This window comes from Phoenix dactylifera, chromosome 11, assembly GCF_051530095.1.
Source record: "Phoenix dactylifera cultivar Ajwa chromosome 11, Ajwa_hap1_PhDact_Kaust_v1.1, whole genome shotgun sequence".
In the NCBI taxonomy this organism is placed as follows: Eukaryota; Viridiplantae; Streptophyta; class Magnoliopsida; order Arecales; family Arecaceae; genus Phoenix; species Phoenix dactylifera.
Genome location: NC_143200.1, coordinates 16,939,675 through 17,011,763, shown reverse-complemented (window position 1 = coordinate 17,011,763; position 72,089 = coordinate 16,939,675). Strand labels below are relative to the sequence as shown.

At 40.2% G+C, this 72,089-nt stretch overlaps 1 protein-coding gene across 9 annotated transcripts; it reads right to left on the bottom strand.

Moving 5' to 3' along the window:
* Nucleotides 1-25,407: 25,407 nt before the first annotated feature.
* TAF5 (TBP-associated factor 5) lies at nt 25,408-71,678 on the bottom strand. Of its 9 annotated transcripts, none has more exons than XM_039128271.2 (19): nt 71,336-71,678; nt 67,477-67,558; nt 66,028-66,106; nt 65,802-65,899; nt 65,639-65,695; nt 54,621-54,708; nt 54,353-54,462; nt 52,037-52,135; nt 49,137-49,291; nt 47,298-47,408; nt 47,120-47,189; nt 46,940-47,008; nt 43,561-43,714; nt 43,372-43,448; nt 36,332-36,448; nt 31,911-32,176; nt 26,037-26,132; nt 25,871-25,946; nt 25,408-25,735 (listed from the first exon to the last, which is right to left on the bottom strand). In XM_039128271.2, exons 1-19 carry the CDS (start codon nt 71,467-71,469, stop codon nt 25,682-25,684), a joined length of 1,992 nt encoding a protein of 663 aa, XP_038984199.1. In that variant the 5' UTR covers nt 71,470-71,678; the 3' UTR covers nt 25,408-25,681. The 9 variants fall into 9 exon arrangements, with proteins under 9 accessions (XP_038984199.1, XP_008790668.2, XP_008790670.2 ...); XM_008792446.3 differs by having other exon boundaries at nt 43,561-43,746; nt 46,969-47,008; XM_008792448.3 differs by having other exon boundaries at nt 43,561-43,725; nt 46,969-47,008.
* Nucleotides 71,679-72,089: the final 411 nt, after the last annotated feature.

The window sequence follows — 72,089 nt, the reverse complement described above, 5'->3', positions numbered from 1 at the left end:
GTCTGGAGTCGACTCGAGCTCGTGCCAGTGAACTTGATACGCTTGGAGTCGACTCGTGATACTCGGGAGTCGACTCGAGTCTCAGACTTTGGTTCAGCAGACTTCTTAACTTATCCAAAATACTATGAACCAAAATCTAGAGACACTTGGACAGGATTTTCACTGAAACACTCAATTGAATTCATTAGTAATCACAAGATATACTCAAATGCTTTGAGCTCATCAAAATCAAATGGGGTTTTAATCAATCACTCCACAGTGCGCGACCGAGGTGAAGCGGTGGTCAATGCCAAGCTCGGAGCAGAATTCTCTGAAGTGAATGTTGTCAAATTGACGACCGTTGTCAGAGATGAGGATGCGAGAAAGCCCGAATCTGCAGATTATGGACTTCCAAACAAAATCCCGCATCTTCTGCTCGGTGATCCAGGCGAGGGGCTCGGCTTCCACCCACTTTGTGAAATAGTCGATGGAGACGACCAGGAACTTCCTTTGCCCGGTGGCCAGCGGGAATGGCCCTAGGATGTCAATTCCCCACTGGGCAAAAGGCCAAGGGGAACTGATCGAAGTCAAGGGAGCCGAGGGCCGGCGTTGAACATTGGCGTTCCTCTGGCACCGGTCACATCTTTGGACGAAGTCCACAGCATCCTTCTGGAGTGTCGACCAATAATATCCTTGGCGCAAAATTTTGTGGGCCAATGCTCGCCCTCCCAGATAATTTCCACAAATTTTTTCATGGACTTCGCGCATGGCGTAATCAGCCTCCATTGGACGGAGGCATCTGAGGAGGGGAGATGTGAAAGATCTCCGATAGAGCCTTCCCTCATATAATATGTACCGGGTGGCGGAGCGCTTGATTCGGCGAGCCTCTCTTTCATCAGTGGGGAGGACTTCATCTTGCAGATAGCAGATGAGTTCGTCCATCCAGCTCGGCTCGAGCTCAGTGCAGAAGGTCTGCTCGGGCTCGTCTGTACTGGGCTTTTGGAGATACTCCAGTACTGCCTCCTTGGGAAGCTCGCTTATGCGAAAGGACGCCAGCTTTGACAGCTGGTCGGTCCTGAGATTCTCCGACCTGGCAACATGTTGGATGTGAAAAGAGTCCAGGGTCAAGGCGAGATCCCGTACCTTCTGAAGATACTTTTGCATGGTCGGGTCTCTGGCTTCGAAGTCGCCCACGATTTGGTTGACGACGAGCTGAGAGTCACTGAAGGCCTTCAAGTCCTTCACTCCTAGCTCTTTGGCTAGCTTGAGCCCGGCGACGAGCGCTTCGTACTCCGCCATGTTATTGGAAGCAGGAAACTCGAGGCGCAAGGCTTGCTCGGCGACCACCCCCTCCGGGCTGGTGAGGATGAGCCCTGCTCCGCTACCCCCCGAGTTTGAAGAGCCATCGACATGCAGAGTCCATGTCAAACTCGGGGTCGGCTCCGTTGGTGGCTCAGGCTCGGGCTCGGCCTCGTCCGATATGGTGCACTCGACTATGAAGTCTGCGAGCGCTTGTGCTTTGATCGCCGGTCTGGGTCGGTACTCGAGGTCGAATTCTCCGAGCTCGATGGCCCATTTAGTGATCCGGCCCGCACGGTCTGATTTCTGCAAGATTTGCTTGACCGGCTGGTCGGTCAGTATGGCCACTGTGTGGGCTTGGAAGTAGGGTCGGAGCCTTCGAGCTGAGATGACCAAAGCATAGACAGTCTTCTCCAGCTTGGAGTATCGGGTCTCGGCGTCCCTCAAGACCCGGCTGGTGTAATATACTGGCTTTTGGAGTTTACCCTCCTCTCGGACCAGGACCGAACTTACTGCTACAGGAGAGACAGCTAGATATAGATAAAGGAGCTCTCCCTGTTGAGGCTTTGTGAGCTGGGGAGGGGAAGCCAGTAGATGCTTGAGCTCCTCAAAAGATTGCTGGCACTCGTCCGACCACAAAAAGTTCTTCGGCTTCTTGAGGGCTGTAAAGAATGGAAGGCAGCGCTCGGCCGAGCGGGAGATGAATCTCCCGAGGGCTGCCACTCGGCCCGTGAGCCGTTGTACTTCCTTGACCGTCCTGGGAGGCGTCATCTCTTGGAGGGCTCGAATTTTTTCGGGGTTGGCCTCGATTCCCCGTTGTGTAATAATGAAGCCGAGGAATTTGCCGGAGGTGACTCCGAATGCACATTTGGCTGGATTGAGCTTCATCTGGTACTTTCGGAGTGTGGAGAAGGCTTCATTGAGGTCGGCTATATGGTCTTGTGCCATCTTGCTTTTTACCAGCATATCATCAACATAGACCTCCATGTTTCGGCCTATCTGGTCTTTGAAGATCCGGCTGACCAGCCTTTGATAGGTTGCCCCGGTATTTTTTAAGCCGAATGGCATCACTTTGTAGCAGTAGGTTCCCCCGTCGGTGATGAAGGCTGTCTTTTTCTCGTCTTCTGCGCCATGCGGATCTGGTTGTATCCGGAAAAGGCGTCCATGAATGCCAGCAGCTCGTGACCCGAGGTGGAGTCCACAAGCTGGTCGATGCTGGGGAGTGGAAAGCTGTCCTTTGGGCAGGCTTTATTCAGGTCGGTGTAGTCCACGCACATACGCCACTTTCCGCTGGCTTTCTTGACGAGGACCACATTGGCGAGCCACTCCGGGTAGGATATCTCCCGGATGAAGCCAGCTTCAAGGAGCTTGCTGACCTCCTCGGCTGCTGCTCGCTGTCGTTCAGGGGCGGTGCCTCACTTCTTTTGTCGCACGGGCTTGCTGGTTGGCTTTACTTGGAGCCGGTGGACCAAGATCTCTGGATCTACCCCCGGCATGTCTGCAGGCGACCATGCGAAGACATCCAGGTTGTCCCGTAGAAAATTGACGAGGCGACCCCTCTCATGCTTGTTGAGGCCAGAGCCGACCTGCATAGTTAGCTCGGGAGAGTTCTTTCGTAAAGGAACTTGAATTAGTAACTCACCGGGCTCTACCCGCTCTTTCTGAGGGTTGACCCGTGCCTCCAGAGTCTTAGTCGAGGGTTGGTTGGTCGCTGGGACAGGCACCTCGGCTGGTCGCTTTGCCTCGTGGGTCGCTAGGTAGCATCGCCTTGCCACCATCTGGTCTCCTCGAACTTTGCCGACTCCCTGGCCGGTGGGGAATCGCATGAGCAAGTGGTGAGTTGAGACCACTGCTCGGAGGGCGTTGAGGCCTGGCCTTCCAAGGATGGCATTGTAGACTGAGGGAAGGCGTATCACGAGGAAGCTCATCCCCACGGTACTTTCACGGGGGACGAGCCCAGCTGTGACCAGAAGGTCAATCTCACCCTCTACTGGGACTGAATCCCCAGTAAATCCAACTAACGGAGCATTCATCCTCCGTAGCTGCTCTTTTGTCATCCCCATTTTACAATAGGCACCAAAATACAAAACATTCGCCGAGCTTCCATTGTCAACCAGGATGCGTTTTACATCAAATTTATTTATGATCATGGAGATGACCACGGCATCATCATGGGGAGTTTCGACTCCCTCTAAATCATCATCTGAAAAGGAGAGGGCTTCAGAGGCGCGCAGGCGCTTCGAGGAGGTTTCTTCCCCTGAAGCTTCTCCGACCGAGGCCCCGCCCCGGATGGTGTTGATGATGCCGGCGATGGGCCTGTTGGCATTTGAACCTTCAGGCTGGGCGGCTCCTTCGGCTGGCTTCTTTTCTTCACGCCGGCCTTGCACGAACCGATCGAGCACCCCTCGGCGGATGAGTGCTTCGATCTCGTTTCAGAGCTGATAACAATCCTCAGTATCATGGCCGTGATCCCGGTGGAAACGACAATACTTCCGGGAGTCACGTCGGATTCTGGTATCTTGTTTTGGAGGTGGGAGCCTGTGGAGTGATCGATTAAAACCCCGTTTGATTTTGATGAGCTCAAAGCATTTGAGTATATCTTGTGATTACTAATGAATTCAATTGAGTGTTTCAGTGAAAATCCTGTCCAAGTGTCCTAGACTTGGTTCATAGCATTTTGGATAAGTTAAGAAGTCTGCATGAACCAATGTCTGAGATACGAGTCGACTCCCGAGTTTCACGAGTCGACTCCAAGCGTATCAAGGTCACTGGCACGAGCTCGAGTCGACTCCTGATCAGTACGAGTCGACTCCGACTGAAAACAGACAGAAGGACAGAAGAGCAGTTTTTCAGGTCTGAGATTCGAGTCGACTCCAGTGGAATGCGAGTCGACTCCCAGCGGTACACACAGAAAAAGTCAGAGAGCGTTTTATGGACTCTGAGATTCGAGTCGACTCCCGCAGTACGCGAGTCGACTCCGAGACTGTGCGACCATCGACAGACAGAAGACCATGTTACTGCCTCTGAGATTCGAGTCGACTCCCAGACAGCTCGAGTCGACTCCAAGACAAGCTTCACGTCAAAAGGCAGAAGACCAACTTTCGGAAACTGAGAGCCGAGTCGACTCCAAGGAAGTTCGAGTCGACTCCAAGACTGGATGAGCCAAAAGACAGAGAATCGGGAGTTCGGGCTCTGAGATTCGAGTCGACTCCCAGGACAGTCGAGTCGACTCGAGTGGACAAAATTCAAATTTGGATCCACGGACTACAGAGGATGAGCCGACTCCAAAATTGCCAGGTCAGCGCCAGAAGTTGGCGAGTCGACTCCGGGTCAAGACGAGTCGACTCCCAGTCAAGACAGCAACTTTAATTCAAACTGGGAACAGTTGCCGAGTCGACTCCGGAAAAGCTCGAGTCGACTCCTGCTACAGCCGAGTCGACTCCTGATCGCGCGAGTCGACTCCAACCCACCAACGGTCACATTGTCAGGCTGCGCAGAGTGTGCAGAACGGCCAGAAAAAGCAGAGTAACGGCTAGTTTCCGTGGGGGTTGACTTAAATAGCCACAGAAGACTGTAGCAAGGGAGAGAACAGATATTCCACTCCTAGCTTTCAAGTCTTCAAGCTCTCTAAGTGCTCTTCAACGAGAAGAAGGGAAGATCTGCATTTACTGCTCCACCAACATCTTCCCAGCATTCAAAGCTTCCTCCTCCTGCTTTCAAGTCGATCACTCTTTCAAGAGGAGACCGGAGTTCCAGAAGCCACACCTCTTCACCATCTTAAAAGCGTTTGAGGGCTTCTAACTCCTTTACGATTATATTGTTTTAAATCTGCTTTTTGAGAAGCTATTTTCTGTTTTCTTCTATCTCGTGTATTTACTTGATTCAATCGGGGGAATGAATCAAGGGGATTAAGGTTGGTTGGTGAGCCGGTTTAAAACCAACGAGTGTAAGGGTTTGATTGTGAGCCCGGGAAAACAATCGGGGTTGGTTCTAGTCGGTGAGCCTGGAAAAACCGACCGAGTTCGTTGTGAGCTCGTAAAACAACAAGTTCGGTTGTGAGCTTGCAAAACAACCGGCTGTAATCCAAGGGGGTTATAGTGAAATTCCCAAGTGAGACTTGGGGAGTGGACGTAGGAGCAAGGGTTAGCTCCGAACCACTATAAAACTTTGTGTTTGTAGTGCATTGTCTCTCATCTTCTTCCCCACACATTACTCACAGCACTTAGCTTTAATTAAATAACTGGCTATAGTATTTCGTTAATCATCCACAAAGTTTTAATTAGCTAAGTTAATTTAAAAACCCAATTCACCCCCCCCTCTTGGGTTGTCTATCTGGGCAACAAGTGGTATCAGAGCCAAAAACTCTTCCACTCAAGAGTTAAAAGATCAAAATGACAACCCCATTTGGATCTTCTCACATTGAGGGTCAGTCCACCCAAAGACCTCCTTTCTTCAATGGATCCGACTACTCATACTGGAAGGCTAGGATGAGAATATTCATCCAAGCCCAAGACTATGAGATGTGGACCATTGTAGTGAATGGCCCATACATCCCATCCACATATGTAGAGGGTGTTAAGGTACCCAAACTAGAAACGGATTGGGATGAACATGACATGAGGAAGGCACAACTAAACTCTAAAGCAATGAATGTGTTTTATTGTGCCTTAGACCGTAATGAATTCAATAGAGTTTCAACTTGTAATTCTGCAAAAGAAATTTGGGACAGACTTGAAGTGACCCATGAGGGCACGAATCAAGTCAAGGAATCCAAAATAAACATCTTGGTTCATAAATATGAACTATTTAAAATGGATTCAAATGAAACAATCACAAGCATGTTCACTAGGTTTACTGATATTGTCAATGGCCTAAAAAGCCTTGGCAAGAACTATACTAACAGTGAACTTGTCAGGAAAATCCTTCGGTGTCTACCAAGGTTGTGGGAAGCCAAGGTGATGGCGATCCAAGAAGCTAAAGACTTGAACAAGCTTCAACTTGAAGAGCTCCTTGGATCCCTGATGACGCATGAGCTTACCATGAAACAACACAACGAGGAAGAGTCCTCCCATAAGAAAAAGGTAATAGCTTTAAAATCTACTTCTTCTAACAAGGACCTGTCTTGCAGCAGCAGCAGTGAAGAAGAAGAAGATGAGGAAGATGGTGGTGAGGCACTTCTTGTGCGCAAGTTCAAGAAGTTTATCAACCACAAGAAGACGTATCATCAAAGGAGAGGTCCCTCAAATTCCTACCGCAGAGACAAAGGTAAGGAAAGGGAAAATGAGGGGATTGGGTGTTACGAGTGTAAGAAGCCGGGACACATAAGAGCAGAGTGCCCCTTATTGAAGAAGGGGAGTAAGTACAAGAAGAAGAAGGCACTTGTCACCACCCTATCGGACTCCGACGCATCATCTTCATCATCGGATGAAGAACAAGAAGAGAAGGCCAATTTCTGTTTCATGGCCAACGAAAATGAGGTAATTTCCGATACGCATTTTGATTTTACATTTGATGAACTTTATGATACGTTCAATGAATTAATGATTGAGTATAAGAATATAAATGTTAAAAACAGAGAACTAAAAGTAACTAACCAAAGTTATATTCATAAGCATGATTCATTAATTAAGGATAAAGATAATCTCACCAAAGAAAATCTAGAACTTAAGACAAGCAACCAACTCCTAATTAAGAAGACTAACACTTTAACGAAAGATATTGAGAAACTAACAAAGGAATTTTCAGATCTCAAAAACCATAAACAAGTCTTAAACAAGGATCTAACTAAAGAGCTAAATGATCTAAAAACCGAAAATCAGACATTAACTAAAGAACTAAACAAATACAAACCCTTAGTTGAAAAATTCACATATAGTTCTGAAAAGTTAAACATGATACTTAATAATCAACGGGCCGTATTTAATAAAGCGGGTTTAGGGTATAAACCAAGGAATAAGCAAAAACCTCTTAGTAACTTCCTTGTTAAAGCTGGGAAAACTAAAATTAAGAAAATAACTTGCTTTTGTTGTGGAATAGTAGGACATAAAGCAAATGCATGTAATTTTAGGAAAAGTAAAACTAAAAGAAAAAATAAAAGGGTATGGGTTCCAAAAGGAACCAACTTGACTAACCATGAAGGACCCAAGAAAACTTGGGTACCTAAGATGACATGATTTGCTTGTGTAGGAGTGTCTTGCAGCCAAGGTCAACAAAAACTGCTGGTATTTGGATAGTGGCTGTTCAAGGCACATGACGGGTGATAAAGATCAATTTTTCACCCTTGAAGCTAAGAAGGGAGGTGCTGTGACTTTTGGAGACAACAACCAAGGTCACATCATTGGTATTGGTAAAGTTCAAATCACCCCTTCTACCTTTATAGATAATGTTAGATATGTTGATGGTCTTAAGCATAACTTGTTAAGCATTAGTCAATTATGTGATAAAGGATATGATGTTATGTTTAAACCATCACTATGTATTATAACAAATCCTAATGATAATAGTTTAGTTTTTAAAGGGATGAGACGTAGAAATGTATATGTGGTAGATCTAGAAGACCTTACAAAACATAACCAATGTTTAGTTGTTAATGAAACTAAAGAAAATGATGCTAGTTGGTTATGGCACCGTAAGTTAGGTCATGCAAGCATGGACACAATAACTAAACTAGTTAAAAGAGACTCCGTGATAGGTTTGCCAAAATTAAAATTTGAAAAGAACAAAATATGTGAAGCATGTCAATTTGGCAAACAATCTAGAAACTCTTTTAAATCCATAAAATGTGTCTCTACTTCTAGGCCTCTAGAATTACTACACATGGACCTATTTGGTCCAACTAGAACAACAAGCCTAGGTGGAAATAAATATGGTCTAGTTATAATAGATGATTACTCTAGGTACACATGGGTCATGTTTCTAGCGCATAAGGATCAAGCATTTTCTATGTTTAAGAAGTTCCATAAGGAAGTAACAAATGCTAGAGAGTCCTCAGTTATAGCTATTAGAAGTGACCATGGTACCGAATTCGAAAATCAATTATTTGATGAATTTTGTAGTAAAAAGGGGATAACCCATAATTTCTCAGCACCAAGGACACCACAACAAAATGGAGTTGTGGAAAGGAAAAATAGAACCCTAGAGGAAATGGCTAGAACGATGTTATGTGAAAGTAACCTCCCTAAGTACTTTTGGGGAGAAGCCATTAATACTTCTTGCCATGTATTAAATAGAGTTCTATTAAGACCCATCATAAAGAAAACACCATATGAACTGTGGAAAAACAGAAAACCAAAGGTTAACTATTTTCATGTTTTCGGATGTAGGTGTTTTGTACATAATAATGGAAAAGATAATCTAGGAAAATTTGATCCAAAATCTGATGAAGGAATATTCCTAGGTTATTCTACAACTAGTAAAGCCTATAGAATCTTTAATAAAAGAACCCTAGTTATAGAAGAATCTATACATGTTGTTTTTGATGACTCTAGTGACATCTCATCTAGTAAGAAGGTTAATTTTGATGATGATATTGAAATACTTGAAGAAAAGATAGATGAGATGGGATTACAAGATGATAATCAAAAGTTGATTGAAGGAGAATCATCAAACCAAGAGCCTATAGTGGATCATGGGCTAACTAAAGCTTGGAGGTATGCTCATGGGCATCCTAAGGAACTAATTCTAGATGATCCATCCCAACCCGTTAGGACTAGAGCATCCCTTAGAAATTTGAATAACCATCTAGCTTTTGTTTCACACTTTGAGCCCAAACATATAGAAGAAGCCGAAAATGATGTAAATTGGATAAATGCAATGCAAGAAGAACTAAACCAATTTACTAGAAACAAAGTGTGGGATCTAGTAGAGAGACCTTCTGAATATCCAATTATAGGTACAAAATGGATATATAAAAATAAGCTAGATGAAAATGGAATTGTTATAAGGAATAAGGCTAGACTAGTAGCAAAGGGTTATAATCAAGAAGAAGGTATAGACTTTGATGAAACCTTTGCTCCCGTAGCTAGACTTGAGGCTATTAGACTATTATTAGCATATGCATGCTCTAAGGACTTCAAGCTATATCAAATGGATGTAAAAAGTGCTTTTCTAAATGGGTTTATTAATGAGGAGGTATATGTGGAACAACCTCCTGGTTTTGAAAATCATCAATACCCCAATCATGTGTATAAACTAAACAAAGCACTTTATGGTCTAAAACAAGCACCTAGAGCATGGTATGAGAGACTTAGTAAATTCCTATTAGAACATGAATTCTCTAGGGAAAATGTAGATACAACATTATTTCTGAAAAAGAAAAATAAGGATATGTTATTAGTACAGATTTATGTTGATGATATCATTTTCGGTGCTACTAACAATCGCCTCTGCGAGGAATTTGCTGATTTGATGCAGAGTGAGTTTGAGATGAGCATGATGGGAGAGCTGAACTACTTTCTCGGGCTTCAAATCAAACAATCTGAAGGAGGCATCTTCATCAATCAAGCCAAATATATCAAGGAGATGCTCAAGAAGTTCGATATGGAGGGAAACAAGTCAATCAGCACCCCCATGAGCTCATCATGTAAGTTAGACCAAGATGAATCAGGTAAATCTGTAGATCAAAAACTTTATAGAGGTATGATAGGTTCTTTACTGTATCTTACTGCAAGTAGGCCTGATATTATGTTTAGTGTGTGCATGTGTGCTAGATATCAGGCTAATCCTAAAGAATCACACCTAGCTGCAGTTAAGAGAATCTTTAAATACTTAATAGGAACTAAGAACATAGGGCTGTGGTACTCTAAAGAATCTAGCCTAAACTTAATAGGGTACACAGATTCAGACTTCGCTGGATGTAAGCTTGATAGAAAAAGTACCAGCGGGTCTTGTCAATTTCTAGGAGAAAACCTAATCTCATGGTTTAGCAAGAAACAAAACTCGGTTGCATTATCCACTGCAGAAGCTGAATATGTTGCAGCCGGGAGTTGTTGTGCTCAAATCTTGTGGATTAAACAACAATTAGAAGATTATGGCATTAAACAAGATAAAATCCCCATTAATTGTGATAATACAAGTGCCATAAACCTAACTAAAAATCCAATTCAACACTCAAGAACTAAACACATTGAGATAAGACATCACTTCATAAGAGATCATGTATTGAATGGTGATGTGACTCTCCAATTTGTTTGTACTGATAATCAATTAGCAGATATTTTCATAAAACCCCTAAGTGAAGAGAGGTTCAGTGTACTTAGGAGGGGATTAGGAGTGATTGACCCATCCTAGTGGGAGTTTCCACTAGATTAATTGATTTTGATGGTTAAAATGAGGTTAAAATAGAGTTTCTATTCAATGATCATCAAATCAGATCTCAACTAGATGATTTTCCCTCATTTGGCACGGTTATAGCATGATTTTTAAGTGCGTGCCAAGGTTAGAGACGACTCGAGTAAGTTTCAGAGCCGGCTCCTAAGGGGGAGTCGACTCGCGCATTTGGGAGAGTCGACTCGCAAAGTTGGCAGCTGAGGGGGAGTCGACTCGCACATTGTCGGGAGTCGACTCGAAGTCTACAGGCGCATAAGGAGAGTCGACTCGCGCATTTTCTGGAGTCGACTCGAGGTCGAGTCGACTCGCGACTCAAGGGAGTCGACTCGCAGTCGGGATCCGACTTTTTAACCCTAGGTTTGTCGTTTCGCAAACACTTTTTCTCAAGCCGCCACTGTTCACAAAGCCCTAGAGCCGACTCCTAGGTCATCCTCGATCGTCTCCAAGCCCTTTTTCCCGTCGATTCTTCGCCGGACATTGAGTTTCCGTCCGTTCCTAGGTCTTTTCAGGTCAGTCCCGAGCTTCCTCTATCGATCCTTCTTCGTTCTCTAGGTTTTCATCTCGTTTAGGTCAAGATGCCCCGCAAGGGAGTTGTTAGAAAGAGGTCCCGTCCCGTGGCCGGTCCCGAGCGGCGCTCCAAGGCGCGGCACGATCCCGCGAGGCAACCTCCTCCGGATCGTTCCCCGCCTAGGGTGGTTCTTGTTAGGCCGTTGGCCGGGAAGGCCGTCACCTCCGGGAGGTATGTCACTTTCGACTATCTCTCCCGGGAAGGATTCACCATAGGGGATAGGCTTAGAGCCCAGGGTCTAGAGTACTTCCTCACCTTGGACCTTCCCACCTATCCTGGCCTAGTTCAAGAGTTCTACAGTACCGTCCATCGGGGAGATGGAGGTATTGAGGGCACGGTATTAGGTGTCCCATTGCGTGTCACAGAGGACCTCATTGCCCATATCCTCCACCTTCCATTAGTAGGGGTGGCTCCTGCACATCCTGAGGATAGATTTGAGGCCCTTACGATCGTCTTAGGGCATCCACCTCAGTCTCCCCTAGATGAGGTATCTGCTAGCTCACTTCCTATTGAAGTGAGAATCCTTTTGAGCATTTTGTCCAGGTCCATCTTCCCTAAGACAGGGAGATTTGATTTTGTGAATGAGAGGGACCTAGCTATTATGTCTTACATTCTTCAGGACACCCCGGTCAACTTCCCCAAGCTCATTTATAGGTATATGTGTGAGCCCCTGGATAGACCTAGGCTCTCCCTCCCATACGGAATGTTATTCACTCTTCTCTTTAGGCAGTACGAAATTTCCATTCCTGAGAAGGAACCCTCTCGTGCCTTGCGATGGACTGATCGCTTGGGTACGGGGACCATGCACAGGATGGGATTTCGGAAGAGAGAAGGGATCTGGGTTAGGAAGTCCACTCTCACCGCTCAGACCACCAGACCATCACCCAGTCCTGAGCCAGATTCTGACTACCCAGAGTCCCCAGACCATCCAGACCTTCCATCCACTCCTCCTGCTCCTACCACCTCTGCCGGACCTTCCTCCTCAGCTCCACCATCTATGGAGGTCCGTATTGATCCAGAGCAGCTCCGGGAGCTGCGGCAGGAGATTGTCCGAGATTTGAGGGACGAGCTGCTCCGGGAGCTCCGAGGTTCCGTGCCAGCTCCCACTCCTGCACCCACTCCATCCTCAGCACTGGTCCCATCCTTGACAGCCGTGACAGACATGACGGCTGAGGTGCGGCAGGAGATCTACAACATTAGGACCCTGGTGCAGGCCCAGTTCCACAGCATGAGCGAGGTCACGAGCACCACGAGGAGGATGCGGGATGACATCCGCCGTGACATGCACACCACCACCGAGGGGGCCGAGCGCTTGTCGAATGTGCTCATCGACAAGCTGGACGCACTTCAGACCTCGGTGACTGGGCTTCAGACGTCGGTGACTGAGCTCTCCACTACACATAGCAGAGCCACCACGTCCATTATCACGCAGCTGGGCCATGTTACAGAGGCAGTCGCCCTCCTCATGGAGCAGAGCCGATTGAGAGGAGGAGTCACATCCTCGAGAGGAGGAGCTACATCCTCCAGAGGAGGAGATGTATCCTCGAGAGGGGGAGCTACATCCTCCAGAGGAGGAGATGTATCCTCGAGAGGGGGAGGCACATCCTCGAGGAGGTCATAGATGATTTTGAGTTGTGTTTTGTCTTCTTTTGTATTGTTCTTGCTTTACCTATTGTATGCTCAAATGTATTCACCTTCATATCAATACAATGAGTAGACATCTTATCTTCATTTCTGTGCCATTTGATGATTGACTGTGCCATTTGTGCCATTGATTGTGTGTGATTACCTCCTTTTTGGTATGATGACAAAAAGGGGGAGAAATGTGTAAAATATGTAAAAGGGGAGAAATATTAAAAAGAAATAAATAAAACGATAAACTCTTAAAAACACACATAAATTTGTTCTAAGTGGATTCGGTACCTCGAGGCTCAATATCTCTCTTTTGGAGCTCCTAATGGAGTCATCTCCAGAATCTATTCAAGGGATATTCGGAGATTAGCTGAATCCTACTCAAGAACAAATTGACAGATTTTTCCTCTAAAAACAAAATTTTTAGTTCAAAAATTTCAAAGCATTAAAAGGAAATTCAGAAAATCAAAACATAGTTGAATGCATATGTTGAGGGGGAGAATCTGAATTTTAATCAAGCTAAATCATTAATGTCATATAAGCCAAACAATTGATTGCAGAATATGAAGGCTTATATAATTCCAAATGAAAGGGGGAACTTTAACTCCGAAATTTAATGTTTCACTCCTTTCAAACTTGGATAAATTAAATTATCAAGATATTTGAATTCATTTATGGAGTTTAATTCATTATTTACTGAGCAACTCATTTTACATATACTCAAAGTTTTGTCATCATCAAAAAGGGGGAGATTGTGGAGTGATCGATTAAAACTCCGTTTGATTTTGATGAGCTCAAAGCATTTGAGTATATCTTGTGATTACTAATGAATTCAATTGAGTGTTTCAGTGAAAATCCTGTCCAAGTGTCTCTAGACTTGGTTCATAGCATTTTGGATAAGTTAAGAAGTCTGCATGAACCAATGTCTGAGATACGAGTCGACTCCCGAGTTTCACGAGTCGACTCCAAGCGTATCAAGGTCACTGGCACGAGCTCGAGTCGACTCCTGATCAGTACGAGTCGATTCCGACTGAAAACAGACAGAAGGACAGAAGAGCAGTTTTTCAGGTCTGAGATTCGAGTCGACTCCAGTGGAATGCGAGTCGACTCCCAGCGGTACACACAGAAAAAGTCAGAGAGCGTTTTATGGACTCTGAGATTCGAGTCGACTCCCGCAGTACGCGAGTCGACTCCGAGACTGTGCGACCATCGACAGACAGAAGACCATGTTACTGCCTCTGAGATTCGAGTCGACTCCCAGACAGCTCGAGTCGACTCCAAGACAAGCTTCACGTCAAAAGGCAGAAGACCAACTTTCGGAAACTGAGAGCCGAGTCGACTCCAAGGAAGTTCGAGTCGACTCCAAGACTGGATGAGCCAAAAGACAGAGAATCGGGAGTTCGGGCTCTGAGATTCGAGTCGACTCCCAGGACAGTCGAGTCGACTCGAGTGGACAAAATTCAAATTTGGATCCACGGACTACAGAGGATGAGCCGACTCCAAAATTGCCAGGTCAGCGCCAGAAGTTGGCGAGTCGACTCCGGGTCAAGACGAGTCGACTCCCAGTCAAGACAGCAACTTTAATTCAAACTGGGAACAGTTGCCGAGTCGACTCCGGAAAAGCTCGAGTCGACTCCTGCTACAGCCGAGTCGACTCCTGATCGCGCGAGTCGACTCCAACCCACCAACGGTCACATTGTCAGGCTGCGCAGAGTGTGCAGAACGGCCAGAAAAAGCAGAGTAACGGCTAGTTTCCGTGGGGGTTGACTTAAATAGCCACAGAAGACTGTAGCAAGGGAGAGAACAGATATTCCACTCCTAGCTTTCAAGTCTTCAAGCTCTCTAAGTGCTCTTCAACGAGAAGAAGGGAAGATCTGCATTTACTGCTCCACCAACATCTTCCCAGCATTCAAAGCTTCCTCCTCCTGCTTTCAAGTCGATCACTCTTTCAAGAGGAGACCGGAGTTCCAGAAGCCACACCTCTTCACCATCTTAAAAGCGTTTGAGGGCTTCTAACTCCTTTACGATTATATTGTTTTAAATCTGCTTTTTGAGAAGCTATTTTCTGTTTTCTTCTATCTCGTGTATTTACTTGATTCAATCGGAGGATTGAATCAAGGGGATTAAGGTTGGTTGGTGAGCCGGTTTAAAACCAACGAGTGTAAGGGTTTGATTGTGAGTCCGGGAAAACAATCGGGGTTGGTTCTAGTCGGTGAGCCTGGGAAAACCGACCGAGTTCGTTGTGAGCTCGTAAAACAACAAGTTCGGTTGTGAGCTTGCAAAACAACCGGCTGTAATCCAAGGGGGTTATAGTGAAATTCCCAAGTGAGACTTGGGGAGTGGACGTAGGAGCAAGGGTTAGCTCCGAACCACTATAAAACTTTGTGTTTGTAGTGCATTGTCTCTCATCTTCTTCCCCACACATTACTCACAGCACTTAGCTTTAATTAAATAACTGGCTATAGTATTTCGTTAATCATCCACAAAGTTTTAATTAGCTAAGTTAATTTAAAAACCCAATTCACCCCCCCTATTGGGTTGTCTATCTGGGCAACAGAGCCGGATGCGGTCCCGACCCTCAATCTCCATGAGGATTTCAGCCCGAGGAGCATTGAGGGGAGTGTATTTTTCATACCTCTCCTCGGGTGCACGGGCCCGCAGTGGGAACCTCGGGCGGAGCGGTGACCTTTGCGGTGGCGGTCCCCTTAACCGGGGTGGACTCTTCGGACGGGGCGGATTCTTTGCTCGTCGCGGAGACGGGCTCCTAGGCTGGCCGCGCTCCTCACGGCGTCTCTTCTTGGGGTTCTGCTCGGTCCCGCCCCGCCTAACAGCCACGGCTTCCTCAGCCTTGGCATACTTCCGCGCCCGAGCGAACATTTCGGTGAGGTCCGCAGAGAAATTCTTCTCGATCGAGAAGAGGAACCTGTAAGAACGGGCTCCAGTCTTTAGCGCTGACATGGCGATGGACTGGTCAAGCTCCCGGACCTCCCATGTTGCGGCGGTAAACCGGTCCAAATACTCCTTGAAGGATTCTCCCTCCTTCTGTTTGATATCAAGGAGGGAGTCCGATGTCCGCCGCTGGGGCTGGCTGGCGGCAAAATTGCCAGCAAATTGTCTGCCGAGCTGCTCAAAAGAGGAGACAGTACTCGGCTTCAGCCCGGTAAACCACAGCCGGGCTGGTCCTCGGAGTGTCGCCGGGAAAGCTCTGCACATCATGGCCTCCGAGGCTCCTTGTAGGGCCATTAAGACCCGGTAGCTTTCCAGGTGGTCAAGGGGATCAGCCTTGCCGTTGTAAGGCTCCACCTGGGGCATCTTGAACCGTAGTGGAACCGGTTCATCTTCAATCTCCGGGGAGAAGGGCGACTTCGTAGTAAACTCGAAGTTGCCATCACGTCCTGATTTTCTTCCGTGGAGTGCCTGGATTTGGCGCTCCAGTTTCTCGACCTTCTTGTCGAGTTCATCATTCTGGAGGATCGCTGCAGCGGTTCGTTCGGGTGCAGGTTGCCCTGGAACCGACTCAGCTTCTGAAGGTTGTGGCCAGCCTCCGTGGCCTCTGACTGGGTGCTCTCTCCAGAGGGAGGCCTGGACTTGAAAGTCCTGACCTCGAAGGGGAAGTCCGCTTGTAGGAGGCTCCGGTTGAACTGGAGCCGGAGGAAGTGGTGCTGTTGGGATGCCCCTGGGTTGCAAGCTTTGGACGGCGGTAGCCAAGGCTTGCACTTGTTGCACCAGGGCATCAAACTGCTCCGGCCGGACTTGAAGGGTTGACTCGGCCGGAGGCGGCGAGTTTTGGACAGAATGTTCAGGACTGGGTGGAGGACGTCGAGAGGCGTTGGAAGCCCCTTTGCTTCTTAGCTTCATGGCAGCGACTCGGTCCCTTCCTCTAGCGCCAACTGTTGCTGGAAATTGGACCCGGGGGCTGCCGCGAAGCCAGGGGAGGAGGAGCTCCGCTGCCGGAAGGGCGGACGGCGGTGCGCCGGCCGGCTGCGTCCTCCTGTGGAGTGAGTGAGCGAAGAAGGGAGTGCGTCCTGTCCTGTCCTGTCCTGCAAAAAAGCCGGTGGCCGGGCTTTCCGGCGCCGGCCCTCCGATGCTTAAGTCAGAGGGGACGAGTATGTGGAGAGAGCAAGCCAGAGAGCGAAGAAGAGAGATATGTGGAGAAGATAAAGAGAATATTGTGCTCAATTGTGTCTGTGCTGTTTATTTTTTGTTCCGGTCGAGTCCGGGTCCGGTCCCCCCTTCTTTCCCCCAGGTTCCCTTTTATAGAGGGATATTGTGTTACCTGGGAGGTGACAGGGGAATTTGTCCTCTTTTGTAATAATTGGGCACCATTTGGCCCATTAATGGCGTAGTGGAGAATAAGGCCGAATCAGACCGGAATCAGGGAGTTGTCACGGTCGATCGGACCTGTTGGAGTGGTTGAACCGTCGGCCGTGGTGGGCCTGGGGTCCGTGGATGGTAAGTGCATTTATTACCGAGTGAACCGACGGTCAGGGAGAGCCATACGCTTTGATGGTTCAGTGATCCGGAGATCGCCTTGAGCCGTGTTCATTAAATGACTGAGTGCATCGGAGACTTGAGGGGGTCTCATGCATTAATGGCAGGTCGTGCCGAATACCTGCGGAGATCTTATGCCTTGATAACTTGGAGATAGCGGCAGGTTGTAGTGGAGTTGCCAGGTCCCTTAGAGGGTTAGGCGGGAGTTGAACACTTGGTCAAGGCAATCGGCTCGGCAGGGGTGCCGAGCCGAACTGGTTGCCCAATGGGGCGCCCTATGGCGGGGTCACTCCTAGTACTTCTGGTCGGCGTCTTTCAGTCGAGCGCCTTCCTGGTCGGCGCTCTTTGACCGAGCATCTTTTTGGTCGGCGCTCTTTGGCCGAGCGCCTCCGCGGCGGTATGACTTGGGGTTTTTCCCCCAACAGAAAGAAAGTGAACTTCAAAATGAAGACAAAAGGGCTTGGCTGGGCCCATTTGGGACTAATTACCAAGCAGTCACACACGCTTGGCTGGAATCATTTTGTAAGAAATGGGTTGCTTAAAAAAATTAATAGGAAATATTTAAAGAACAGGTGGGGGAACGAGTTTTTGGAAATTCAGAAGTAAAAAATAATAAAAAAAATCCTGCTACCAAGACTCAAAGCACATCCCACAATTCACCAACATCTATGTATTTTAAAATTTTCTGGACCAAGTTCAGGTGATTTGAATAGCTCGCAACCTGACATCTAAACAAATATTTTTCTCTACTATAAAATATATATATCTCCCTCCTGCCTCCCCCCTACTTGATCCTCGAGTGCATCGGCTTAGGGAAAATCTAACGGACCAAGCAAAAAAAATGCATTAGCAACTTTTTCTTTTGCTTTCCTCCATCCAATGGGACCACTACTAACAAATGGCTAAAGCAACTCGTGCAACTTGTATTCAACCTAATTCTATAGGTTTAGCTCGAATCAAATAAAAGAGACAAGTTTAACTCATATTTTCATAACTCATAACTAAGGGTGCAACTTGGTTGGATCGACTCATGACATGACCAAAACCCAACTCAATTAAACCCTATACAATCAATATGAACCTATGGAACCAGTAGAGGACAAAAGTTGGGTTTGATTTAAAAACTAGGTCAGATCTGGATTTTGTAATTTCCAATCCGATCTAGTTTCTATATCACTTGGGTCTATTTTAGGTTAATAATGTATATACTCAACTCAACCTGGACCCAAAAACATGAATTATATAGAGCCCCCTTCTCCTTATCTATAAATATCTTCTCCAATTCATCAAATAAACTTTTATTTAAACTAATCCTTCTCTATTTATCATTGCTAGTAACCTCAGCTGCTCTCATATACCCTCACTTAATTATATTGAAGCATTATTGTTTGTTTTGATGGATTTTTATTTACGGTGTTCTCAAGTAATATCAATTATTTATTTTATATTACAATTTGTAAACATGGACATTAAGAATGATCATTTTCTTCGATCAAATTAAAATATTTTTAATAAAAAAATTTATTTAGGTTCACATTATTTTCATTTTATTTTAAAAATTTTAGCCATTTTATTTGTGATTGTCAATTATTATATTTTTAGCTATAAGACAATAGTTAAATGCTTGACCGCAAAGATCGGCCTGAGCTGACCCGATCCAACCTCTATCTAAAATCAAATATTTTGAGTTAGGCCCCTATCATGCTTGCTCAAAATGGCTTGCTAGGTCTAAATTATTTTCATCAACCAAATCCAACGCGATCGACCAATAGTTTAGTTAGATTCCAAAATAAAGAACTGGGAATGCAAACAGATCAGGGTCAAGCATGCCCTAATCCAACCCAACCTAACCTATTTGCAACCTTACTCAAGACCAAAGCTTAAATATTCCTTGTCACAATAAAAGGGAAAGATGGAATAATTGATGTTATGAGTTGTTTAAATATTGTCTTAATGGATGTTGAGTTATATTTGTGTAAGCAAAATATGATGAACTCCAAAACATGAAGTGACAATGATTAAAACTTGGTTTTAAATAACCAAGCTTCTGTGCATAATTTGAGAGTACCAAGCCATTTAAAAATGGACCTTTATTGCTCAACTTTGATTAAATTTTAGGCATGATCAGGCCCGATACAAAGGAATAAAAAATAGAAAGCATGCAAACCTTGATCTTGCATTTCATACTTGAGGGTCTTCGCAGTGGCCTTCCTCTTTATCCGGGGTTGAGCCCTACGGTTAAACCAAAAGCCAACCAATAGTGACATTCCAGCCCTTGCTCCCACCAAAAAGGCAGCAAAGTGCGTACTTTTTCTTCTTCGCCGTGGAACCACCAGACTCAAAATCTAAAAGTGGAATCATTGTATGTAGTACTCTTTGGATTGGAAGGCCCACAACCCAAGAAAACATTGGTTAAGTACGAAGCCCTCTCTCCATTTTATACATTTGAGTAGACTAAGAGATCCCATGGATGGGACCATGTACAACTTCATTCAAAATCAGAACGTACGACTTGGGAGGAATGCCATGCACTCCTTTGCCTTGTTTTTAACTACTACACCGTGGGATCCAGTACCGTGGCCAGCGAACGTAGCCATAGTTTGGCCCCTGCTCTTAAAATATGAAAAAATGTGAGAAATCCTTGATGCACCCACCTCCCAACCACCCATTCTGGCATTTTTCAGTGGCACATGGGACCCGCTACGTGTTGTCGAGTTTTAATAATGACTCTGCCGCAAGCAATTGAATAACCTCACGTCAGAATGGCGTTTTGATGGCCCTCCCCCCCTTATCGATATTGACCATGTTATATAATTTCAGCGAGGCCATTACAACAGTCATTATTTCCTCCGCAGCTTATCACCCAGCTGATTTTATCTAAATTTTTTTACTATTTTTTTAATTTTATTGGCCGTACCATATCATGATATATGTGATGCTTATAAAAAATAAAAAATAACAATATTAGCTGCCCAAATCACAACCCTCCAAATTAAAAATTATTATTTTTGGTTAGATCAGAACAAGAAAGCACATTATTACACGTCTAATTTATACAAACTTTTTGTTTTTTTTAAAAAAAATTTAACAATAGAAATATACAATGCTGAAAATTTAAAATTAGAATTTCCATCGATCCCAATTAATGCACGTCCGGCTTTCACAATAAGCCAGGATTATAATAAATTTGGATGGGCTTTGCTTATCCTTTTTGAAAAATAAATGCCCCATATCATGCTATTGCATTTACCCTGAATCCAATTTTTTTTTTGAACTGAAATAAAAATTTAAAATTTAAAATAATATGTCTCATTTTATTATAGATAAACAGTACAAATGCTGAATAACGACCATTTGTTTTTTCACATAGGAGTGGCTATAACGCAGTAATAATTAGATGTTGACTAATATTTAAGTTTTTTTACTGATGTAAGTGGCGTACCATTCAAAACAATTATAACAGCTCTTATATTAAATGAAGGTTCCCAATTGTTTTTTTGTTGGACATGCAATTTTTATCTTTTTCCCCCCTTCTCTCTCCTTCCATGTGTGCACACCTTTTAAGGTGTTGGAAGCTCTTTAACAGTTGGCGCAGCATTAGGTAAAACTGTCATTTGTTGGAGGCGCAAGCCGCGCAGCTTCTAGCCTTTTTCTTTTTTGTGGACTTCTCTCTCCCATATGTGCACACCTTTTAAAGTTTTGAAACCTCTAAGGCATTAGACCTTTTATAATTTCTTCTAGAAGTAAGATTTAGAGAAATCTAGCCAAAATCAATCTCCTGTAGTCTCCTGGCTTTAGAAATTCCTTAGACATAAGAACAGATTGGCAACATAAGATCCCTAGTTACTGTGTCTGAATACAGAGGAAACTTGGAATTAATGAGGCAGAGTTAGGACTTCATCACACTTACCCAGGAAGGAATTAAAAAAAAAGAAAGAGGAGTGCTTGACAAAAAAAGTCTCCTTGGCCTATGACAGCAGTCACGTACAACTTGTTAGTTCTAACAAATTTAAAATAGTAGTGTGATCTTTGAGCCACTGATGGTAGGAGCCTCCTAGTTGTATATAAATGGAAACGACAACAAGAACGAACCAGAAACTTTTTCAGCATCAGTGTGAAGGCAACTCATAAACAATGGCAGCGGCGTCAGAACCAGAAGCGTTATTCGTATCTGTTTGTCCTAACTACATGTGAAACCCATCCATTTACCTAGCAACAAGATGAGTTCGACGCTGGCACAATTCATTTTGTCAAAAGAATCTGATCAGCTTAGGATTGCAAGATCTGAATTCAGGCTTCAAGCACTTCTTCTTTTAGTAAAACTCATCACATAAGAAATCGAAATCGAATTAGGGTTTCGGGCTTATACTGTCATAGTCACATATACAAGAATTAATATAACCAATGAAGGGAAATATTATGACATTATGCACATCAGGGCTGGTGAGACATTCTCTATTAATTACAAAGGAACAAAATTTGATAAAATTTTGATAAAATGCAACAAAAACAATGCTGGAACAAAAGTTGAACGCAATGATAGCAAGAGAGAAAAGAATGCCCAGATAGGAAAGAACTCATGGCAATAGCTTATGATTTTCTAGGGCATGCCAATCTCCTATCGATCATGCCCGTTGTATCTACTTATTATTAAGACTAGGAGGGGCTGGTCGTGCGTGGTATGTTCGCGATTCGTACAAATGGAACGCATCGCGTACGTTAACCTTTATTCATCCCATTCCCGGCACCGACTCGAATTAGAATCGAACCTTCACCCTCTATCCAAGTGACGAGATGATACCATCAAAATATCTTAAATAAAAACATTCCCATGAGAATAGCAACCATGGAATTGACTAGTTTCATATGTTCTTATTCCTTGGAATATATGTACTTTAGTGTCTCATGAGAGTCAAGTGACCTTATCCTCGGAAATTTGTTATCATGGAACGTAGACAGAGATACACATGCAAACTCAATGTATCCAGAACCAAGCTTTTAAGGAATTGGAGCCTAGCTAGCATGATGCCTTGTCCGTTTGGGGACGAACGATGTGTATTATTATACCTGGAAAGACTGTGGGCACCAGCCGGTTACATTGTCCGCAAGGTGTTACAGATTGTCAAAAGTTAAGGAAGGAGACCGTTTGATCACGAGGAGGAAAAGAAAAGATTGCACTTTAATCGCGGTTACAGAAACTACGATGGTCGTCTCTTGGCTTTAATGTCATACTGATTCATGCATGAGAGTGACAGTTTTGCTCTCTCTTTTCACACGCACCCACACACACAGGCACAAATACACACAACCACGCATGCAAGCACAAACAAACAAATAAAAACAGAGTCTCCTCCCTCCCTACTTCAAAATAAACTCTCCATCTTCATCTCTACCATTTCTAGACTCTATATGTTAACCCTGTAATCTGGAAGTTTCCGTATCCCTGCTGCTTGTTATATATATATATATATACACACCATTAGCTACTCTGCATTTTATGCTTCTGGTATGCATGTTACTATTAGTTTTTCAGGATAAAAAGAAATCCTCCTTAAATGTCATGTTTTAAAAGTTAGGCAAAACAAGAAGCACTTCATTACGCGTGTAATTTATACAAAACTCTCTGTTTTTCATAAAAAAAAAAAATAACAATTGAAATATTCAACTCTGAAAATCCAAAATTAGGATTCCCACCAACCCCATAGATGCAAGTACCGCTTTCACAATAATTCATGATCATAATGAATTTTGATGGGCTTGGCCTATCTTTCTTGGAAAAGAATGCTCTATGTTGTGCTTTTGGGTTCACCCGAAACTTTGGATATGCATCTTTGATCAAATGTTTGGCCTTCTGATGTTGGCTGCATTGTATTGGTTGTGTTTCATGGTAGGACATCAACCTTCAAGATAGATTGAATGGGCATGCTAAGGATCACCTCATGGACCATGAAATAATGAGCATCATCGTCCGACATTAACCTCCTAGTACGAATTCCAACATGCAGATAACAACCAACCAACATGATTAATATGACTCTAACTTGCAACTTGCATCATCACGGTCCATCCTGTAGGATGGATTAACCCAACAACACCATGTATATGCCAAAGAAAGCAACCAACCACGCTCGAATTACATGAGTTGTGCCAAGATCGGGGTGTATCACTCATAGGAAAAAAAAGATTCACCTTTCTTCGCACAAATCCATTGTTGGATCATCCACTGATCACTTTGAGATCTCTACAGGCAAATGAATGACAGAGTTCGGAGTAGTTTGAGATCTGTGCTGTGGGTGATCCAATGGTGGATTCGTGTGAAAGTGAATCGTTCTTTCGCTCCAAAGATGCAACCAGCAATCAGTTGTATGCTCGAAGCCATACAGCAAGTTAGTTCATCAAGCCAAATACGAGATCACCGAGCACCATCACAATGATCACTACCGTCCACAACATAGTCTCATGGCCCTGCTACAGTGATGACCAGACGAGTCTTCTCTTGCCAGGCATAACTAAATGTGTCACCAACATTCACTTCAGAGGGATCACCAGCGTATTCAGCTTTTTCTCACCAGCATGTAGAAATATTGCGTCCAAGAATTTGCCAAGTGAACGTGCATACGGTCCCATTCTTGTCTTCCATCAACCACCAAGAACTATCAATCTGGGTTACAAACCACCATCCTCTGGTTTTCAGCAATCAATACTGAATTTATGATTCAGATAACTAGACTTGAGGGGCCATGACCTGCAAGCATATACCCAGTTCAACTGCAACAGCAGACTGTTTTAAAACCTGTGACAAAACTGCGGGCTCACTTGCCAAACCTGCAACCCACTGACGTTCTCAGGGTGGACCAACTGTAGACCCACAGCCCGGCTGGCTCCAGTCTTTTGGGTTAAAACAATATGGATTCCGGTGACAAGCAACGCCCTAACCATAGTCATGGTATACAACAGTAAAAACAAAGAAGAACCCTATCCCTAACCATCAAGATAACTAAAGCTTTCAATTAAAAATTAATAACTATATTTTGTATCAATACTTAATCTACCTAATAATAGATAAGCACTAAAAGCCTTAAACCCAATGGGTACTAGCGTACAGCAGCTTTAAGATATTTTTAATAAGAAAATTTTCTATGTTAAAAAATGAATTAATTATCAATCCTCTTGCATTCTTTAAAATTTTTAATATTATAGTATTTTAGCATATTCATGCTGCACATTGGAATCATGTAGCTTTATCAAATAATTTTTTGATTAAGATGATATAATTAAATAATAGATTGGATAATACCAAATAAATTTTTAAAATTATTTAATTTTGATAGAATTGCTACCAAGCAGACATGCCAAATAAAACAATAAAAATATGTAGCAAGCTTTATCTTTCTATATATAATCATATCGAAACTAACTCTACAATCTATACTTACATTCCTTATTTTTCTTATTTTTTGGGTATTTGTACGTTCATTTTTATAGAACGTCCAATGAATCAACCAGCCATTGAACCACCGACCGGGTGACCCGGCTACCACCGACCGGAGACCTGGCCAACAAAACGGGTCGGTCTGGCTTAACAGAGTCGGATTATGGAAGCCAATGTTGACGACTTCATTAACCATCAGAACATCTGATAGATGAGTTTGTGACTGCGCTGCTGTTTCTATGTAGTATGAACTTCACAAACCAACCAAGCCCCTAGAATGCAAGGAACTGAAAAGCCCATACCAAATCTGGCATGCTGTCATACATTAATGCATCACTTCCGGGACCTGCTACCAGACTCATCATTTCCAATGAGAAGGCCTTGCATTGGAGGAGAGGAGGGCACCAATAAGCTTCTAAGATCGTGCCCTCGTATAACAATCGGACAGTACGGTAGCATTACAGCAGATTGGCAATAGGGATGAACCATCCAGGTCTGAAACAGGCCTTCCCCTCAATTCTGATATCCTGATGGCGAGACCCAGCTCATATAAAAGTGGACAAGCTACGCTCTGATTATGATGCATCAAAATCATTTATTTGCTTTGGCATACTTTTCTCCTTAAAGAGCTATGATAGAAATATGAAAGATGAATAATCAAAACCAGACACGGAAAATCTTAAATAAATACGACATTTAAATTGAGTCTTGCTGCAGGAATGTGTTTAAATACAATCTTTCAAAACTAAGGGGAAAAACAATCAGCAACAGCAGATAGACATGTTCTCGGGAAAAAATAAAAAAGAAAAAGAAACATACAATAGAGCCAACTTCTAAAAAGAAAATGAAGATGCCTCGGATTCAAACATGAAAGAATGTAGAGACATACATATGCACGAACTGACTTCTTCTAAACCGTATGTGTACTCTGCCGCTCATTTTAACAGCCATATTCACACCTGTTTTGAAAGTGCCCCAGCAGCAAACAAAAGATTCCTCCGAGAGAACTGCCAGTACATACACAACCAATATTGAACTATTTACTAACAATGTATAGGAATAAAGAATCATAGGTTAATGTAAACAGTAAAGATAAGAGGCAGAAACTTTAATTCAAAAAAAAGAAGAGGAATTTTTCCAACCCGTAATGTGTAGACAGGAGTAGACTTGGTCGGGAGAGCCTTCAACAATCTCAGTCGGTTCGTGCTGCTAGCTTTGCTGATCAGAAGAAAGGATACAGCTTCTATAAGTACTGGTGCGCATAGCGCATAGGAGAATTATAAGGTTTGGAATGTAATTCAATCTTACTTCTCCTCCATCCTTGGCACCTTCATGCTGGCGGTCACATCCCATAATTTAACAGTACAGTCAGCAGATCCAGAAGCAAGCAATGTCCCCTCACAACTAAGGAGATCATGAAAGGATTAGTACTCCAAATACTGTTACTAGCTTTGCAGGAATTGCAAAGAAAAGAGTGATTCGAGGCACTCATAATATTCTGCTACTCACCAGTAAGGACAGACATCAAGGATACAAAGACCAATTTATTATTAAATCTATTGGGAGTATCAGAGCATCACTCAATTAAAAGGGAACAGCAGATATTAAACACGCAAACACTTGCAAAGAAATTTCTTTCTGCGAGACTATTGTGACAACAAAGTGAGAGAGCTCCAATTTTTAAGTTTAACAGACTTCCTATACCTTGCAAATTACCAATATGCCTTTTGACAGATGAAAACGTTCAGTATCAGTAATCTCCAAATTACCTTATGATTCTTAAGCTTCACAGCAGTTCCAGAGTCTATAACTGGCGGCAGTGCATCTTGTTAGCTTCACTTTTCATCTCCACATCATGAAGCCTCTTAGGTCCTGAGTTATTCTAGGCTAGCAAAGACCAGTTACCGACCTAATTCCATAAGGTCACGGTGATTGGAACATAAAATAATCAAAAGTTTTTTGAAAAAAAATGGCATGATGAAGAACAGTTGAGATTCCCAATGATGAATCATCAAAATGACATACATGTCCATTGACCAGATTTCCTAAAATTGTATTATACTTCAACGTTGTATTTCAGCAAGCTTTTGCAACCAAAGTAATGATCACAACCAACAAACAAGATCTAACCTGGCTATAGAGTTAGATTCAAATGTCATTGATTCCTAATATGAACCATCTTTCCCTTAGCAAAGCATGTGCCTTCAAATTCTTTTCCACATTGCCAGTTTCCCCTCCAGTCAGAGGCTCAGAGCCTAGATCCAAACAATCCTCTTCATCAGAAGAACTATTATCTGTATAAGACCAAACTATTTCACTTGGTTACACCACCTATTTCCTAATCAGAAACAAACATACCCTCCACCCTTTTGCACAAATCTTAGATCAAGAAATTATACAAATCCATCTCAATATCTTTGTTCCACACATGTTTATCTTTTTAGCCTAAACTTATTTCCTTGTCTGACATGAAAATCTATAAATGAACCGGGCCAAACCGCATGGTTTGGCCTATTATTTGGTTTTGGCCCTGAACCGGCCGGAACCGGTCCTGAACCGACTAAAACCGGCCGGAAAAGGTCTGAAGTGAATCTTACTAGTGCGATCCAGCCGGTTCGCACTGAGTCGACCCGATTCTAAACTGAACCCCTCCCTTTTTCTGTCTGATGTTAAAATAATGTTGGAAAAGCCCGAAAAGGCCATCCTAACAACATTTGTAAGCCGCAGAGAACTTTCCGCCTCTTCCTTCCCACCAAGGCAAAGATCACACCGATTCAGCACTTCAGAAGGAAGATTCAAGCCTACATAAGGTGTACTTCCTCTGTCCTATCTCATTTTCTCATTTTTTTTGGCATAAAAAAATAGCTTGAAAATTACAAAATAAGAAAAGATCATGACAATTTTCAATTTGGGCTTGATTTTATCATATGGTGTAGATCTATGGACGATCTACATAAAAACATAATTTTTTTTTAATTTATAAATTATATATAATTTTATAAAATTAAAAATATATTTTTGGATTCAAAAAATTAAAAAAATTAAAAAAAGAATTAAAAAACTGTAAAATCAGAAGCGTATTTAGGGGCATGCAAGTTACTCTCTATCAAAATTTAGAGTCCATTTATTCAAGTTTTGATGCGATCATGCTCATAGTGGCCTAGGCCTAAATTTGAAAAATATTAAAAAATTAGTCTTTGATGCATGCCCAAAAGCCTAAAAAAAATATATGTAGCATCCATTGTTAGATTCTACATGGATCTGAGCTGAAATTAATTTTTTAAAATATTAATATTTAAAAATTATTTTTAAACTCAAAAAATAATTAAAAAACATAAATAATACCAAAAATATGAAAATTAGTAATACGTATTACATAATTCAGAAGTAATTTCTGAAGTAAAAAAGATATTTTCTAAATTTATGATATTTAAATATATTTTTAAATTTAAAAATTATTAAATATATATATATATATGAAAAATTAATATCATATATTCGATAAATTAGATGTATTTTCTAACGTACAAAAAATTATCATCATCATAGCAAAATTTTGTTACTTTTAAAGAATTGATAAATTGATATAGTTGATAAACTTGCAAAAATATAGCCATCAAGAAAAAAAGAAGCTAGAGCATGACATTAGTTGAAATCATAGACAAATGCTCTCGGATCGGCACCATTAGAAGTGCAACTGGTGCAACACAGAGTTCCAGAGAATAGGGGTAACCAGGTTGAAGCAGCACTTAGCTAATGATTACCCCCTGGTTATCCCGATGTACACAGAAGATTCGACGGCTGATAAATAAGCACTTTGCTGATTTCAGAGCCATGAAGAAGGGTTTCCAAGAAGGTGGAGGTGGACTGCCGAGCAACAGAGCGACCTTTCTATCACTTCAAAAAGTCAGAGGCGTCCGCTCCAGATGAAGAGGTATGGATTCAGGCTGTCATACAGGCGAGCCTGGATAATCAGTGGCAACAGGATGAGGTGGCTAGGTATAGGGCTCAATTTGGGCCCTTATACTACGAGTTGAGCTCTGGTTCTATGAGCAGCATGGCAGATTCAGAGTTCAGGAGGAACTCCTTAATCAGAAAAGCCGTCAACAGAGGCAGTGGCTGTATTGCATCTATGTTGGAAGCTTTTGGTAGCAAAAAGAAATCATCCAAAGAAATTCCACCAGGAGCAACAATTCATAATTTAAATCCACATGCCTTCTCCAGCAGAGATTCGAAGCAACAGAGGATTAACTCAATGCTGAAGAAGGATAAGAAAAATATATAACGAGCTATTGTTTCTTGTAGCATGCAACACCTCACTAATTATTTTATGATTTGTATTAAGATGCATCATTTAGGTTAAACCGGAGTCATAGAAATATCAAAAAACATCAAAAATATCAAAAAAATAAAAAAAACACCATATTAGACTTAAAATCATTAAAAAAGTTCAAAAAGAATGATTATCAATTCAATCAACTTGAAATACTCCACAAAAAAGAAAATTGAGCCTGCCGGTACGGATCCCAGTACCGATTCGGCGGACCTTGCTTCTGACTATGCTTAGAGTCTAAAGAAATAGGTGAACTTAAAGGAGACAAATGAAAGCAACATAGGATTGAATGAGAAATATCTACCAATTATTCAACTCACAATAACATTCCTAATTAAGCATAAAATATCTCCTTACCATCTTTTCCAGCTAAACCCCCCACATATTCGTCAAACTTTAACTGCAACCACATTACATGCATTCTGTCTATGTCTAACAATTTTTAGTCTCATTCGCTGGAGCGGTCTTTTCTATTTGCATTCGCTCAAGATTTTTCAAACATTAGATACCGAAGGCATCATACTTAACATGAGCAATCAGTTATATGCAACAGGAGGCAAGGGTAAAGGCCACCTCTAGCATGAACCACAGAGAATTTCATCATTATCTTCACATGACTCTAATTTCAATAAATGCCAGAATAAATAGTCTCAAGCTTTACTAATTCTACTAATTAGAGAATCTAATTATCTGGGTTTTTCAAAACAAGATCGACTAGCTGCATGTTGATTTCTATACTTAGATTTTCTTGTTTTCATGATTCCCAGCAGCATCAGCAAGTTTATAAAATAAACAAACTGGACTAAAGTATTTTGGGAGCTGCAGTTTTCTTGAACTTTGATTTTGCTTCAGAAGGGGAACATAAATCATGTAAAGCAACGGGTGTTGTGTAGTGTAAAGAGTCCATAGTGGATTTAGCATCACGAATATTGGCCAAGCAAGCTGCCCGTAAAGTTTGTTTTTCTTTCATTCAACACTAGCGAAAGAAGCATAAAAGCCAGCTGGTTGACTCATGGCAGTGATGTTTCACATCCAAAAATGCTGGAACACGGCTTCTTTCCTAGTGCTTAAATAAATGCAGCAAGAATGGAACGCATTGGGCACACCTACACATGGATATTTAGTTGCCAAATGATTTTTTTTAATGCTCATAAATGGCTTAATCAGTGTGTAGAACCTGCTGACCCAGCCCAAACTGCACCGTTGGTCAGGCCATGGGATCCCGTGGTTGAGTCAGTTCGCTCTTCTCTTCAATATAAACCCTCACCTGTTCGCATCCACACACCACTTTCCCAATCCCCACATCCTCTTCCAACTTGGGCTAAAAGAAAAGAAGACGGAAGAAGAGGAGCATGATATGTCAAAAACATTGTCCACCTCTCTCTTTTCCCATTTCCAATTCCTAACCCCTCCTCCCTTCTTCCCTCTTCAACTCCCATTCCAGACCCCAGAATCTCGTTCCCTCTGCTTTGGTTTCTCTTCCATGATCCAACAGCATTAGCAAAGCTCCTCTCCCACTACATAGCAGCGGTTGCACGGTGATCACCCAACACTTCTGCTATGTTGTGACAAACAATGTCATAGCCCCTCTCACACAACGTGGCCTCCACCAACGGCAATGGCTTCAACCGTGGGACAGAGGGAGAACAGAGATTGATCTATTACATTGCTGATGGCAAAGGACACGGAGTCATCGGACAGTAAAAAGAGAATGAGGAAAGGGGCACAATTTGGGCAGCTGGAGGACTGGTGCAAGGGGATTGGGAAAGTGGGATTATAGTCTTTTTTTTACTTTACCAGTAAAACCATGCAGGTTTAGTTGTCCAATGCAAGCTGTTCAAACAATCAAACTGCTTGAATTAGCAGTTCTAACAGTTTTCACAAATTTCTGAGTCTGAGTGCAACCAACCTAACAGGTCGACCTAGTAACACATTTTGGGTCTCAAAACACTCAGCTTAGTTCTACCATAAACTATGATGCCAAACAATGAGAAATAATAATATTCAGAAATAGTTTAACAAAAGATAGCATGTTATCAAACTCAATACCACAGTCCTCTTTACATGATGGCTAATTGATTAATTTATTTTTTGGGTTAATTATCGTTTTGGTCCTCCATGTTTAGGTCGAGTTTTTAGTAAGTCCCTAAACTTCAAAAAGCTCAAATTCGGTCCCTACTTTTTCTCAACTGTTTTAATATTATCCTTCCTCCGGTTTCCGACCACTCTCTCACTGAAAATCCCTGTTGGCATTAAGCGATGATTATGTAGCTGATTACGTGATGATGACGTAGCATATGGGTGACGATGTGGCATATAGATGATGACGTAGCATATGGGTGATGATGTGGCATATAGATGATGATGTAGCATATGGGTGATGATGTGGCACTCGATGACTAGATATGTTGGGGCAGAAAATTCTACAACACGTGTGGGTGATAATGTGGCATATGGGTAATGAAGTGCCACTCGGTGACTGGACACTTTTAGGCAGAAAATTCAACAGCATGTGTCTCATCATCACCTATATGCCATGTCATCACCCATATGCTGCATCATCAAAATAAAAAGTTTCATCTGTTATACCAGATCATCATGAATCAGCCACGTAATCACCAATCTAAGCAGTTTCTGCCACATAGCGGTCAGAATCCGGGGGAAGGACCACATTAAAACAGTTGAAAAAAATAAAGAGCAATTTGAACTTTTTGAAATTTAGGAACTTACTAAAAACCCAACCTAAACTTGGAGGACCAAAAGCATAATTAACCCTTATTTTTTTAATCAACTGGATAAAAATTTTTGATAAAGACATAACATAAAGCAAGAAAGAGAGTATAAATTACCTAAAAGCAAGTGTCCATATACAGGAGCTATGTCCCATTAATGGTGAAACACACCGACCGCTTGAGAGATCCCACATCATGATGGTACCATCTTCATCACCAGAAGCCATATATCGTCCGTCAAGAGACATTGCCAATGACAATACCATGCTCCTATGACCAATGAAAACACGTACACATTCCCCACTTTGTACATCCCAAAGTCTGACAGTTTTGTCGCTTGATCCGGTTGCAATGTAATTACAATTTGCATGCCATTGTACACACTGAGTAAAACAGAATTTTCTTATGATTATGTCAATCAATTATTCTACTACACAAGCTAGATGAAAGTATTGCAAAAAAAAAAAAGAAAAGAAACCCTAGCTGAGCACAGAAACACTTAAAGTCAAAAAAAGGGAAACAAATGAGATAATAGCAATTTACATTATATTTTGTACAATTTAACTTCTAGATTCCTCCATTTAAGCACAGCAATTTTAGTTTATTAAGAGTTCAGACCTTGATTTCAATGTAAGGAGTTAAATTGTTAGAAATCTAGTTGATGAAGGGATGAAAATTAGTTTGATGTGGTTTTTTTTTGTGAAATTTCGGTCTTTATTTTAGTTCAATTTAGTGTCACTTATTCACATGAACTTTTTCGTATGGGATTTGTCCTTTTCTCTTATTCATCCACACGAAAATGATAGGTGGCAGCCACATGGGATTTGTCCTTTTCTCAACTAGAAAGGAAAGGGTTGTACACTACCATCTTCTCAATTCTCACAGATGAATAGGGGAATCTGGTTTCTCTTACAAAGCGTAGGAGAAAAGAAATGAAAATGGAAAGGAAGAACAGAAAGATAAAGAGAAGAAAATGAAGGAGAAAACAGAATAAACCAAAACAAGGAAAAGAAAGAAATCCAGCTGTGCAGATCTGTTTATTCTCCTCGATTGTAGACACCAATAGGTCTTTCCTTCTTTTATTTTTTCTTTTTTATTGAAGAGGGTCAAGGAAAAAATCCTTGTGTTTGGAGCATTACATTAAGATTTTCGGGATATCTGGGTTTTAAAAGGGATGAGTATCTGCTATAGTTCATGTACATCATAAATAAATTCGTTTGTCTTCTCGCTCCTTCCTTGAAGGTCTGCTTCAAGTTTGGGTCATGCATTAACCTGTTTGCCAGTGGAATTGAACCTTCATGGTGGAAATAAGCTCTAAAGCCAAAGATTCAGGCTTCTTGGATTTTTTTTCTAAATGTAAACAAATGTTCTCATCATTAACTATAGTAGATTTGTTTCGAGATAAAAGGGTCTAGAGCAATTATCATGACAATTTCTCTGAGGTATAATTTGGCAGGTTCTTTTTGGATTTCAACCTCCTCCTACAATACTTGTTACCAAAGATTTTAGTCTCGATACTAGATCTCATACTGGTATCTTATTGCTTCAGGGTTGGGTTGATACACACCATACTGACACAGTACGCAAAAGGAGTCAAGATAACAGCAGGACCATTTGTCACAATACAAGAGCATATCAAACCTCCATACTGTATTGATATCAGGTCAGGTTCATATGGCATGCCCCATACCAGCTGAAACAAGTCGATACATAAATAACTACTTGTTACCATATTTAGTAGAAATTTCTGATTTTGATCAACATCAAGATCTGACTGACCAAGTAACCGTCCAATTAGATTTAGACAAGGTCCACCTCATCCAAATATGACCTGAAGAAGAAATACATATGTTCATATTGTATTTTCAAATCATATATAATATACTTAACAATATAATATAAGATACTCTCATATATGATAGACCTCTCAATGGTCAAATTCTAACCCGGATAAGCCCAATAAGTTAGGTCTGGGTCAAAATTTTGACCAAAGACACCTGATTATGACCTAGATACCTGAATATAACTCAACTGAAAGATACGGAATCATATGGGTGAAAAAAAGGATGGTGCCCATTGTGCTTGTATGCTAAAATACATGATAGCATTATTTAATTTCAAAATCCATTTTATTATTTAAAACTATACATGTAAAAACATGTGCAGACTAAAAGTCAATACATCGTCATACTTAGATCACAGCAAAACATGATCTCATATTCGTAATCCTCTTTGTTTTTGCACCCATTTGATGCATAGGTTAGAGGCAAGCAAAACATAGTCCTTGGTTTTTGAGCATTTTCAGTAAGGTAGATAATAATCAATGGTGTGGATCTTCAATTTGAGGGTCCATCCTTGTGATTTACGCAACTTTCACCCATCACACTCAAGGCCTTCGACCCTAAGCTTGTCCTGGAAGAAGTTCAATGTTCATACTAGAAAAGTCGTCCTGAAGGATCAATTTTTTTCAGAGAGAATGGAATCTTGCCAATCTGACTTTTCTCGCTCGTCCACCATTCCTAACTATGCCTGCAACCATCACAATTGCTGCCTAGTTCCTGACAGCCACTATTCACCACTCTAGCCAATCATGGTTAACGAGAGGTAGTAAATGGACGCCAAAATCCCCAGCCTTAGAGATCTCAATGGGGGATGGCTAATCACACAACCGCTCTCAACCTCTCACACTATTAGGTAGGATTAGGTTTTACTAAGTTGGATAGCAGTTCCTTAATAGAGTTAGATATGGATCATTGTTTAGCCATCCTGCCAGATTATTGGATCAGATCATTTTATGCATGCATATATACAGAGACAGAGAGGTTATAATGCTTCTGAGAGCATTTGGCTACAAATGCTTCGCAATCAAAATTAATGAAGGACCCCTCAAAAAGAAATCAGCACTGTTGATCATGATTTACAATGTTTAAATTGGCTAGAAACCAAAAACCATGAATTTCTGAGGACCTTTATTCATACATCAAATGACAATAAAATTAACAATTTTAATAGTATGATAGTATGTTTTGTTTTAAAAACTCAGAAATATCAAACTGAAATTTGATTTGCATATATTTTAAAATTTAGATTAAGATCATCAGTTTGGAAATGCAAATTATATAGTTTATGCTATGTTTTTGCTCAGTGCAATACTTCTACCATTCATGTTTTGTTGGCTAGATGCATAAGCAAGAGAGCTCCAAAATAAACATGTTTCAGTTTCTATGAATTTTAAACATATTAGATCATTATCAGTGGTGCTGATTTTCATTTGAGAAGACCTTCATCGATTTTGGTTGCGAAGCATTTGGAGTGAAATGCTCTCAAAGTAGTTACATCCTCTCTCTCTCTCTCTCTCTCTCTCTCTCTCTCTCTCTCTCTCTCTCTCTCTCTCTATATATATATATATATATATATATATATATTAGATATAGATGTGTGTGTGTGTATATATGTATGTATATCTATGTACATATATATGTGTGTGTGAGAGAGAGTGTGTCTATGTATCTATGTATATACCTATCTATGTATATGTATATGTGTGTGTCTACATATAGGTAGATAGATAGATAGAGCTAGACCTGGCTACACTTGAGTGGAACTATTTTGAGATCATCAATGTGGGACCTCCATTGTTCAATGTAGAACTAACCGGATCTGAGTGGAGATCCACTCGAGTCTAGCTCTCTATATATATGCATATGCATATGTGTGTGTGTGTAATATATGGTTTACAAAGCAATAGCTTTCACCTAATTATCGAGCATAATTTATTGCTTCCCTACAGATTGCAAGCTTTCAATATCAATGATTACTTCATCATGTGATCCCTCAAATATGTTTTGGATTTGAAATTTTATGCATCATTTCATAATTAGACCAAGTAGAACTACATATCAAGAAAAAATTATCTAATAAAAGATGGTATGATTTAATGCCAAAGCATAATGAAGAGTGAAATGATTGATAAATTCAAGATGAGGCAGCCGGCCAATAAAGGAGCATAGAAAAGGCCAATGCACATTTTTGTATCAATTTTTATCAGCATATAGTTTTAGACCTACTAGATGTATTTAGAGCAATAGATGATTAAGGAGTATTATTTAAATTTCATCGCTACGAAAAAAATTAATGAGTTCGATTATAAGATGTAATAAACAATACAAAGCAGGAAGAATTAGGTTTGCATAATAACTTTTGGAAAGAAAGTATAATTTGATTATTCGTTCATATTCATAACAATGTAAATGGAGAAGTCTGACATGCATGCCTGAACCCATTGCTTGCATAAAAACAAATCATTTGTCTACTTTTGATGCACCTTTAAATAATAATAAATATCTTTGATTCATGGGAAGATGATATATTTTTTCAACCTATAATTAATAAACAACATATTAGGCTTGCCCTTAATAGAAAAAAACACCGCCTTTGCATCAAATGGTCCCACAGAATAATTGCTATAGTAACAAAATGAATTGGATAAAGTACAATCTAGTAAAAGACTAATGCAAAATCACAGGGACTAGACTTACATCAACATCAGAAAGATGTCCAGCCATTATTCGCAGAGGTTGGATTCTGTCCATCGACCAAATTCTAGCAGTCCGATCATGTGAACAACTAGCAAAATAATGGCCAACAGGACTAAACTGTGCCAAAAGTAAAACATACGCATATGATTCAGATGTCAAAGCATACATGAGAGATCTATACATGTTCTATGATATATAAATAAAGAACTATATTAATCTCAAAATCTAGATACTAGATTTATTTATGCAAGAGAAATTGTGGAAATAAGCTATCAGTTCATGAACTGCTGTTTATGGGAATCCTCTGAAACATACTTGAAACAAGAACTACCTTAAGATATAGATAATGGCTTTCAAGCATGAGTAATGATGATTCATAAAGTCAAAAAACAAAATTAGCTCTTAAACCAGATAGAAATAAATCCATGTAAGCAGTATACCAGAAGACACGCATATGGTATTCTATGCATTTCACTGCTTACTGCTTCCAGAATATGATATTAAAGCCATAGCACAATCACTGTAATAAAATTTTATTTATAAACAAATCCCCAGGAATAAGAATGAAAGAAACAAATATTGCACAATACATAGTATACTATTGTAGCACCATATAATATGTATATTACATATCTATAGCTACATATCAATGAAGAGTATGCACTTCCCAAGTCAACTGAGGAGGTCGAAAATTACATACAGACATCAAAACTTATTATCCAATAATTACCACCACGAGTGATGTACTACATATTTTGTTGGCTTTATAATTAACTAGTGACAGGAACATGCAACATGACTGATGCTTTGAATTGCTACAATTAGTTACATGAATATCCTGGATCTTATCTTCAAAAGTAACATACTAAGCTCATAATTTATTTTTTCATAGATATCCACATTTTGACAAGTGCTCTCCAAACAGAGGTTTAGGAATGTAGCAAAAAGGAGGTACATTTTTCAATTATAAGTTCCAGTCGCTTAAGCAAAATGGAGACAACCCATAAATAACCCATGGAAGTACTGATTAGTATTACACAAATAAAAATATTACATTTCAAATTCAAGTATTTGGGTGTCTACTTCATCAAGAGGAAAGTAAATATGTCATAGATCCATATATATATATATATATATATATATATGTGTGTGTGTGTGTGTGTGTGTGTATGTGTGTGTGTGTATATATATACATACATATATGTACATATATGTACGTATATATATATATGTATATATATGTATATACATGTATGTACCTCAAGAGGAAAGTAAATATGTCATAGATCCATAAATATGTCACATACATATTCAGAAAATAAATGTCATTTAGTCTAATGATAATGTAGAAAAGAGTTGTATGATAACATTTACAGAATTAAAGAAACATGTACTTGGGAAAGTCAAAAAAAATTCTCCTATGTTTCTTAAAAGAAAATGTATCGAATGAATCTTAATAATTAAATTCACAAATCTGACTGTTTTGTTTCATCTTAAGTGGATGACTCGTGTATCAGCAAGATATTACCAGGGGTGTATCTGAAGGGTGGCTGGTGGGGCACGACCTGCCCTAAGGATTATGAAATCTCCTATACCCACATAATAAGATCCCTATGCATTTTGCATTCCCCTATTAATGACCCCCCAGGTCATAGGTTAACCATTCCTTTAAAACTCACCTCTGATAGAGTTTTCTAATTCTAGTACATCTCTCATTCCATTGTCATACTAACATTTTTTCCAATACAGTCATGAGTCATGACTATTTCAAAAAACATGGGATCATACATGCCCACTGATAAAACTTTTTGGTTTTTAGTTTAGTATAATCATGTAGTTTATAGAGAGCATTTAGGAATCTAAAATTTGCCCAATTTTTCAGTAAATGTCGTGTAGTTTGCTAGTATGGTATAGGTTACTGTTCCATTTCAGAATCATCACCACGGAGGTCAAAGAGTATGAGAGGGCAAAAAGAATTTGAGAGATGTGGGTGGCCTAAAAGAACTAATGAGAGAGATCTTTTATTCTTCTCTAGATCATTCATTCCCGCCACCTCTTTTAAGGTTTACTTCATTAGCTTTTCTTAAATCAGAAAACTTTAATATTCTTCTATTATCTCTAAGCTTTCAAAATTTTTGTCACATTTGCATATCTAAATAACCTTAAAATTATCATTAATATTATATGTAACTTTTTGTTGAGCCTCTTCATATGCTAGACAATAGTTAATAAATTTTTGAGTTGTTTCTGTTGGTCCATGTTTTCTTTTCTAAAGATCGTGACCATTTAGTGTTCTTGACCATTTATTTCTTTTTAATATGTAAATTGGGTGCAAAGTTTCACAATTTAGCTCGAAATCAAAATCATCTATATTCAAAGTCAAAAAAATATCAAAAAGCATAACTTCCTTTCCATCTCCATTTTGTGTTCTCACTGAATATTTTTTCATTAGTCTCATGCGAGGTTTGCCATCTCGGTACCGGACCTCGTACCAGAGCCACACTGGTACGGTGCCGGTACAGTACAGTAAGAAATTTTTTTGGCGTACCGAGTGTTGATACGCCATCCGTACTGGGTACCGATACTGAACTGGTATGATACGCTCGATACGCCATACGTACTGGATATCGGTACTGAACTGGTATGGTACGCCTCGTACCGTCCGGTTCGAGCCGGTACGGCATACCTTATTCTCATGTCTCTATCACAAAACAAAGTTATTTGGGTAGTTTCTCGAAGCGCATTAAATTAGCTGTTATAACTTTAAGAAATGTCAAGTATAGATTTATAATACATATTCTTTTATTAGCAAACTTAGATAATTCTACACAAGGGCCCCCCACACACACCCCCCCCCCCCCCCCCAGGAAAAATTTCTGGGTCCGCCCCTGTATAACCATGTACTTGGATTGAATGCTATAAAGAAGGAACGATAATTATGTTAAAGCAAGCAAAATGAGAACCAACTCTCGATATTGCCATCATCCCCACTGTAGCTATTGCCTGGAAGATTACAAGCCTACACTAATTCTTACTCTTCCATCCCTTTCATCTGGCACCATTTCCCCAATTTGTTTTTTATTTTTTAATGTCGTAATTGCCATTTAGGTAAATTTGACTCTACTTACATCCACAAAGGATAAAGGAAAATTGACTTCAAGTGTGACGAACTACACCGTGTCTTGAAATGTTTCAACCCGGATAGGGCTCATTTTGGATTTCATATTGGATTTTGGGAAGTAGCATTGTGGAAATATTAATGTGAATAACTTAGATAAAATCAACATCAAGCCTACCAAAAAGAGAAAACATTTCTTTCGTAATTGGAAGAGAAGAGCGACTAACATGAGGATCTTCCACTTCAAAATTAGGATAGAGCAGGAAAAATTCAGGCTTTTATGTTGGCTAGGACTGATCTTTCAGCATTTCTCTGGTTTATTTGGCAAGACAAAGTATTTTGAAGGTATCGAACCCAAGGTTCGCCGTACCGGTACCGAACCCCGTACCGGTGCCGCATTAGTATAGGCGTACCGAGTGTCGGTACGGTACCGTACGCTCAGTACCGACCGTACCGACATTGGTGTACCGATACCGGTACCCATCGGTACGGGTACGGTACGCTCGGTACCGACCGGTACAGCGAACCTTGATCGAACCCATGTTTGACTTTTCAACACAATAGTTGGCCCTGTTAATGTTCTTTACCTAAATGTAGCTAGGAAACTGAAGCAGTGAGTGCTAAAACTTTTGTTTATGACTGGAATTCCCTTGTTGATCACAAAGGGCAAAATGGTGTGTGTTGAAGCAGGAAAGCCCTGCTCAAAGGTTGCTGAAACTGAACTCTGATGGTTTGCTTTGCGCTTCTTGATCTTCTTGTAGTGATCTTTCTCAGATATGAAAATAGAATTCCAGTTATTATGCATTCTATGGAGCCACTGAAGGCCCGAAGAAGAACATCTTCATGAGTTGAAGCAAATTCGAAATCATGGTAGTTCCTAGCAAGTAAGGAATTTGTCTCATTACTTTATTGTCTCCTCTTAGTTACAGATGATATATAAACATCAATGTATGAGTTCATTGATGAGATAGTGGTTGTATGTCTGAAGCAAGACCAAAGTGGCACATGTATGGTGGTTTACTTTCTACTATGCAAAGATTGGAGATCCAATTATAAGTCAATCTTCAATTTCCTCACCACGTGAGAGAAATTGGATTGCTTTTAAGGTTTCAATAAGGACCAGTTGGAGACTAAAAGACAGAAAGATTTAGTTCTTGTAAATGTTGATAATCACCTCATGGCGACCATGGGCGGGAAAGAAGGGCCAACTCAAAATTAATCAATTTTCATAAGAGCAATGAACATATTGAGCTCGAATAAGTTGACCTAGTTGATGGTGACGAGGATAGTGATGACAAAGAAAACAAAGAGTTCAAAGTTGGATCCTAGCTAGATCAATCTGAGTATACTTAAGAATATTGCCTTTTTGAATATGTCTATTTGTTGCATTAAAATATATTATGAGGCCTTGGCATTTAGAAGAGAAGATGATGTACCTGAATTTTTTCTAGGAAGACAAATAAAGGAAAAATTTATGAGGTTGTTCATGAATATCCCTGTACTAAAGCATGAAAGCATTTTTTCTGTTTGTTATTTATTAGGGAAATTTTGGAAACAAACAAAACTAGGGATTTTAAGTTGCATAATCGAATAGAAAAAAAAATGCAATCAGTCTGATTCTTTTATTTCACACTTGGCAAGCATGCACTATGCATGTGTGGTTGAAAAGAAGATCGAGAAAAATTGTGTCCTGCGAGGCTGAATGCATTGACAAGTTCTTATAACCGTATGTAAAACTTAATACTAGTTATTGAATACTAGAGTCAAAGAGTTAATAGAAATTAAATTTCAAGAGGTCGCATGCCATTTATATTTGTGAGGTATCAAAAAATAAGGATTTAGACAAAGTGAAATTAGTTTTGAATGTCAGAATTAAGGGGTTACATGATTTTAAAGTTTATTAGGCTGTGCATAGATATCCTATGGTCTGAATACTAAAGGATAAGAGCATTATCATATAAACTTTTAACGAAAAATACACTTGCATCCCTTCAAGTTTGCCTATTTTTCATAGCGACCCCTCATCTCTAAAAATTTCTCAAAGTAGGCCTCTAGAATGCCAAGTTACAAAGTGGCCCCCTCCGTCCAACTTCCAACCAATGCCATTGATGAACATGCGCAAATGACCAACATGTGCTCATTTTCCTCACTCTTTTTTCTGTTCTTCTTCCATCCATTTCCATCATTAGGAGGCAAGGCAAGCACACTGAAGTCTGCCTCCATGATCTCCAGGTTGAGGCCATTGGGCCCATGACTGGGCTTGACGCCAACCACTATCCCCTTAAAGGTGATGTTGGTTGTGGGGTTGGCAGCAAAGTTGTAGAGCTTCATACCATTGCCCTTGTCGAAACAAACAGCACATGCAGGAAGCATGTGAGCATCGTAGACAAGGCCCTTGCCACTGGAGATGCTGTTGGCAAGGATCATCATGGCACCACTAGCCTCGATAACCACCACCTTTGGCGACCTATAGGCTGATGTTGCAGTTGCAGATCATGAAGTAGTGCTGTACTAGCTTGGGATCCATGGAGTTCTCCATGCAGAAGAAGGCAAAGATGCCATCAAGCTTGCCCAAGTACATCAAGGGAACATCGTGCCAGTGAAGGGCCTGTCAGAATAAAGGAAACCGCCACAAGGCAGCAGCCACCGCCGAGGATGACTTTGGCAGGGAATGTCCCATCGATACTGACAGTACAGAGGTGCTGAGCCAGGGCACAAGGTTGGCGATGAATATGAGTGTGAGGTTATTGGTAGAAATGAAAACCCCTTTACAGATGCAATACTATCACCACTGTAGATGAAGACGGAGTTGTCGGCGATGGCATAGTCGAAGCCAACAAGGATATCAAAGGCAGCCCTTCCAGCAGATGGTGGTCCACTTGGAAGAGATCGGAAGTAGAGGACATCTGAGATTTTTTTTTTTTTTGGTGTGTGTGTGTGTTTTTTTTTTTTTTGGGGGGGGGGGGGGGGGGGGGGGGGGGGGTGTATTATTGTATTGTTGATAAATATACTGTTTAAGTAGTTGCCTAATAGCAATGGAGGTAAGGTGACATGAAGGCATGAAGAGTAGAGTTGGGTGGTGGGTGAGAATCACATAGGATGGTAGGATAAAGGAGGCATGAGATTTTATGCAGGAGCCCATGGCAGAGAGAAAGGCAATATTAAGGGAGGCCAAGTCAGGAGGGATGCGAAATGGGGAGCGGTGGACAGCATCATGGGAGGCTAGGCTGAGGAGGTCGGAGAAGGGGAGGGGCGAGTAGCATCATGGGAGGCCAAGGCGAAGGGGGTGGAGGATAGGAAGGTGAAGGAAAAGGGGATGGGAGATCGGAGGGCATGGCGGCATTGTGGGAGATGAGGGCATATTAGGAGATTCAACAGATTTTAGGACTTGTGATGGTCACCTGAGTCTTCTACCTAAAGGCCGTTCAACGACGTTGGATAGACAGGGCAATTCATGACAAAATATAAGCTGGATGCCTACTTTGAGACTATTTAGAGATGAAAGGGTCACTGTACGAAATAGGCAAACTGGAGGGATTGTCAATGTATTTTTCCCTAACTATTATTTGTTAACTTCTTTTATAAAATAGGGTTGCAAATGGGTTAAAGAATAAATAGATGGCATGCACGTTCAATTTAGCAGAAATGGATGCTTAAGTTCTCAACTGACCACTTTATGCAATGCCTAATTTTTCAAGTGGTTGCAGCTTAAGCACTAAGCATGCCTAACTGTTCAAACATCTATTTAAACACTTAAGAAGCCATTTAATCTGTTTAACTGCTTAAATCATAATCTATCAATTAAACCTAAAAAATAAGTTCCAATGTTTTACAATACATACATACATATATTATTGTAATTATGAAACTACAACATCTAATATGCTAGCAGACAAGATCTAAGATTCATGATTCTTCTTACTTGAACATCCCACACAGGGTAATTATGACCTTTGTAGCAGACAAGATTTGAATTCAGTTTGGTACTCCATAACCGGACTGCAGTGAAAAAATTATGGCATTTCTTAGTAATGTGTGGCTCTCGAATGCATAATAGGAACAAATCACAAAATCAGTATATGAAAACTTAGCATGGTTAACGAAGCTTTACTTGTTGAATCTGATGATGAAGACAAAAGAAAATCCCCAAAAGGACTAAATGTAGCTGAATAAACAGGTCCAGCATGACCCTGAAACAATGTGTAAGATCTTTTCCTCTCCTCCGGCCCCAGCAAATGCTCATTTTGAACAGATTCACTTTCCCCCTGCAAATTGGCTGAAGGTTGTTGTTCGGTAACTGAAACACTTTCATTATGACAGTCTAACAAATTTTGAAATAAAACCAAAACTCAAAGAACTTGGTTCCTAACAATCAGAAGAACAATACACAAATTCATGCGAGCATGTCGACAATTAAGAGTGACAAAAATTTAAACTTCTTTCAAGAACAGAGTTATACAAAGGTGTTACAAAAAGTTTAAAAAAAAAACTTAGGAAAATGTCTTATGGGGATCTATATGACAGCTGCATCAAAATAAGGTGAGAAAAGTAACCACCAAATAGCAATGCTGAGGTAGCAGAATGTTAAATATCACATTAGCTGCATTATAAGCGAGGAAGATATGGATTTGCACTAGGATGAAAGATTCAAGCAAGATGGAAGCTTTCGCACTACTTATTATATGATAATCTCATTAGACATATAATGTTGAAGAACCACCATTCGTTAGGAGGCATGTGTACCACAACATAATTGCAATAACGGATGTATAGAAATATCAGTAAAGGATGAAAAACATCAAGAGTTAAGCAGGAATTGGAAGAGACAAACAAAGTGTTTCAGAATCATTGGTAACTCATTATGATAAAGATGGAGGATATTGTGCAAACTGTTATTGAGATAAATGCAAATCAATCTATGCCCCAATGGGAGATGAAAGAGCAACAGAAGTGACAAAAATCCTAGGAAACATATTATCATAAATGTCAAAAGGTAAACCACAAAGTCTACTTTCTTACTTAAGCAGGTGATAGAAAGATTTATGATACTATGGGATTTTGCTTTTCTTTTTCTTTTAGTTTTCATTGAAAGCTTATTAAGGAGTAGCATGAGAGCTGATACATAAGATATTACCGGTTCTAGTGAGAACATTAACAGATATGTACAGAGGAGATGAGCTTAGGAAGAAAAGTAGATGTGTTTCAAGTTGTGATTGCAATGAGGGTCTGCCTATAGGTTATAATCTCTTTAGAATTCTAAACAAGAAATGCCGAACCAGACCGAACTATCCGGTTCGGCTCATACAGAACCAACTTGGTAGAAAACTGGGTTAGTTCGGCCTTTGGATTCGGCTCTAACCAGCCGGAACCGGTCCCGAACTTACCAAAACCAGCCGGAAAAGGTCCGAACCGAACCTTACTGGTGCGAAAAAGCCGAAACCGATCGGTTCCGTTCGAACTCGGTGCAAACACCGAGTTGACCCGATTCTGAACCAGGCCCCTCCCTTTTCTTTTGTCTGGTGTTAAAATGATGTTGGGAAGGCCCGAGAAGGCCTTCCCAACAACATTTGTAAGAGCGGAGAACTTTCCGCCTTTTTCTTCCAAGCACAAATAAGGTATGCTTCCTGTCCCCTATCTCAGTCCCTCATTTTTGGGGGAGCTTGAAAAAATACCTCGAAAATTGTAAAATAAAGAAAGATCATGCCAAAACTTTCGATTTAAGCTTGATTTTATTATATGTTGTAGATCTATGAACGATCTACACAATGATATATAAATTTTTAATTTTTGAATTATATATAATTTTTAAAAATTAAAAATATATTTTTGGATTAAAAAGTAAAAAATGTATTTTCAAAAATATAAATTAAAAAAATGTAAAATTAGAAGCGTATTTAGATGCATGCAAGCTACTTTCTAGCAAAATTTAGTGTCTAATCATTCAAGTTTTAATGCGATAATGCGCATAGTGGCCAAGGCCTAAATTTGAAAAAAAATAAAATATAAGAGCTTTTGATGCATGCCCAAGAGCCTAAAAAAATATATATAGCATCCATTATTGGGTTCTACATGAATCCAAGCTGAAATTAATTTTTTAAAATATTAATATTTAAAAATATTTTCAAATTCTAAAAATATTTAAAAATATATAAATAATACCAAAAATTATAAAAAATTAGTAGTACATATTACATAATTCAAAAATAATTTCTGAAGTAGAAAACATATTTTCTGAATTTATATATTTAAACATATTTTTAAATTTAAAAATTATAAAAACTATATAAATAAATAAATAAAAATACAATATTTCTTAATCTTAAATATCGGTATGTATATTGTACTTTAAATGTATGCAATTGATCGTATTGTTTTATAATTTTCACATCACTATTTGATTTAAGGATATTTTATGTTACTTCTTGTGGCATGCAACATCTCACCAATCATTTTATGATTTGTATTATTTTAAAACAATAAGATGCATCATTTAGATTAAACCAGAATCATAAAAATATCAAAAAACATCAAAAAAATATCAAATTAGACTTAAAATTATTAAAGAAAGTTCAAAAAGAGTGATTACCAATTAAATTAATTTAGAATACTCCAATAAAAATTGGACGTGCCGGTTTACTGAACCATCTGCCGACCGGTACAGGTCCCGGCACCAGTTTGGCGGACCTTGCTTCTAAAGGATGATCTAACATATAATAGTAAGAGAATTGTGGCATATGTTTGTGAAACTAAAATTGTTAATTTTTAAAATCAGAATAACTTTGAAACGAGAGAAAATTAAATAGGTAGTCATGAAGAAAAAGAAAAATAAAATGAACTATAAAAGAGATAGGAATCCAACCTAGTGGCATCATGTACAAAAATGGTCGCCCAACTATAATTAAACACAAAAAATTCCCATCAGTAATCACTTTTTTGTCTCAAATTATTCAACCAAATGGAGACAAATAAAATAGAACATGTTAGATGAAAGCGTTATCTGATTATTGCAATCTTATTTCAGTTTGGTTTGCAAGCTTTTTGGAAAACTTGTCACGATGTCATGAAAGAGGCACATGTAACAAGTGAACAGCAAATAGAATGGTTGATAGATGAACCTTACTTTCCTATTTCCATTTCAGAGAATTAAACCTAGCATTTAATATGCTCACTGATTTTTTTTTGGGTTGTCAACAGGTAGAATCTGACAGCAAGTTCAGGCCCAGCCTGCAGCATCCAGGCAGGAAAATATATGAGGCCTGACAGGGATAAGCATAGGCAGTTGACCATTTGTATGCGTATTCAAAACTCATCCATCTTTTAAACATTTTGGGATTGGTCTACACTTTTAACTTTTTCCAATCCATCCTAGCCGCCGCCAATAGAGAAGGAGAGAAAGCATCATTCCATTTTTATGTAATATAATTCAACTTATGCACATGTTTACCCACTGACTTTTACATAATTAGGATCACCATGCACTAGAAATTTACCAATAGTAAATGCAGGCAATAATTCTTACAGGTTTTGGTGGGTCGACCAATCTTTGCCATGTCCCAAACCTGCAAAAACATGCATAAGTTTTTTACTAATTTCGATGAAACTATTAAACTCCTACAGGAGGAAAAAGGAATACAAAACAAAACGTCCCCACTTTCAACAAGAAAAATAACCTTCAGAGAAGAGTCGGAAAATCCACCAGCAACCAATGACCCATCATGAGAAATAGATGAACAATTTAAACTAGAACACATTCAAGACACAAGTCAGGCCACCAAAAATAGCAAATAAAGCAACTGGAGAGGCATCGAGTGGTAAATAAATGTTTGACTGTAATCTGACGATGATTACCTGTTATGTGTATTAATGAAGGTATAGAAGCTGATAGAAGGTAATGCCAAGCTACTTAATTGCACCCGATTTCTTAAGTCCTCGAGAATAGATTGTTCTACTTCAGTAGTCCTGAAATTATAGACAATGTAAATGTTCAATCTAGAAACATTCCATCCATCATTAATCCGATAATTAGTGGCCTACTATCTATTTATTGGATGAAACGATAAGCGAAACAGAACAAAGTAACTTGAGAAGTAAATCTAATCAGAGCATCTAAGTACAAAATTACTGACTTGATGCATCAGGATGTTATCAATGTAATCTATAAGGGTTCAATCTTACTACGATATTTGACATAATTAGAAAATTAATAAATAAAGACGTCCATCCACACCGCTAAATATAATTTACACATCTTAAAACAAATCAATTCCAAAATTCAGCAAGCTTTCCACAAACCAAATCACATTATTGATCTTGTCACCAAAAGATATCTATGTTGTGGCCACTTGAACCATATCTAAAAACCTCAAAAATATATGTCTAACATTTTACAATGGTAGAATTCTAACTTAGATTATACCAAAAATATCATAGCTGATATTGCAATTTAGAAAATCAGCAATTTAAAAAAAAAAAACAAAAACTGACCTAGGTTAAGATCATAAAAGATTGTTGTAGCTACAAGCCTAGGAGTATCTAAGCCCAAATCGTAGCAATTCTAAGCCCAAATCCTAGCAATGTCAGTGTCATAATGCACATCACTGATGGTGATCTACAACAATTTGAAAATGCAGAAACCAAAAGAAGCAGATGTTTCAGAGGATTCTTAATCTTAACTATGGATTAAGTAGTAAAAGAAAGTTGATTATAGCAGTTGAGCTATGCGAAAAAGAATGGTAAGCCATATAAATCATAATACACGCTGTTCATCATGACCCATATATCTTTATACGGACCAAATATCAACACATTTGGATACTTCCAAACCACAACTATATCAGATTAGTGCATCTTCCCCTTAAAAGCCACCCATTATATGACCACTAGATGAGTGTGCAAGAAACCTAAACCACATTAATGTTGGTTCCGATGCATTTTTACTGATGAAGACTATGAACACAGAAGCGGACTCTCAATTGGATGGTCTATAATGTACATGCACAAAGACATATGCAGAAAAACACAGGCATGCAAACACGAACACAGAGGCGCACACAGGCAGACGTGCACATACACAGGCATAGTTAAGTTTTGGTCCATAAAACTGCATGAACTCTGCCATGGAAAGATTATGTGCATTGTGAGAGACAAACAGATGTGCATAATAATCAAGATAAACTAAACCGCTAGATACTTAGCATCCACAGTGCTAGGAAATGATACTTGATGTAAACATATTTAAATTTTGAATGAAGATAACATTAAGGTTTAAGAAAGATTGGTTTTTTGTTTTTGGTTTCAATGGATGATTTGAACATGATTTTGAGTTGTCAACTTTAAGGTCGCACTATTTGCCACTATGAATTACGATTAGAAGCAAAATCATTTCCCACTAAATTACGAATTCCACTTCATATGTAGGGCCATAATTTCTCTGCATGTCTGAAATACATAGTTAACCCATAGAGTTGTCTTCATCAAACATGGTCATCTAGCGTAAATATTTGTCAATGTTGAAGATTTGCAGTAACTATACCGCATTTTCTTTAATGCAGTGACTATTTTACGTCCATATGGGAAACCTAGAAACTGTCTTATGTTTATGACCCAAAAATTTATGGCAATGAATATAAGAATTCACGGTTATAAGTACAAAAACAAAAGGAGTGAAGGGGTAATCTTGTTTTTTACATCACAGGTAGAGTAAGCTCTGGTTTCACTCGAGGAGCCATGGAGACTGTGCTTGTCTCAGAGCGGATGTTTTTCCCCGTTGCACCAACAAGCTTGTCCTTTTTCAACTTCTTGACAGAAACACCTTGTTTTGCTCCCTCCACAGACCTTTTCTGCTGAAGTTATAAAGGTTTGGGATTAACTTAGAAAAAACATGATCCAAAAAACGATTAATGTGCATTTCAAGTTCCATGACTAAAGTGGACTTAAGTAATGGACATGCAACTAAGTGAGCTGAATGAAGAATGTAGAGTAGAACTAGGAATTCATAATCAGTATATTGGCATTCAAGAATACCGAAATTTAGAGATATAATATAGCATCTGCGATCTGTACAAAGAAGCTCCCCTTTGCTACAGATTAAGCAAGGGTTAAATAGCATGTTTAGGAACTCAAAACATATCATATCAACAATAATTGTGAATTTCTTAAACATCAAAAGTTTCCTAACTGCCAAGCCTCATCTAGGAATGTCAATGGGCCAAGCTAATCTAAGATTTTCAATAGGCCTGACTCTATAGCCCATCTCAAGATGGTACAAAATGATAAAACAGAGCCTGCAGATCAGCCCAATGAGATCCCTAGCCTTATCCCATCTATATGTGTCAGCTTTATCAATAGCTTCATGAATCTATCATCCATTCAATAAGTACATAAATATTAAGAGTAAAAAAGTTAAGTGCATAGAATAATGAAATAGTATGCAATATACCACTAGGTCGATAGGGATGTCAATATCAACATATCTAATGCACGTTAATGATTCGAATGAAGACAATAATATTAACCATTTTGAATATTTTAGTCAGAAAATTGGGCAGGAAGCTATAGAAATGTGAAAAGCCAATTAAGATGGTATGGGCACATCCACATATGCATGCAAATCTTGAAGAGGAGGGTTACTTCAACTAATGTTGAGAGATTCAGGAAGTTGAAGCAAACATTCAACATAACATGGACATGAGTTGTGAAAAAAGATATGGAAAAGCTCGAAATAACATTAGAGATGGGCATAGAAAGGAATGCTTAGCAATGGGGATTCAGGATTTATAAAGCCAACATCAAATAGTTTGTACAGGCTTGATGTTTATGGTTATCGATACAACACATTTTCTTTGTAAGAACAACTTTCTTGTATACATCTTAGCTACTTTCCACTAGAGGCCATAATAAGATTATAGTTTGGGCTGGTTTCCCTGCTAAGATACGCTAGCTTTTCTACGGCTTGTGGATCTCTTGTGGAGAAAAAAAAAATCAGAAGACAATTAACTGTAAGGCTAACTCTTAACTTACACATTTCTTCTGATGTATGCCCAGCATATATACATTTAATGGCGACTACAATTAGTGTAGGTCTTTTAACACCTTCGAAGCTTTAATTAGCTTTATCCTTCTCATCATTGTTTAAAAATTGAAATAGTTTAAACTCAATTTTTAGATTCTTCAACTTGGGGTGTCACACTTGCTTCATAATTTCCCTGAAAACCCACTCCTATAACTAGATTTTTTTCCTCCTTTTTTTTATGAGACATAATTTACCTACCTGTGCATCCAAATCCATTCTGTCACCCACTACTGATTCTGGTACCAACGTCAATGGTCTCCATAATTTTAACAGGAACTAAGGTTTATTCTGCCGAGCCAAAAAGGAACTAATGGTCTTGCTTGTTTCGCACCTCAACACACTTCTCAAATCTTTTGTCCGACTCAACCATGGTTTTATTCATTAGAGTGGGTATTCTTTACTCCTTAATAGTCACTGACATCATAATGAACCTCATTCATAATATACCTTGTTTTGTTACTATTAACATGTCACACATTGAGAGGTAACGCTCTGATCCTCCAAAATTTTTTATGCCTACATCTCAAGTTCTAATCCATTCATTAAGCAAATCTTTTGCACATTCCATATATGTCAACTTCATATATCTATTTTATATAATTAGGAAATTCATGCATGAAAAAGACAAAATATTTTGCACTATACATGCCATATTGATATCTTGTAGATAAAGATCTCATGGACCATGCAACCAGGCTTGCACATATCTTGAAGCAAATACTTCAAAAAAGTGTCAACTTTGGTACAATATCGCCATCCTTCAATGGTTATCTAAATCTCAGTTTATGTAAGGTTACTAATGTATGACGCCATATTTAAGACTTGAGTATGGCATTCAAGTCCAAATATATAACATCATGCAAATATCAACAGGAGGTCAACTCTTTCGATTGCTTGTGAAGAGGATCGATGCATACACACACATCTCTAATAAAAAGCGTAAAATAGAGCAAGAAACATGGCATGCGAACAAGCCTTTGGACTTGATTCATATCTCCACATAGACTCACCCAATTGCTTCGTTAGCCCACCTCCAAGCAGAGACCACAAGCCCCAAACAGGTCTAACTGAACAACATTTTGCTTTAAAAAATCATATCATCCACGGAAAGATGTATTGAGCTCACCTTTGACTTTGAAGATGTGAACCTCATGATCAGGTTATTTATTAGATTGTTATAGAGGGAAGATTACGTCCATAGCTCAATGTATGTTGTCTCTAAGAACATAGAAGTTCAGAAGGGCAAGTTTGTTCGGTGGAATTATTGCACACGAGAGAGATCCTATTACACCATTGCATAAAAACCACTAGGTCAAGGATTAAGTAATGGCTTTTTAACAGTTTAACATCTTTCATAATCAACTACTTCGTGCCAAAGGCCTTTATTTTGTCAAGAAACTCACCACATCTATGTGTGCATGTAGTCATGAATTTATGCATTGGCACATGCATGATCATATAATAATATGGCAATATTTCGATTTGCAAGATCAAAGGTTGAAAGCCAACTACTTGCCTTGCTATCTTCTGGGTCCACCTCTTTGTTTTCACCCTCAGCCTTCTCAGAGTCTGAAAGTGCTCTCTCCAAACGTTCTTCAACTGAATCTTCAAGCAACTGCAATCGCACAGATATTAATTAAAAATATCTGCAGAATACACTAGACGTACCATGGTAAAGAAGAAAGTGTGCATTTCTAACAGGTAACAACTCACAATTCCATTTATGTTTTATAAAAGAGAATGGAACAATAGCTATTCTCCTTTACATTTTTAATATAAAAAGGCTATTTAACTCCAGCAATTAAATAATAAATTTTAACAAATGCTGGAAACACTAAACAAAATTATGTATAAGTTGTTATTTTAGTTAATATAATGCATTTTTAATAAAGTGTGACTGGACTTTGCTTAAAAAGCATTCCCATTTTGTATATCAGTTTTCAAATAAAACAAAAGAAAAGCTGATAGTTAAATGTTATGATTGTTTCAAAGTCCTGTAAAGACTGACAAATGCTAATATGTGATTTGATGTCTGTAGCATTCTCCCAATCAAAGAATTTTGAACATATATAGGATCCAAGATTCCAAATTTTGTTCCTGCACATCCCGTGGAAATTTTTGTAGATACCATTCAAATTTAACATTGACAGTTTGATACTATTCCCAATAACTTCCTATTGCTAAAGTACACCCTACCAGTGCACAGCAAGGGAGGTTAGCTCAAGTTCATATCCTCCCCTGGCAGAAATATTTTTTGTTGCATTGCAAATAGAAATACAGCAATGCGGGATGAATGTCGTGGAGGGGAAAAATCATGTCATAGGCAAAACTCATGGCCAGGGAAAGCAACGAAGTACAACAAACAGAAAAATTAGTGTGAATCACTCTCAGCACAGCTACTCCACTGCTAATCCATTGATTTTTATTTTCTCACTAGCCATACCAAGAGAGACCAATAAGAATGGATGAAATGCATTTTGGGAAGTGGCAATCCCATAATGTATGACGGTAATGATAATCCACCAACACATAAAACATACGAGTTGAGAGGTCTCTTGGATTTGAATACAGGAGAGAGGAACAAATGGAAACCCTTCCTTTTGCCATAAGCTAGAATGACGATATCTCTAACATGAGTTTCATGCTTAAGTGTGTCATTCCATCCTTTGGATTATTGGCTTTGGACCACGTTTGCCACATACAATCATACAAACAACAAGAGGTTTATCTTTCAGTGTGTTATCTCTAAACTTTATTTGTAAGTTCCATTTTTAAGGGATTGAGAGTAGTTCTTTAGATGGTGCATTTTTTCGTAAGAAACGTCAACCATGTTTTTGTCCCTTCCCTATATGCTATGAAGATCAGAACATATGCAAGATCCAATTTCTATTGAAAATCAAAGTACTAATTAAATTTTAACTGCTATAGGTACTATAATGCAAAAGCAAAGAAATGAAATTACATTCATTCCATTTGACAAAATACAATGAAAGCAAAATCAAGAAGATAGCATATTTAGTACCTGTAAATAACAAAAATCTTGATTTCTTTCCAAATAATCATGTTCCCTATTATTGTTGTCAGACTGGCACTTCAACAACAGACTAGTTTATTTAATGGAAAATAAAAACAAGACACCTATACGATGGTCTCAGCATCTAATATGACAGAGCCAAAAAGATTTAAGTGAATACACTTTCTTTTTTCAGATTTCTCAAATCTTCTCAAACTGGAGAGAGTGCATAACAAGTCAAGTAACAGAAGAATGACTGTCATCAGAACCCATACTGGACTTACTATATTTGAGCATCCTATAAAACAAAGATTCATGGCGTATTAACGACGAATTAACAGGGACTGTTTTTCTTTTGGAAATTATAAAGGATTTGTTGGGATCAAATAATTTCTGAACATCTTTCCTGCTGTAATTCATAACAGTTATGTAGGCTTAATCCTAAAGCTGACGACTGAATAATAACAAATGAATGCCCGATCAGGATGCCAGACTTCCTTATCTATGCAATATCAGGCACATGGCTAGCAAAGAGCAAGAAGACGAGGCCTCGAAGGGAGAAGTTGGCTAGATTGAGAGAAGCTGCCGGACTCAAAATCTGAAATTGAGGGAATACTTAGTCTACCCTTGTAATGGATTTCAAAATCCCAGAAGCCCTGCAAGTTTCTCCATCTCTGCATCTTTTCATCCCTTCCCACCCACATGAGAAATCTTGAGAATACAGGATGTGAAAATCCAAACACGACCTAAATATTTATGTTGCGCTTCACATACTAAACACTGCAGAAAATCTTAAACCAGATGAATATTCTCACTTACCCCCCAACGTACTTCCTTCTGATTAATGTGTTTAGCTATGTCCTGGCTACTCCCCACTAAGGCTACAACATCCGCATCATCAGAAATTGAGGAAGGCTGCCCAGCAGATACTGTTAAGATTATCAGTGGAAGACAAATTATCAGAAAACCATGATAAATGAGAGGAACTGGAGTAGAGTAAGAAGGAGCTGAACATTTCCATTTTTTCTCATTTATAAATATCCAAATATAATGTATAAAGTCTGTCGGTAATTGGAAGAATACATACCTTCAAAATTTATATGTTCATTGATTATCCCAAGCATGGTAAAGGATTGTGTCTTCTGAAGGTATTGCAGCAGGAGGTCGTAGGAATACTGAATCCAGAAAAGCACCAAGAGTTTCCGTTACCCAGATTATGACTTAAATCACAGCATATTTTTTGCAGGCAGGAATTTCTAAAGCAAGGCTCCAAATATTTATCGTCAAAAACATTTCATGGCATGTAAATAAAAAACAAGAAAACTTCAACCTGAAGATAATGTGCCAACAAAAACATTTTTAAGGAAACACAAAGATTCAACAGAACTTCAGCCTGTAAATGCAAAAGCAGCTATAAGAGCATCTACGGCATTGATCTCATTGTCCATCAGATTAACCAAGGTGATATAAGTATCTACATGTCTTGCCATCATGATATATCTGACCCTGGGCTTAAGGATACTATGAGTTTCTCATTGTCCTGAGTTATTCTATAAGTATCTACATGTCTTGCCATCATGATATATCTGACCCTGGGCTTAAAGATACTATAAGTTTCTCATTGTCCTGAGTTATTCTATAAGTATCTACATGTCTTGCCATCATGATATATCTGACCCTGGGCTTAAGGATTCTGATTCACATTTATGCCTTAGGTGATTTTGATTCTTCATTGTTTGCAAACAAGATGTTCCGGCCGCAAACACACAGCTTAACCAAGTGCTCCATACTTACAAATATACTTCAGCCAGGTATAAGCACAATACAATGTCAAGAAATAGTAAACCGTGTTAATCAGCTCATACCACCAAATGCCACCCGTTAATAACTTCTCTTTGAGTTATTTTGGTCATTTGAGTTCCATTTAACACCTTTTGAAATCTATAGCAATTTCTTCAGCCTTTTTTTTTTATTTGAAGGCCTAACATACAAATCAGTTGCAGTAACAATCTGATATCATCATTTCATGGCAGATCACTGCATAAAAATCAAGATTATCCATTTTCCCATTATCTTTTAAGTTTTTTGAAGAATTCAACCATATTATGCTTTTTTTTTCTTTTAAAATTTGGAAATAACAGGTCATGAATCAATGTGTTTTGGGCAAAACATAGGTCACACATAATTCTCATGAAGACTCAAAATTAAAGTGATAAAGCTATTTATTAAGATTGATATTCAGATATAATGTTAACACAGGCCGATCTAGAAACCCCAAATTGTTTATATAATTGGCATGAAATAATCTCAAAGGTTAACAAAAAATCAATCAATTAATGAACTACAAATTTTTCATTATAAAACTCTAGTTTTTCATTCTGTCGTGTTTTTGGCCAAGACACAAGTATTATTCACAATTCGTCCATACCATAAGCATAACCACCCAGCATTTGCCAAGTATTTGGGGACGGCTTTATGGATCCTCATTTGCCAAAATTAGAATAAACTTGGCCTGATGCAATAATACTTGCACCAAAGGTGATGGCCCATTTTGTTCACAAATTCATAATGCTTTAGTGTACATTTAGTATATGATTTTTGGAAAGATATTATAACTACATGAGCTTCCCATGGTTTTGCTATATATCTATAATTCCTACAACATGATACACATTCATGATGAAGGTATATATGAACCTCTTAACACATTTGATGCAGGACTTAGCAACTCTCTGTGTGGTCATTTATGTTAAAATGTTTTAATTGTTTAAATTGCTCATTCATTTATATATGTACATGATTTATGCTTTTATCAAAGTATACTTGACCACCATAAGGCTTTTTTTTATCATTGATTTTAAGCTTATTTGTGATTTAGATGTGATAAATTACTTTAAACTAAGGTTTTCAATCTTAGTACCAAACGCTATACTGATAGCTTACCTGCATGAGATGGATCTGTGCAACACAATCTTGTATCAACACATGGTACAGCTGCTGGATGTAAGAATGCAGCTATACCATGTGACAGTCTGGTACCATATTGAGCCTCCTACTGTTTCCGTACCTTATTGGGTTGGTATGGTATACTTGGTACCAAGTGTATGGCCGGTACGGAAATCCTTGCTTCGAAGTATGCAATACATATGTTAAACACTAAGAGACACAAACAAATAGGATGATTTGTGATGCTAAATCGCCATAAAGTTTAAAAAACAGTTTACTTGCTCCAAATATGCTTGCTCAGAATATTCTCATACACCAATTCAAAGCTGTCATATCGGTGTAATTATTTGAATGTACTATACTTAAGCTAGTTCTGCATCGATTAATAAAGACACTGTAATATTCCATGCCATTACATGTCAATCATCAATACTTGAGCATATCATACCAACCTCATATTGGCATAAGCACAGCATAAGATAGTTAAAAGATCCAAAGAGATATACGTATGAAATATAATCAACTTTTTGCAATGGCAGCAATTCTGAGTATAGTACGAAACCCAGTTTATGTTGCAGTTCTACACAGTTGGAAGACAAAGCAAGACTCAGCCGGCACGAACCCTCCAGGAGGCAGTGACATTGGGGGCCAGCTTTGGCAGTGGTGGCGACCGGGCTGCGGGCCACGGGACCGTGAGCCGGTCGGCGACGGATCATCCGACAATGGTACAATGGGTCAAGGCGGCAGTAATGCGAGTCGTCTCCGGAGTGGGTGAGGATGACGAACAAAGAGATAGTATGCACCATGAGGTTGAGATGGACCCTAGGGCCCAGAGGGTGGACGAGCCTATGGCCGACCTCTTGGACTTTTCTCCATGAAGATCCTAGCATGGAATCGTAGGGGGGCGGCTAAACCGTCTTTCATGATGTCCTTCAAGAGACTGGTGCAGGTCAATGGTCTAGAGATCTGTTTTCTCTATCAAACGCGTTTGTCCGACAATGGGCTACGTCGAGTACAGCGATGCCTGGAGGCCGATTGGGAGTCCTATGCTGTGAAATCCTAAGGGCTATCTAGGGGTATTTTGGTGTTGTGGAAGCGGGGGATGGCAACAGTGGACGTCTTTTGCAACTGTCCCCAACAGGTTGTTATGGTTGTCTCAGAACCCAACGCAGCTCCGTGGGCATTATGCGGTGTGTATGCGAGCACAAATTATAGGAATAGAAGAGTCTTCTAGGACGAGATCACCAATTTTAGTTGCCTAGGGCTATTCAACAACGATGGTTGGGGACTTCAACTGCATCCAAAATGATAGTGAAATGAGGGGTGGAAGGGTCTTCTCTGACACAATTGATAAAAGGGAGTTCCGTGACTTGTCAGGAAACAGCATAGTGAACCTGAGTTTCCCCGAGCCGCGTTTCACCTGGTGTAACAACCAGTCCGGTGGAGCCAGGGCATGGAGCGGATAGACAGGGCCTTTGCGACCCCTGATTGGATCATCCGATTTTCTACCTATCAGGTGAGCTACTTACCCCGTATTGCTTCTGACCACTGCCCATTGCTGATTTCAACCACCTCGGGTTCTAGCCATCACTGCCCCTTCCGCTTTGCGAAGATCTGGTTATCTTACCCTTAATCCTGCGGGGACATTGTCCAAGGGGCCTGGAGCTTGCCAGTGTGCGACAATGCTATGCAGAGGATTGCGCGTAAATTGGAGCTAACCAAGAGGCAGCTTCGCTGATAGAACTGTAAAGTCGTGGGCGACATATTTAGAAAGTTGGAAGAGACGGAGGCCGCGATTATTGACCTTCAAAGGAGAGAAGATCAAAGGGGCAAGCTCTCAGAGGCTGACATGATGAGTCTACGGGAGCTGCTTGCCACTCATCACTCATTATTGTAACAACATGAGACCTTCTGGAGACAGAAATCCGGAATCTAGTGGGTCAGAGAGGGAGATCGGAACACTAGTTTCTCCCACCAGACGATGGTCATCAGAAGGCAGAGGAACACGATCCGTTCCTTGCAAGATAGGACAGGCCAGCGGGTAGAGGGGGAGTCGGTAGTCAATCAAGTCCTGCTCGATTTCTTTCGGTCCAGATGGACAGTGGATAGGGGTTGGATAGGGGTTATGAGAATGTCGGCTAGCTCTCGAGGGCGGATATGGAAATCAAAGCTACTGAGAACGCGTTTTTGGTTCGGCCAGTGACAGGAAGGGAAGTGCAGGAGGCGGTCTGGGCTCTGGCAGAGGATAAGGCTCCCGAATCAGATGGGTTTTCCCCTTTCTTCTTCCGGAGATATTGGGGTATCATCCGGGCTGCTATGGTAGAGGTGATTCAGTACTTTTTCGATCGAGCAGTGATGCCTAACGATTGGAAGGCACCTTTGTCACGTTGATACCGAAGCGTCAGGATACGGCGGAGCCGAGCCATTTTAGGCCCATTAGCTTGTGCATAACCCTATATAAAGTTGTGGCGAGGATACTAGTAGGAAGGATGAAGCCCTTGCTGCCAGGTATTATTTGCTAGAAGCAAGGAGCTTTTGTGGGAGATAGAAATATCTATGATAATGTCATATTGGCTCAAAAAATGATATGGAACCTTCAGTGGGCCCCGAAGCGGCGAAGCCTGATGGTGGTCAAGGTGGACATGGAACGAGATTACAATAGAATCAGGTGGGACTTCTTAAGGCGAGCTCTAGAGAGTTTTGGCTTCCATGGGATCTGGATTGATTGGGTGATAGGGTGTGTTCGAAGGTCGAAATTCTCCATCTTGGTCAACGATACGTCGTCCCCCTTTTTTAAGTCCACTATGGGGCTTAGATAGAGATGCCCTTTATCCCCATATTTGTTCATTATTTGCAGTGATGTCTTGTCGCAGGCACTGCGGGCCGCATGTGCGAATCGGAAGATGGAGGCTTACGTTCCAGCCCCGGGGGCCCGGCTCATCTCTCATTTACTCTTTGCTGATGACTGCCTTTTTTTGGCCAGGGTGCGGGTATCAGATGCCCGGGTCCTTAGGGGCGTGCTAGCAGATTCTTGTGCAGCATCAGGATAGAGGATAAACCTCCAAAAGTCAACCATCTCTTTCAGCCCAAGCACTGAGCCCAGGGTCAGACGGGAGATCCGAAGGATTCTGAAGATGCCAGAGCAGGACGAGACTTGGAGCTACATGAGTGTTCCTGTCACAAGTAGGAGATTGCGGCTGGCCGAGTGTTGTGGTCTGGTGTAGCGAGTCTAGAGCAGACTGGAGGGTTGGAGGGTGTCGTCTCTATGATGGGCAGATTGACACTGATTAGGTCAGTTCTAGGCTCTATGCCCGTCTATCTTAGGGCTAACACAGTAGTTCTGAAAACAGTGCTAATGAGGGTCGAGCGGCTTATTTGGAGCTTCTTGTGGGGGTCGTATGGAGGGGGCCATAGGGTACATTTGGTGGCGTGGGAGAGTGTTTGCCTTCCCTTAAGAGCGACCTTGGGGTGTTGCCTTTCCTGAAGAGGCATGAGGCGCTCATTGCCCGTCATGCAGTTTGTTTTATATTGGAGTCGCAGGGGTTCTAGAGTCAGATTATGGCATCTAGTATGGCCGAGTGAGCCCTGAGGGGGTGGCCCGGAGTGGGCGTGGATGCTCCTTTATGTGATGAGAGATCGCGAGGTACCTGCCAACTATTTCAGCAAACACTAGATGGCTGATAGGTGATGGACAGAGCATCGATGTAGCTGACGACCCGTGGGTGGATGCCCTCCCTCCGACTACGGTGAACGTCGAGGCAGTAGAGGAAATGCAGGTATGCGACCTCCTCGACACTAGGGAAGCAATGTGGGATGATGCCAGGTTGCTTCAACTTTTCAGAGAACATCTTGCTGAGAGAGTCCGATCTCATCCAATATCGAAGTGTGCGGGACCGGGATCTCTCTCGTGTACTCCAGCGGGAGCACAAGCCAGGGCCGGAGTGCGCTTGGATATGGCGCTTGGACCTTCACCCGAGGGTAGCACTGTTCTTATGGAAGGTGGTCTGAGATCGGCTTCCGACAAGAGCAATACTCAGCGGACAAGGTCTGAGGATTCCCTCGAAATGTGGGGTGTGTGGTGCCGATGAGACGGTGAGCCATGCGTTGTTTCGGTGTACATAAGCAAGGGTGACTTGGCAGTTGACAGGGATTCTGCAGAAGGCATGGAGTCAGAGGGACCAATTTTTACGGACCATCCGTCGGTGGTTGGGCAACCTACGGATACGCCCGGAGGCTGTTAGAGCAACCTGTACAGCATACCAGATCTGGCTGGCAAGAAACGCTCGAACTTTCAATAAGCACAACATGTCGCCGAGACTCGTAACGAAAAGTGCCCGGGCACAGGCGGCGAAGAATAGTCATGTTTTCTTCCCAGAAGGACCTTTGACAGCTCGGAATATCTAAAGTTCTCATTCTGCTTAGGCAATACTCCATACAGTGTTTTCACCTGAGAGCCCCTCCAAGTTTTCTCGAGGTCAACTTCGATAGGTTTGTTTTGGATGGAGGCACGAGAAAAGGTGCGAATTTCGTCATTAGGGACCCGAACTCTAAAGTAGTGGCAGTGGGCGATAGTCAGTTATTCGACATCACGGTCCCCGGTGCGAAGCTGAGGGCTGCCTGGCCGGGTCTTCGACATGCCCGACATGTGCTTCTAACTAGTTCGGTCATCCTGGAGGATGACTCGGCCACGATCATCAGTTGGATCCAGGGGATCTGGGGACTGCTGACTGCGTCCACCCCTTGCTTCGAGACATCATGACGATGATGAGGGATGGAGGAGTCGTCGAGGCCAAGCATGTATTTAGAGAAGCTAATGGGGTTGCAGATTGGATGGCCGCCTATGTGGCCAACCATACCGGTAGCACCTTGTGTGCTGGGGATGGAGAGCTCCCTCGGAAACTCCACGATATTCTGTTTTCTGATTTTATTGGGTGCATTCGTAAACGTATTGTATAAAGCACCTGCTTTAGCAAAAAAAAAGAAAGACAAAGCAAGACACGCCATAGAGATTTGAAAGCAAGCACTGTATGCTACTTCATTATCAGCATCATGCAAAATTTTAAACATTGAATTAATAGACATGAATAAGGATAAAACTACTAAAGGAATACCAACAAGATTCATTCATCTGGGACATTATTGAATATAAACATAATAAGCAAATCAACAGCAAATATGAACAAAAATACTTTTACCATAATCATAACCAGCCTATTCCAACTATTTGAGATCAGCCTTATAGATCCTCATTCACCAAATATTATTGGCCACCTTTAATGTTATTTCAGGCTTTTCGATACCTTTTTCACAACATCCAACCATGTTACGCTAGGTTTTCCTCTCCTTTCCTTGCATCCTCCAACATAAAGAACCCCTCATTAAACTTGCCTCAGATTTTTAGTGTACATGTTCATACATTACAGTCAATTCTCCATCACTTTCTCCTCACTTTATAGAACTCCGGTCATTTAAGCAGGAATCAAGAAAATGTATCTTGAAGTGTTGAGCTCTTTTAGTTAAAAAAGGCAGAAAGCGAATGCTGGCTTGACCAACCCTTGTCCTAAACCCCTAAAGGCTCTATATACTTATTTCCCACCCTATCCTTTCTAGTTTCAGTGTTTCACCAGACATGCATCTTATCATTTGCATTCTCAAATTGTTTCCTTGGACCCTATTTATTGTCCAACATTATGAGCCATACAATATTGTAGGCCTTATTGTCATTTTGTAACTTCCCTTTAAGCCACTAAGGTATGTGTTAATCACACAATACCCAAGAAGCACACCTCCACTTCATCCAAACAACTCTAATACTATTACCTATGTCCTCATCTATCTCTAGTATTTTGCATACCCCAAATAACAAAACTGATCACTCTACAATATCGCTTACCCATCAATCTCAACTGGGGCCTCAACTTCTCTATATTAACTAAAATTGCATTTCATGTACTTCATCCTTGTCTTTTGACTTTTACGCCCTTATCCTCTAAACTTTCTTCTATAAATCTAATCAAATATTTAATACTTTCCCCATCAAGAAACACTACATCATCCACAAATAACACAGACAATGGTGCATCTTCATTAATACTAGCAGTAAATTCATTCATAAAAAGCATAAAAAGATATGGAACTTATAATGATCCTTGGTGCAAGCCCATGTGACTTTAAAAGCACTTCTTTTACCATAAGAAGTCCTAACATCTGTTAATGCTCAAGCATATAAATTTGCAGTGATTTCAATGCATGGTTTATGTCAAGGTACGCAGAACCGACTGAACCGTCATACCGGTTGGAGACGGTTCGGTACCGGTTGGACCGGTACCGAACCGACCAACCGAAGAAAAAAAAACCGCGACGCACGCACGCGGATGCGCACGCATCCGCGTTTTAGCCACAGAGTGACATTTGCGTCCGCGTTTTAGCCACAAAGTGGCATTCGTGCGTTTTAACCACAGAGTAGCATTTGCATCCGCATTTTAGTAAATGCCACTCTGTGGCATTAAATGCCCGCGCGGTGCCGTGCAGGCTCGCTGCCCCACGTGGGGAACTACACGCCAACGTGGGAAACCGGGCACGTTCCCTGCGTGTAGAATCGCGCGCGGGTGCGAGCGGGGAATCGCGCGCGGGCGCGAGCGGGGAATCGCTCGCGCCCGCGTGGGCGGGCTGCCCCGCGCGCGAACGGCTTTTTTTTTCTTTTCTTTTTTTTTCCTTCCCTTCTTCCTCCTTTCGAAACTCTTTTCCTATCCTTTCTTCCCCTCTCTCCTCCTCTCTTTCCCCCCTTCTCCCGCGAGCAAAGAAGGGGCTGGAACCGCGAGCAAGACAAGTGATCCTCGTCAACCCGAGAGAGGAGGTCAGCCTGAGGCCCACTGCGATAGGTAGGCTTCTTCTCTTCTTCTTCTTCTCCTCTGCCTCTTCTTCCTCTTCTTTCTTCTCTTCTTCCTCTTCTTTCTTCCCCTTCCTTCCTCTTCTTTCCTCTTCTTCCTCTTCTTCTTTCTTCCCCTTCTTCTTCTCCGAATTCTATGGCTATACCGTACTGGTGCGGGCCGATACCGGTACGGTACAGGCTGAACCGGTCGGTTCTGACCGGTTCAGCAAACCCTAGTTTATGTACATCCTTTTTAAGGGCCATCAGATTCCCTTTCTTGGTACCATTTTAAAAGGCTATTTCAAGTTTTACTCCAAAATAAAGACTGTATGTAGATTATTTTCTTCTCCTTAATATTTTTTTAATCATTACCTAAGAGGACAGCATTTATTGTTGACTTTTTTGGCATAAAACCAAATTGGTTCTCGTAAAGCATCTCATTTCTCCAAATCTTTATGCAATGACCTTTTCCAATAACTTCATAAAATGACCCATTAGTTCAGTTCCCGGATTATTACAAAAATTCCATATATATATTACATAGGCATTACAATTAGAAGTGGCAATTGGTCCAGCTTGGTCAGGTTCAGGCCAGGTTGAGACAGGTTACTAGAGAAAACCTTTTAAATTAAACCCGAACCATTTATTAAACAAGTTAGAAATTGAAAACCAAACCTAACATGTTTATTAAATAGATAACCTTACCCAACATGCATAACTCATTTAACAAGCAGATTGGATCAAGTTGCGTTTGTGACAACCTACAAACCATTTTAGATCCACAAATAAAAACATCTAAAGTAGGTCTTAAATGGGTCAAATTATAATCATATTGACCCAACAAGTTATTAACAAGTCGGAATAGGTTAGACATGTCACATCTGTAAACCTAAACTTGACATACTTAATAAATGGGTTCAGTTTGGTCAACTTGCTTTTCACCCAAGCCCATTCATGCCAAAACCTGAACTTGCTTCTCATGGGTTAGGTTAGCTGGCTGGGTCATGGATTGCCAATCTTAATTACAAATTGACAATACTTCTCCAATCATTTGTCATTTCTTAGTTTTCAAAAACTCATTAAATAAGTTTTTACAAGCCAAGTTAGCCTAATGTTTCACATTCCAAACCTCAATAGGTATTCTCATTTGACCTTAATGTCTTTTCATAGCAAACTCGCCTTCAATTATATGAATTGCATGAAGAGAACCTTTATAACTCCCCAACCATGCCTCTTCAAAAGAAATGTCTCTAACTGAATGTCATTTAACAGTTCTTGAAAATAACATCACCCATCTTTCTTTAATTTCCTATCTTTTACCAAAATCCTATTAACCTCACTCTTAATGAATCTAACTCAAACAATATCTTTATATATCCTCTCATTTATTTTAGCTGTTTCGCAAATTTCATTCTTATCTTCCTTTGGATCCAAGTTACAATATAAATTATTATATGATAAATATTTAGCTTTATTAGCCTTTTGCTGCTTTCCCAGCCTTCTCATATCTTCAAAGCACATGATATCATTTGTTTCTCCCATTATTTAAAACAAATCCCCTTTATCTTAATTGCCTCTTCTACTTATTATTTCACCATCAAGTTTATTCATGGGCATATATTTTACCCTTAGACTCCCCAAGAACTTCTCTAGCTACTATCTTAATACAATTTGCCAACTGGTCCTGCATTCTATGTTATTCAATTTCAAATTTCAAGTTTCCTCCTTTAATAGTTTGTCCCTAAAAAATGCAACAATTTTTCTTTTAAGTTCACCATCTTAGCACTAGGCATTTATTAGTGTCATTTTTTTCTTCCTATGCCCAGTACATCCATCTAACTCTACTAGCCTGTGTTCTGTTCTCATGCTTTCCCCTAGTATTGCTTTACAATCCTCGCATGCCCCTTTTTTTTACTCTCCACATTAAAAAGTAATCTATACGAGACAAATTTGATATATATAGGTAACTAACTATTTATATCTTTTGCACTATGTATGTATGTAAATATGTGTATGTATGCAAATATATACATATGCATATGTATGCAAACATGCAATTGCTAGATCATAGATAGGCCACTACAAACTCAAGGAACAAATCTCCCATTAAATTCCTACAAATGAACCTATATCCACCATATATTGAAATGCCCGGAAGACACAACCTTCACTAACTATTCCTACAAATGAATCCATATCCATCATAACTTGAAATTACCAAGAATACACGGCCTGCACTAACTAGTGGAATTGCAAGCTCACATCTATGAAACTGGGCAAATTAGCACCTCACACAGTTTTATTTTGACTTTGTTTTGCCTCAAAGAACGAGCAAGCTCCATCTCCTGCATGGAAATAACATTTAACAAGGAAAAAATATAAATATTTTCACTCCTTCAACAAACTCCTATATAGTAAAATGTAGCAGATGTGAATAAATGACAATATTACCTCCAAATGTGAGGGTGAGAGAATGCCTTCCAGCTTTTGAAGGTCCCGTAAATGCGTCAGTTCATGGTCTTCACGAAAAGTATGAAAAAATGTACGAGCTACAAGTTCCGTATTACAATATAAGCAATAAAATATATAATCTACAATAGTAATTAACTTCATAAATAATCAGTTGAATATTTATTATATTCAAGAAGCATATCAATCATAAAGCAGAAAAGTGTACCTTCCTGCATATGCCCTTCTGCCACAAGATCCATGAAGCAGTGTATATAAACTGGATAGAGCACACGGAGAAGCTCATGCTGTACAAAGTTCAAATGAGAGACAAGGTTTTTATCATTTCCATAGCCTTACATAGTACCACAGCCAAAGATATTTTACCTATATGAGTATAACTCAAAGTAGATTGATAAACAAAATTTAGAAAAAAAACATAGCAAAGAGAACATCATGCTGAGAGAAGAAAAATTAATACATCAAACTATTGCATCCCATTAGGAAAAGCATTTAACAATCATCAAAAATGGATTTAACTATATAAAATGCCATTAAAAATATAACGCAGACATCAAAAAATGAAGGCAGTTAGGAAAAAAAATATTAGTAGATGAAAGCTAACTTTGCCATCCTTGGCACTGAAACTTGCAATTCTTTCCTTTTATGAAATTTTCCTTTTAAAATATTTTTAGAGATAATAATAATCCCTTGAAAGAATACTGCAATGTTTTATAGGTCAATCTTGCAGTTTAAAATTGAAAATGCTGGCCTACGTCAAATCATATCTGCACTCACTCCTATATGATCAGACTGATTGTAGATTTTAGGTTAAGATAAAAATTTGATCAAGTTCACACATCGATCAAACCTCAGCAATGGAATCTTAAAAGTTTAATATATGTTATCTATCAAGTCATTTAAAGTGTGATCCAATACAAACTAATGTACTATAGCTCAACTACAGAAAAATGTACCACTAGCCACTATAGGGGAATATGTCATGTTATAAGCAGCCAATGGAGAAGAACTACAATATCATGGAATTTTATGTGAAATTTTGTGTTGTAAGCACTTTAATTGGCATCAAGAGAAAGAAAGAAGGTACAAGGTGTCTCCAGCCAAGTTCTTAATAAGGAAATGAGGGTAAGAAGGCTCCAAAACAGAGGTAAAAGCATAGGCACCAATCCATGATAGAAAAATGTGATTAAATAAGCATTGTTCAGCTCTTCAATGACTCTCTTTTCAAATTTCCCACCACATCACATGCTAGAAAAGCCTTATTCAAATACATCATTAAAACTGCTGACCATAGTGATAAGATATTTGTAACAATCAGGCTATGAATGCAACAGTGAAGTCAGCTTGACACTTCAATGGAGAAATATAACAATTGGTGGGCGGAATATTAAGATAAATGGGCACACCAACACCGCTACAAAGTAGCAATCTTGAGACATGGCCATATTCACAAATTGCAGTAGTAAATGGCAACTGACAGGGGCTAAATTTAAAATTTGATCCAAATCCTGAACCATCTGTAAAATCAGATGCACTTGTATACTGAACATGGTAGAAGGGCAAAGAGTTAGTCATTAGATATTGAACCTAGTTCTTCATTTACTAGAGAAGCCTCAGTACTTTTATGAACATACTTATCTAATTGACAATTGATTACCTTGTACAAATCCAATGAACTATATGCCCACGATCTTAGCTTGCTATACGCATCATGGTATCTTGCAGGATCATTGTCTAATCTGTAAAGCAACAAATAAGAATACTTGTAAAAGAAGATTAAAATCACATGGCATCTGCTGAACAGAAGAAAGATTGGACATTAAAGCTGGTCGGTGCATAGATTCCTTCGAAACTTCCCTATGAGATACTAATAACGACCAAAGTTACTAAAATTCATTACAGAAATGCACAAAATATGCCAATCTAGATCTGACTAAATTTAACATGGTTGTGACTTCTATACTTAGGATACCAATTCCTTCAAAAAATATATCAGTGGAGCACTTTATTCTGTACATCTGTGATCTTAGTTGCCAAGATATGAAATCAGGATAAAAATGAAACTTAAACAAAGCTTTGAGCAGCTACACTAGTGTATTTCCAAGTTCCCATACACACCAAACATATACATGCACATGCAATAAAACTGACGATCAAAATCACCATACCTCAGCTTTTAACACAAGGACATAGTTGGCTCTTAAACCAGATAACAATATAAAGGATTCTAAATTACTACTATAAATTTTGCCAATTAGCCCTGCGACTCCAAACTAAGATAATATAGAACTATGTTTGTAGTATATAACCTTTAATCATTACCTGATTTAAAGCATTATAATAGTCACTCAAGAAAATTAACTCTATGGGCAAGGTCTGCCGGACCGACTATACCGGCATATCGAAGGGCACCGATACCGAACCGGAGACGCGCGCACGGCGTCAACAAAAAGCAAAAAAAAGCAAAAAAACAACGCGTCCGCGCGCGGACCCGTTAAAAGCCACAGAGTGGCATTATAATAATGCCACTCTGCGGCATTAAATGGCCCACGCAGGCTGCCAACCCGCATGGGCGCGCTGCCCCACGCATGGGATCGCGTGCGGACGCAGTTCCCTGCGCAGGCATGCAATCTCCCCTCACTCGTCCGCGCGTGATTCCCCAAAAAAAACGACGCGTCCGCGCGCTTTCGCGGACACGTTAAATGCCACTCTGTGGCATTAAATGGGGAGCCCGCGTGGGCTCTCTTCCCCGCACGCGGGCGCTCTTCCCCGTGCACAGGCGCGCGGAAAAAATTCTCTAAGGGCGGTGCGAGCCGGCCCAGTTCACACCGGAACAAGTTCGGAACCGATTTTATATGTTGTACCATACCGGTACCTATCAGCACCGGTTCGATACATGCTGAATCGACCGGTTCCAGTCGGTTCAGCATACCTTATCTATGGGTAACAAATCATGGCTTGGAATTCAGTCAGATTAGTCTATCATCATATTAGAGTTGCATCAATCACACACTCAAATGGGAAAGGGTAAATAGGAACTCATTTCAAATCTATATCTATGAACTTTGAAACGTTTAAGTCCTAATTCATAAGTAACTTTTAAAAATGATAAAGAATAAAAGCAAAGCCTAACACCAACCCTGATTAGCCTAAACTAAAAATCCCATGTGATCAGCCATCAAATGCTTCAAAAGACAATAAATAAAGCATAACAATTTCCCCATGGTTCCAACTGAAGAAAGTTCAACTACCAACTCAACCAAATCTAGCACTCAAGGTTGGCCAAACCGTCCTAAACTGGGTAGTTTGGCCATCAAGAACCAGAACAGTTCGGACAATCCAATGGTTCGGCCATTAGGCCTTAATAAAACCCCGATTTTCTGCAGCCCAATGTTTGTGATCTCTCCCTCTCCCTCCCTCTGCATTCTAATCTACCTCCCTCTCTCTTCCCCTCCCTTTCTTCTCGACGGCAGTGGGAGAACCACCCCCCTCGCTCATGGTAGTGTTCAAGAGCAACCCTACAGGCGATAGTGTTCAAAAGCACCCCCATCCCACGCTCATGATGGCTCGAGAGCAACCCCCTTCCCTCCCCTCCCCTCCTACCAAACACCGCTCGCTCCACCCTTGATCGTCGGTAAACCTCTCTCTCACACACACACAAACTCCGCTAGGGAAAGGATTAGGGTTTAGCCCTCATCCCTCCTCTTTCCTCCCTCCCTCCGTCTCTCCCTCTCACTCCGCTAGGATTAGGGTTAGGATTTAGACCTCGACCCTCCCCCTTCCTCCTTCCCTCCCTCCCTCCCTCCCTCCCCCTATTTTCGGTATGCCTCGAAATGGCACAGTAGAGACCTATACCATATGGAACTAGTCGCCGGCTAATAGGACCTTCGTTACTAGTTCAGCGAATCTTGTAGCCACTAGATCTTTTTGCCCATCCATTAGATGGAAGTTATCTTCTAATATCTAAAATCCTGTAGTTGATTAGCAATGACAAATATTTGTTTGCATCTGACTTATAATGAATTGATATATTCTTCTTGAATAAAGAAAGACTTCCATCAAGTTCGCATGATGAATGATCTTTAGACTGTCAAAACCTCTATTACTATTAGAGAGAAAGAGAGACCCCCACAATTTGAATAGGCATTATCATGAGCCAATAAGTTGTATGAGAGTTCTCAAGTTCATAATATAATCACCCTTGAGTACTTCCATGATCTTTATTCTCATGTAGTGCCACGAGATCACATAGTTAATTGTGTTGTTAATTGTGTTGATAATTGTGTTGATAAATGATGGCTACTAATCTCTTGACCATCATATCTTCTATCACATTAAGCTTGCACAGTAGTCTGTTGTTAAAAATATGACGACATTTATCAGTCAATCAAAAAAAAAATCCAACAACAATAGTTCTTCAGGGAAATTGACTGCAAGCAAGAGATTGTTGAAACCATAGAACACCAATGATAACCCAGAAACCTTTTAGGCTTTAATTGGCTCCCTTGGGGAAGGGTCAGATCATTCAAATGCTGTTAGAAAGATTGAACATCCACTATCCATGACTAAGCCATCATCCACAATGTTAAACGTTATGAACTAAAAAGGGTGCCCTCGTACTGCTATAGATACAACCAGAATACTTCCAAACAGAAACATTAATTTTGAATTTTGATTTATCCAACAAGAAAAATTACTCCATAGTACTTTCTTTGAAATTTTAATAGTCATCAGATATCCCTCAACTTAAATCTCAGATAGATTTATTGGACACTCTGAAACATTAATTTCATATTTTAAAAAGTTCCACAACACCGTTCAACTACTGCCACAATCACCCTCCTAAAGAAACTGAGAGCAAAAATTTAAGGCTCCTAAGTTCTTAGTCAAGAAAGTAAAAAGAACCTATACAAAATCATGTTCCATAAGACCAATGTGAAACTAAGCCATGAAATTATGGTCATCAAGCAATAGCTACAGATTTCTGAAACCTTGCATCGCCCAAAACTTGCTGTTAGGTCATAAATTTAGGTACCATCGGGTACCAAATGTGGCCTGTTTTCACCACACCGTGACGACCCACGGACGAACCCCAATATTTCTAGTCCAATCCTTCATGCAACCTTGACCTGCGCCTTGCTTATCGATCCAAATAATACGACTATTTGCCACCTAAAGTGCCCTAAATTTAGCTTAAAACAGCGAGAAAAGGTTTTAAAACCCAGTTGGGAACTGTACTAAAAGAACCCTAACCAACTTCAAGCAAACCAAAACTATGAAAAAAAATCGAAAACGAAATTTAAAAGAAAAACATTTTTTTCTACACAATAGCCACGAAACAGGCCATTTTGAGATAGCTTGAATAGAAATCGACCACCAAATTTTCAAATTTTCCTGCTCTGTTTGGCATTAACTTTGTCTCAGTTAATTTGGAGATTTTACGAAAAAAAGATAGCCGAGAAGAGAACAAGAGGAGAATAAGGCAGAGATGGAGGAGGAGGAAGGATTGGATCAACCTGGAGACAGCGAGATCGGACTGAGCGGAGGAGGAAAGGCGGTTCTGCTCTTCTTGAAGGGCGAGCTCAGTCTGCCTGAAGCCTTTCTTCCTCAGATAAGCGTACACGGCCTTCTGGAGCTCCTCCTCCTCCATTGGAGCCCAAGATTGAAGGAGTTCGGGGGAGGACGAGAGCAAGAGAGCTTCTTCCGCTACTCTAGGGTTTTATTTTTGGGCGGAAGGGAGGGAGTACGATAGAAGAAGCTCTACCGTTGTGCCCCCAAATCGGCACTTCGTGACGTGCGTTTAAGGAGGTTTATGATGTCAGCCCCCATACTGCTTAGGCACGCCGGTTTTTCACCCAAAGTCTCCACCTGCGAGTTTTTTGAGATTAACTTTGACGGTCCATTTTAGATGGAGGTAGAATAAGAGATGTTGATTTTATCATCAAAAATCCGAGCTTCAAAGTGGTGGTTACTAATAGTTGTTAGATCTTTAATATCTCAATTTCTAGAGTAGTTTAAACCGATATATGTTATGCACGGCAAGTGCTTCAGGCTAGCTCGATTATACTAAAGAGTAACTCAGCCATGGTCAACAGAGTCCAAAAAAAGCCCCTATGGCGGTGGAGGGTACGCTCCTTGCTTCGAAACATTTGGACGGTGGTAAGCGATGGAGTAGCATCAAATAAATCGGTCCTTAGGATTTTTCTCAATTATAAGCAAAAGCTTCATGTAACAAGTTGAAACATATCAAAGGAACTACATATTTAATAT

What these genes read in the sequence shown, in the direction of transcription:
- TAF5 (XM_008792446.3), bottom strand. Translation starts at nt 71,469, where the DNA reads ATGGAGGAGGAGGAGCTCCAGAAGGCCGTGTACGCTTATCTGAGGAAG. An exon ending in TGGTCGACCCACCAAAACCT is followed by an intron (nt 43,747 to 46,968) that starts GTAAGAATTATT and finishes AAAGTGTTTCAG; the next exon opens with TTACCGAACAACAACCTTCA. An exon ending in GACATCTTTCTGATGTTGAT is followed by an intron (nt 32,177 to 36,331) that starts GTAAGTCTAGTC and finishes TGTTTTACTCAG; the next exon opens with TGTGTACAATGGCATGCAAA.